Source organism: Taudactylus pleione, unplaced genomic scaffold, assembly GCF_031769625.1.
Source record: "Taudactylus pleione unplaced genomic scaffold, aTauple2 ptg000214l, whole genome shotgun sequence".
In the NCBI taxonomy this organism is placed as follows: domain Eukaryota; kingdom Metazoa; phylum Chordata; class Amphibia; order Anura; family Myobatrachidae; genus Taudactylus; species Taudactylus pleione.
In genome coordinates, this window is record NW_028284616.1 from 9,017,639 (window position 1) to 9,089,727 (window position 72,089).

The following is a 72,089-nucleotide window of genomic DNA, read 5'->3' on the forward strand; positions in this document are numbered from 1 at the left end:
TTTTCTAATAAACTGTTCTAGGATTATGTCTTTACCCCAAATTCTGTGTAAAACTCATTATGTTGTGCCTCTATTAATGGCTTTATAGACCTCTAATATATATATAGATTGTTTCTTCTTCAGGCTCACAAACTAAAGATCCCTATGAATTGACTTGGAAATGTGGTATGGGCAGACCCTGAAGCCAATCTAATATAGCCTCTTGCTCCACGTGTGTTTATAATAGATAAATGCTGCTAAAATAAATTTAATTTAGTATCTTGTACATTGGAGAATTGAGTGATATTTTGTTTATCTAATCAACTGTGGTAGTTCAGTGGTGAAGAAGGCTACCTGCATCACATTTGGTAAAGTGCCCAAAGCTTTCTACACTATGGAGCAAGGTTCATCCTTCCTATTTTTACTCCATACTGTTATATACCATAGCTAATACTATAGGCACTCCGAAACTCATATGCCATATGCTTAATGCTGTTAAATCATATACTTCCCTCTACAGAAAGAACCTGACCATTCCTCTTTCTTTTCAGTAGTAGAGAATAGACGGGGGTGTCCAGAATGGAGCAGATTTCCATTTTAATTTCTGATTGTTTGATTAAATATTTGACCATTTGGCCTTTGTGGCTTGACCATCTTGGAGCACTGCTACATTTGGAGCTATATCCACCACTAATCTAGGTTCTTATTTTTATATATATATATATATATATATATATATATATATATACACTATGTAGACAAATGTAATTGGACACCTCCGCGCAAGTGATATGCATACCATGCACACTATTGCACACAAGTTCCAAATGACCACTAATGTGGCGGTTTTGACAAGAACACTTTGTAGGGAGGCCATGCACTTGCAGTTCTAGGGAAACAACAAACGTTTTTATTAGGATGACAATGCCACCTGTCATGTTTCCAGGGCGACACTGGACTAGTATACAGAAAATTCGGTAACCCGGATGAACCGGCCAGTTCAGAGTCCATGTCTTAACCCCATTGGGAACAGCTGGGACGAATAGGAGCGACTGGTGCATTGTAGGTCGACTCAAATTTCTTCAGTGTTGGGCACTGTACTTAAGGCAGAATGGCAAAACATACCACATGCTGTTGTCCAGGAACTTGTGGACAGTTTGCCAAAAAGGGTATCTGCAGTAATCACTGCACGTGGTGGACCTACAAAGTACTGACGTCAATAAAATATCATTGATCAATTTGCTGTCAGTGTCCAATCACTTTTGGCTACATAGTGTATGTCACGGCTTGGAGCGAACCTGGATGCGGAGTGGAGTTGGAAGGGGTTTGAAGGGTTGCTTTTTGGTACTGGAAGGCAGCTGGTCTTTTCGGGGTGTAACTCATGAATGGCGAACCGGGGTCAGCCGGGCGTACAGTAGATGGTGAGTGCCGGGAGCAGCTGGCGACCAGGAGCTAGACTGGAAGTAGGCTACGAGACAGAGGTGCTGGGAAGCATTGGCACTGGAACACACTTGTACTGGAACACACTGGTACTGGAACACACTGGTACTGTGGAATACAGAGCCAAGGGAGCGCAGAGAACTAGCTCACAGCATAAGCTGTGATAGATGTTGCACTGGCAACTAAAGAGCCTCTTGACAGCCCTTTAGTACCCTCAGGTAGTGCAGGATTGGTTGTCAGCACTCCAGCCCAAGCTGCAAGCTGATTGGCCCAAAATGGACATGTGACCCGGATCCAAGATGGCTGCGCCTAGTGGTCACAGTTCGGAAGCGCTGCCAGTCACATCCCCTCTCACCTGTCTCCAAATGGAAGCTTCAGTCTGTAAAGACTCCCTGTACCCAGCGCCGTTCTCCAGGACCCTGCACCCCCGCTGGATGCCCCGCGCCAGAGCGCCTGGAGCGGTAAGGACCGCGATCTCGGCAGCCCCTCAGCCTTGATCGTGACAGTACCCCCTCCTTTAGGAGTGGCTCCTGGACACCTATTGGGTATTTCAGGATTTTCTGAATGGAATTTGAGCACCAATCGGGGAGAATGGACATCCCCTGCTTTTACCCAACAACGTTCTTCGGGCCCATAACCCTTCCAATCCAGCAAATATTGGAGATGACCAAAGTGAAAATGAGAGTCCAGGATTTGTTTGACTTTGAACTCCACACCCCTCTCAGTACGGACTTTGGGAGGACGAGGCAGAACCTTGCACAAACAATTCAGGATGAGAGGTTTCAACAGAGAGATGTGAAAAGAGTTATGTATCTTGAGATAGGCTTGAAGTTTCAATCTGTATGCTACTGGTTTAATCACTTGAATGATGGGAAATGGACCAATAAAGCAAGGAGCAACTTCATAGATGGAACCTTGAGACGAAGATTACGAGTAGACAGCCATACAAGATCGCCCTTCATGTTGGGCACTGCTCTTCTTTTCTTGTCCGCCCCAACTTTGTATCGATCCAAGGCTTTCCGTAATGCAACATGAACTTGAGTCCTGATTTGAGAAAGTTTCTGTAGTGTAGAGGCTACTGCTGGTACATCGACAACTGGTAAATTTTGTAATTCTGGTACCCTGGGATGGAGACCGAAGACTATAAAAAATGGGGTTTGACCTGTAGAAGAATGATATGAATTGTTATGAGCAAACTCTGCCCGGGGTAATGTATCTGCCCAATTGTCCTGGGAAGAAGACATATGGATTCGTAAAAAGGTCTCCAGGTCTTGATTGACTCTTTCAGTAGAACCGTTGGATTGAGGGTGGTAGGCCTTGGAGAAATTTAATTTGACTTTGAGAACAGAATAAAGAGCCCTCCAGAATTTCAACAGAAATTGCATCCCCCGGTCGGAGATAATCTCGGACGGAAGTCTGTGAAGGCAAAAAATATTGAGGATATATAATTGAGCCAGCTCAGGAGCAGATGGTAATTTCTTGAGAGGAACATAGTGTACCAACTTCGAGAACCAATCCACCACTACCCAGATATTGGTAAACCCGTTGGAGGTGGGTAAATCTGTTATGAAGTCCATGGATGCATGCGTCCAGCGGCAGGTGGGAATAGACAAGGGAAGTAAAGTACCAGCTGGAGCTTGTCTGGAAGATTTATGTTGTGCACACTGTGGTCAGGAAGAAACAAATTCTGTGCTTTCAGTTCTCATGGCGGGCCACCAATACGAGCGTTGTAAGAATTCCAGGGTCTTACGGATGCCTGTGTGACTGGAAAAATGAGAGGAGTGAGCCCAATTTAATAGTTGTTTGCATAGAGACGAAGCCACAATGGTTTTCCCAGGAGGAAGTTGAATACGGGTAGAAGCAAAGACTTTAGATTCCAGGACTGGAGTTTCTTTATGTTCCTCAGAGGAAGCTTCAGAGAAGAAGGAAAGAGAAAGAGTGTCTGCTTTTTGGTTTAGTGAACCAGGATGATAGGTCAGGACAAAGTTAAAACGAGAGAAAAATATTGCCCACCGGGCCAGGCGTGAAGTGAGACACTGGATATTTTTTAAATATAGAAGATTCCGATGACCTGTATATATGGTGATGAGGAACATAGCACCTTCGAGAAGGTAACGCCATTCTTCAAAGTCTAACATCACTGCCAAAAGCTCCTGTTCTCCAATGGGGTAATTCTTTTCAGCCAGAGAAATTTTTTTAGAGAAGAACCCACAGGGATGGAACTTATTATCCTCAAACTTCTGTGAGAGCACTGCGCCCACAGCTTCGGAAGATGCATCCACCTCTAGAAAGAATGGATTATTGACGTTAGGTTGTTTTAGTACTGGAGCAGAAATGAAGGCTTGTTTCAGAATTTGAAAGGCGGTTTCCGCCTCAGGAGGCCATAGAGATGGATTTGCCCCTTTGCAAGTCAATGCTGAAATCGGTGCCATGAGAGTAGAGAATCCCTTGATGAATCTTTGATAATAATTAGCAGAGCATGAGAACCTCTGTGCCGCTTTCAGGGAGTTAGGACGAGACCAGTCCAGGATAGCTTTTACTTTTTTGGGGTCCATTTCAAGGCCGGAGCCAGAGATGATATAACCTAGAATTGGAACGGATGGTATCTCAAACACACATTTCTAAGCCTTGCAATATAGATAATTTTTGCGTAGACGAGCCAGGACTCCTTTGACTTGAAAACGATGTTTGTCAATACTGGAGGAGAAAATCAAGATGTTGTCCAGGGAGACCACTACAGAAACATACAATAAGTCCCAGAAGATTTTATTCACAAAATTTTGAAACACAGCAGGAGCGTTACAGAGGCCAAAGGGCATGACCAGATATTCAAAATGACCGTCCCGCGTGTTGAAGGCGTTCTTCCACTCATCACCGGCCCATATCCTAATGAGATTTTAAGCCCCTCTTAAATCCAATTTGGTAAATATCATGGCACCCTTCACTCGGTTAAAAAGTTCAGTAATAAGGGGTATCGGATAACGGTTCTTGATTGTTATATCATTTAAACCCCTGTAATCGATACAGGGATGCAGGCTACGAAAAAGAAACCTGTCCCTGCCGGTGACGTGACTAAGAAGGTCGAATGAACCCCTTCTGAAGGTTTTCCTGGATGTACGCCGACATGGCCTTAGTGGAGCGGTTTTCCTGGGAGTCAAGTCGATAGAACAGTCCCACTCCTGGTGTGGAGGCAGGATATCTGCTCAAGCTTTGCAAAACATATCACTAAAAGACTGATAGTGGATGGATATTAGCACGGTAGCTTCAGTATGGACTCCTTTAAGAGGCATAATCTGAGGCAGACAGGACTCATGACAGGCTTCTACCCAGGATAATATCTGCATGGTACTCCAGTCAATTGTAGGTGTATGCTTGCATAACCAGGGGTACGCGAGAATGATTCCATGGGAGGCTTTGGAAATGACTAGGAATTGGATGGCTTCTGTGTGAAGAGCCCCCACACAACCCTGTACGGGTCGAGTAGGGTGAAATACAGTTCCATGAGTAATTAGAGTGCCATCCACGGCTGATAGGGAGATAGTATGATTGAGGATGGTCACGGGAATCTGGAACTTCCGGATGAACTCAGCAGAGATGAAGTTCTTGGCCGCCCCTTAATCGAGGAGAGAGAAAACAGTTTTAGGACCGTGTTTTAATTCCAGAGTAATGGTCAAGGCAGATTCAACTTTTGATGGAGACAAAGACATAACTCCCAACCTGGTGTCTCCGGTACTGGTTAGGAGTGGGAGTTTCCCGGACGATGGGGACAGGCAGCGACCAGATGACCAGTCTCTCTGCAGTACATACAAAGATTCCCCCACCGGCGTCTTTGACATTCCTCAATGGTAAGACGAGCCCGGTTGATTTGCATGGGTTCATTGCACATTGGTTCGGGCGGAAGGGTAGGTGGTGTAGAGGCAGGCCAGATGGTCACCTCTAGTTTTCTCACTTAGTCGCTCTCGAAATCGTAGATCCACTTTGTTACAGAGGGAGGAAAGATCATTAAGGGTAGTGGGGAGGTCTCGAGTAGCGTGTCGTCTTTGATTTGGTCAGACAGGCCACTCCAAAAGGCCGAAATAAGGGGTTACTCACTCCATTTTAGCTCTGATGCCAGGGTTTGGAACTGAATAATATACTGACTGACCGGACAATTCCCTTGACGTAGACGTAGACTCTCGGCTGCTGCTGACGTAGTTCTTCCTGGTTCATCAAAAATCCTTCGGAAGGCCGTAAGAAATTCAGAGTAACTGTCCAATAACGGATCAGACCTCTCCCAGAGTGGTGAAACCCATTCAAGGGCCGTGCTGGACAATAGTGAGACAATATAGGCCACTTTGGAGTTAGGGGAAGGAAAGTTCATTGGCTGCAACGTGATGTGACCATCACATTGATTAAGGAACCCCCGGCATAATTTAGGGCTCTCGTCAAACTTGTTGGGCATCGGAAGATGCAGATGGGGTGGTGCAGCTGGAGCGAGGACAGCTGGAGCCGGCGACTGGTTCGTAGCGGCAGGCATATTTACTGTGACCAGGGAACTGTGACTCCTGCCGAGCGAACATTTCCTGTAGGAACTGAGCCATTTGCCATTGTGTAGCCTCTAGTCCCTCTAACTGGTTGGCGATAAATTGGAGCAGGTCGGCCCTCAAATCCTGTCCACTAGCCGAATCTATATGGCCAGTGCAAACTGTCACGGCTTGGAGCGAACCTGGATCCGGAGTGGAGTCGTAAGGGGTTTGAAGGGTTGCTTTTTGGTACTGGAAGGCAGCTGGTCTTATCGGGGTGTAACTCATGAATGGGGAAGTGGTATCTGGAGATGTATGTTGGGCGAGGTCGGCTGTAGAGTTACCGGCAGACCTAGCGAACCGGGGTCAGCCGGCTGTACAGTAGATGGTGAGTGCCGGGAGCAGCTGGTGACCGGGAGCTAGACTGGAAGTAGGCTATGAGACAGAGGTGCTGGGAAGCACTGGTACTGGACCCACACTGGTACTGGAACACACTGGTACTGTGGAATACAGAGGCAAGGGAGTGCAGAGAACTAGCTCACAGCATAAGCTGTGATAGACGTTGCACTGGCAACTAAAGAGCCTCTTGACAGCCCTTTAATACCCTCAGGTAGTGCAGGATTGGTTGCTAGCATCCAGCCCAAGCTGCAAGCTGATTGGCAGCGCCCAGTGGTCACAGCGCGGATGCGCTGCCAGTCACATCCTCTCTCACCTGTCTCCAAATGGAAGCCTTCAGTCTGTAAAGACTCCCTGTGCCCAGCGCCGCTCTCCAGGACCCTGCACTCCCGTCGGACGCCCCGCGCCAGAGCACCCAGAGCGGTAAGGACCACGATCTCGGCAGCCACTCAGCCCTGATCGTGACAGTGTACTTGCAGTATCTTCCTGGAGTACAGATGCGTCATAATTAATTATTCAACATTCAAATTGTAGTGTCCCCTTTTTCCTTCTTCACTGGTTATGGCATTAATCCTGTTACATTACACTCTTTTCATTTCAATTAAATTTTTTTTGTAGATTGTGTTTCTTAATAATACTGATTTGATATACTTGTATGCCTCTAACATATATTTAACAGAGAATGTAAATTGTTCACAAATGATGAAAGTAATTATACTGTTATCTCCCCCTTCCTTTCTGCACCCTCCAGTACCCCTGAGCATACAGTCAGGTACATAAATATTTTACCTGCTTAAGTGATAATGAAATAACGAGGGAATAGCCCACACCTGTCCATGAAATAGCTTTTGAGTTGATAGTCCCATTACTTTTAGCCCCTTAAAAAGTGGGAGGCACATATAGAAAACGTTGTAATTTCTACACCGCTCACCTGATTTGGATGTAATTACCCTCAAATTAAATCTGAAAGTCTGCAGTTAAAGCACATCTTGTTTGTTTCATTTCAAAGCCATTGTGGTGGTGAATAGAGGCCAAAATATGAAAATTCTGTCAATGTCCCAATATTTATGCACCTGACTGTATGTTTAACATTTAATGCTATTTCTTCAAAAAAAAAGAACAACAATACAGATATACAGATAAAAAAATGATCTGGCTATTGTCTGCTTTTCATCTAAAAATAATAGAAACATTAGTATAGATAATTCCACCTGATCTTTACTATATTATACTACAATGAGTTTCTTTATTCATGTTTCACTATTCACTTTTTCCTTCTACATAACCATGGCTGCCTAATTATTAGTATAAGGATGAGTTTGCTGATTTTATTACATTTCATATGTACTGTAAGCAACACTTTAAGAAAGCAATAGGCAAGTATAACCTTACAACATAACATGCAAAAACCATGATACCCTATAATATTGGAGAACCTAATGTTCCAAGCCATGCAATTAGACTCCATCATTTCAAATGCATTTCTGATGTGTTCTGTTCCGCATGATCAAAAATCTCTTTAGAATTATTACTGATGAAAGTAAAACATTTGTTAGTTATAACTGCTCCAATCCTTCCTCTGCTAGACAGTAGGAAATCTAATGCCATTCAATTATGCAAAAAGCAGTCATAATTTCTTAAAGCTCAAGACTGATAATGGAATGAGAATATGCAGTTTCTTTACAGACCATTTCTAATATCACTTTAAACATGTTTAACTTTGCAGTAGTGTGGTATTGACCATGAACTAGAGTTAGCCAAAAAGACAATCCTTGTTCCCAGTGAATGATATATGTTTATAATTTCTGATCCTCCCAGAGGGCAAAGCGTGAGTGTGTCTGATGGTAATAATGGTGTATCCCAAGTAACAACTTTCTGATGGATATTTGGGTAGCCACCGATATGTACTGACTCCACAAAAGGTAAAAAAACCTATTTACCATGTGTATCAAATTACAAATTATAATAATTTCTATTTTTTGTTTTAGTGTAGCAGTTAGATGGGTTATGTATTGTACTTATTGACACAGTGGTTATAAATAGAGATGAGCAGTTCGGTTATGCTGAAAAGTGAACACACCCGAACTTTGGGGTTTCGAGTCGAAATGAGTCCCGGCTCGGATCAGTTTTGGGGTACTGAGTAGAAGCGAGTCCCGGCTCGGGTCTCCCCGTAAGTTCGCAACTTGGATATAAAACCTGCATCTTGGGTTTTGGATTGAATGTAAACAGGTTCAAAATCAAATTACATGATATTAGCTGGTTTCATTAATTTTATAATAATTCAAAACCAAAACCAAACCAAAACACTCGGGGGTGGTTTGCAAAAAACAAAACATGGGGGTCTACGCACATCTCTTGTTATAAGCTATTGAGAGCATAATCATACATGGAGAAATCATAGAAAGCACCAAAGATGTATGGTATTTGTCTTCTTGTTTCTAGGATCACAATGGCTTAGGTAGGTAGATGTGGGCTTTATATGTCTTACCACCTGCAGCGTGTGTCCTTCTGCACAAAACACACAGGGTCTCATTCAGACCTACTCGCGAGCGCAGGACGCTCGCAAGTGGGTCGATGGTACACAAATGCGCATGTGCACGGCGAAGGCTGCTCCGTTGTGCGCATGCGTGAGACCCGGCGAGCGATGGGGAAGCCGTCGCTCGGGGTCTCGCACCAAAGGGGGCGTGTTGTCGATGGTGAGTGACAGCACGCCCCCTTTGGTGGGCGTGCCGGGGCGTGGCTGCCCAGACGGAGGCATTCCCATGGGAACGCCTACCGTCTGGGTCCGATAGATGATAGAGCCAAAATCACTCCAGGGCTTGCGGCAGCGAGACCCTACCGCAGGGTCTCGTCGCAAGCCCGATGGTCGCGATGGTCTTGACCATCATCATGGACGCTCGCATAAGCTGTGGGTGGGACGCACCAAAAAAAAAAAAAAACCGCCCTGATTTAGAGCGGGCGCTCGTCGCAAGCCCGATGGTCTTGACCCATCAGCGGGTCGATGGTGGCCCAGTGCGCATGCGCACGACGGAGCTGGCTCCGTCGTGCGCATGCGCGAGACCCGGATAGCGATGGGCAAGCCGTCGCTCTGGGTCTCATACCAAAGGGGGCATGCTGTCGATGTTGAGTGACAGCATGCCCCCTTTGGTGGGCGGGCCGGGGGCGTGGCTGCTCAGACGGAGGCGTTCCCATGGGAACGCCTACCGTCTGGGTCCGGCCCCACTGACATCACTAGTGATGTCAGTGGGAGTGATTTTGGCTCTGATAGAGCCAAAATCACTCCAGGGCTTGCGGCAGCGAGACCCTACCGCAGGGTCTCGTCGCAAGCCCGATGGTCACGATGGTCTTGACCATCATCATGGACGCTCGCATAAGCTGTGGGTGGTAACCCACAGCTATGCGAACGTCCAGGAGAACGCACCAAAAAAAAAAAAAAAACGCCCTGATTCAGAGCGGGCGCTCGTTCAGAGCGTCCGGCTCTGGCTCAGGCCCACAATCCTTTCCAGTTTACCAGTTTAACCACTGAGAAGAAGTCACACCCTCAGTGCTCAAACAGGCATTTGGGATGACAATATTTCACATTCCTGGTACAGGAGCCTTGTCTGTGTGAAGAGCTGAGATATGCATGGGTCCAAGTAATACTTGACATTTGACTGCCTTGTTTGGAGCATTCTTATGGTAAAATCTACTCTGGCTTCAGTTGACCTTGATGTACAGGCAGTCTCAAGGCTTTATGGGACCACATAGCTGATTAAGTTAATTTTCATTAATTAGTCTCACAGACATGGAAAGATGTGACACATTAGTGCCTCACAGTAGTCTAGAATAAGATAAATAGTCTATTGCAGATTAAGATCAGAGAAATGAACTGATCAAGATGATAGTAAATGATAGTGGGCCTGATTCAGACTTGGGAATAGAGTAAAGGCCCCCATACATCAGCAATTGATTGCAGCCATTGTGCAATTTGCAATCGATTGTGTATAAAAATCTTTCCCTTTTTCAATCGATTGTAGAATTGCCACAATCGATTGAAAAAGGGAAAGATTTTTATACACAATCGATTGCAAATTGCACGATTGCTGCAATCAATCTCTGATGTATGGGGGCCTTTAGATATAGCAAGTAACTGTATCTTGGTAAAACCATGCTGCACTGCAGGCGGGGCAAATTTAAAATGTTCGGAGAGAGTTAGATTTGGGAGGGGGTGTCCAAACTGACATCTAAATAGCAGTATAAAAATAAAGCTGTGCAGTATTTGTGGGCTACATGCTTAAGCAGCCAATATTTACCCCACATGCAAAAAAAAGTGTATGTATTTGCAGCATGGTTTGTCCAGATGCAAAGTTACTTGCTACGGTATTTCTTACTCTATTCCCAAATAAATCTGAATCAGACCCAGTATTACATAGGTCTCCCAATCACTATTTCCATGAGATCTATCCAATATCCCTGTTAGTGGACAATCGTATGGACATTAAAGGTATAGACAATTCATCTGGCCATTTTTTTCACTTCTAGTGGCAATTTTATAATTTAAGACACCAATTGTTACTTTCACCTAAACTTGCTGTTGATACAGAAAGTGACTTTTCTGTCTGACTTCTAGAACTTTACATATTTCCTGAGTTACCTATTCTGTGAAATGCCTACCTTTATCTGAATTTATCCTGGTAAGTATCCAAAATCTAGATATAAACTCTGAGTAATTATAGCTTACTGTTGTATTGTGAGCTTTTCCAGCCAGCTAGACTTCAACTTATCCAGAGTACATTAAATTAATTACCACATTTAACAATACATAATTTCTGGATAAAACAAATTAGAGCATATATAAATGAGCCCAGGGTGGGACTTTGAAGTGTGTTCTGAGTCAATATTCTAGGGCTGGCATAAATAATTCTGACAATACTGTTATGAAGTATATGTGAAACCCAGAGCAAACTAATTCTGGTTTACAGCAGTTATCATACCTATTTTGCTCATGTATGCTTTCATACTGACCAATCCTAATTTGTTCCCTCCTCATTTCTCCTCCTGCTACACTCGCATGTTTCCCCTTTGCTTGCTCGGCTCTGTTTGTTCCTCGTCCCCCTTGAATATTGGTGTGTCCTGTCTCGTGTCCTCCCCTCCTTAATCAGGTCTATATATTAGTTCATGTTGTACTTTACAGCATGTTTTTTTTTTCTAATATTGTTATAGCGGAATCGGTATAAAATACAGATGGACGGGATGCCGGCTGTCAGTACACTGACAGCGGCATCCCGATGGTTCAAATACTGACAGGGGAAAGGTAAGTAATGTTCCTCTGTCCTATTTACCCCCTAACCCTAAGCCTCCTTTTCTGCACCCTTATACTAACCCTCCCTAGTCCGCACCTTAGCCCTCCCGGTTAATGCCTAAACCTCCCCCTCCCCCCTTAGTGCCTATCCCTCCCCCCTTAGTACCTAACCCTAACGGCCCCCCACCGCTGGTGCCTGAACCTAACCCAACCTTCCCGCAGCCTAACCCTAAGTCCCCCTGGGCCGTCTAAACCTAACACTTCCCTGAAATCTGAAAATGTTGTATTTTCTGGAAATTCGGAGGATAGATTGAATTTTGTCTTAGGAAAGATGGTTCTATAAAAATGTTGTTTCATAACCATTGGCGGCTCCAGCGGTGGGGCTGCTTCGCAGGCCAAAATTCAAATAGGGGAACCACACCAACTGCCAGTGAGTCCTGGCTGGCGATGTTTGGCAGCGTTTGGGGTGTAGTTAACAAGAGATTATTACGCTCCTTATTACCAGGGGTTACACCCAGAAATCTGGCATTGACTATGGAGAAATCTTCTTGCCTGTTGCAAAGTACAGTACATTACGTATGGTCATTGTTATATCTGCTATACATGATTTACTATTGTACCAACTAGACTTTGAGGTCTATTTACTAAGCTGTGTTAGGAAATAAAAGTGAATGGAGGTAAGGTACCAGCCAATCAGCTCCTAACTGTCATCTCACAGTCTGTGTTTGAAAAATGACAGTTACGAGCTGATTGGCTGGCACCTTATCTCCGTTCACTTAATCTCCTAACACAGCTTAGTAAATAGACCCCTTAGTGTGTTATTGTGCATACACACGGGACGATCATCAACGATAACGATATCGTTGAACGATCTCCCGGGTGCGCTGGATGATCGATATCAATCATCCAGCACACCACGAACCCACCAACGATGGCCAACAACTCGTGATCAATGATTGCATGTCCCTATAGTAACCTGGTTGATATCGACCAGGTTGGCCTGCATGCACGGTTGATGGGCTATATCGTTATCGTCCATACGTGCCTGCGCATCGCTGGTCGTTGGTGGGTTGGAGGCACCGAAAAATGCACGATATGAATGATAACTGTATGATCGCTATCGTTGTCGTTCATATCGTGCATTTTAATCATACTGTGTGTACGCACCATTAGTTTATTTTAGTCAAAAAGACGCTGCCAGCATTACATGTGACAATAAAGGTGCAATTGACTTGTCTTCCAGCACCAAACTTCATGGTCAATCTAAGCGCTCCTCTCTTGAAACGCCCCTGCCGAAGCTGGAACACTCACCTTCTGTAGATGGCAAATGCTCTTGCACTCAAGCTCAGAAAATATTGATGAATTCTGTCCCCATACTAGTGTATAGGGACAGTGGGCCATTCCACGAGAGGAAGCTATGCAGTGTATATCTGTGATATTTCCTGCTTTACCTCCTTGACGAATGGCCCGAATACTTAATTTCTACAATTGCAGGTGAAAATGTTAATTTGTTTTTGTAGAAATTAAGTGATGATGAATAGGCCCCTAGATGCTGGTATGCCAGAGAAACAGATTTAATTATTTTTTATAGTTCAAACTAGGGGTGAGCGGGTTCGGATTTCTGAAATCCGAACCCCCCCGAGCCCCCCCGATCCGAGTCCGATCCGAGTCAGGCTCGACTTTTCCCGCCTGACTCGGATCTGAAATCGAGGCAAAACGTCATCATCCCGCCTTCCGAGTCTCGCGGGTTTTGGATCCTATATAAGGTACCCGCGTCGGCGCCATTTTCTCACTCGGCTGTGGACAGTGAAGAGGGAGGGTGGGAGTTAGTGCTGTGTAGTGTAGTGTAGTGTAGTGCTGCTGTTGTCCACTACTTCAAAGTCCATAGGGGCTGGCTGTGTTGTGCTGTGCTGCTGTTGTTAATAGGGGCTGTGTCCACTACTTCAAAGTCCATAGGGGCTGGCTGGACTGTGTTGTGCAGTCAGTTCTCCATAGGGGCTGTGTCCACTCCAAAGTCCTGTGCAGTGTCCCAGTCCTAAAGGGGTGCTGTAGTGTTGTCCAGGGGGTGCTCTGTCCATCAGGGGTGCTCCCCCCAAGTGCTAAAAAAATAATATATTTTCTGTGTTTGTGAATTGTGTGCGCAGTAGCCGCACGTGCATCAACAAAGTAGTGCCAAGCGTGCGCCTGTGTCATAAGTAAAGGGCCGGCTGGCTTGACCGTTAAAGGGTGCTGTAACCCCCGAAAGTACACTCCAGTCCAAACCAAAAAAAAATTATTTTCTGTGTTTGTGAATTGTGTGCGCAGTAGCCGCACGTGCATCAACAAAGTAGTGCCAAGCGTGCGCCTGTGTCATAAGTAAAGGGCCGGCTGGCTTGACCGTTAAGGGTGCTGTAACCCCCGAAAGTACACTCCAGTCCAAACCAAAAAAAAAATTATTTTCTGTGTTTGTGAATTGTGTGCGCAGTAGCCGCACGTGCATCAACAAAGTAGTGCCAAGCGTGCGCCTGTGTCATAAGTAAAGGGCCGGCTGGCTTGACCGTTAAGGGTGCTGTAACCCCCGAAAGTACACTCCAGTCCAAACCAAAAAAAAAATTATTTTCTGTGTTTGTGAATTGTGTGCGCAGTAGCCGCACGTGCATCAACAAAGTAGTGCCAAGCGTGCGCCTGTGTCATAAGTAAAGGGCCGGCTGGCTTGACCGTTAAGGGTGCTGTAACCCCCGAAAGTACACTCCAGTCCAAACCAAAAAAAAAATTATTTTCTGTGTTTGTGAATTGTGTGCGCAGTAGCCGCACGTGCATCAACAAAGTAGTGCCAAACGTGCGCCTGTGTCATAAGTAAAGGGCCGGCTGGCTTGACCGTTAAGGGTGCTGTAACCCCCGAAAGTACACTCCAGTCCAAACCAAAAAAAAAATTATTTTCTGTGTTTGTGAATTGTGTGCGCAGTAGCCGCACGTGCATCAACAAAGTAGTGCCAAACGTGCGCCTGTGTCATAAGTAAAGGGCCGGCTGGCTTGACCGTTAAGGGTGCTGTAACCCCCGAAAGTATACTCCAGTCCAAACCAAAAAAAAAATTATTTTCTGTGTTTGTGAATTGTGTGCGCAGTAGCCGCACGTGCATCAACAAAGTAGTGCCAAGCGTGCGCCTGTGTCATAAGTAAAGGGCCGGCTGGCTTGACCGTTAAGGGTGCTGTAACCCCCGAAAGTGCACTCCAGTCCAAACCAAAAAAAAAATTATTTTCTGTGTTTGTGAATTGTGTGCGCAGTAGCCGCACGTGCATCAACAAAGTAGTGCCAAGCGTGCGCCTGTGTCATAAGTAAAGGGCCGGCTGGCTTGACCGTTAAAGGGTGCTGTAACCTCCGAAAGTACACTCCAGTCCAAACCAAAAAAAAATTATTTTCTGTGTTTGTGAATTGTGTGCGCAGTAGCCGCACGTGCATCAACAAAGTAGTGCCAAGCGTGCGCCTGTGTCATAAGTAAAGGGCCGGCTGGCTTGACCGTTAAGGGTGCTGTAACCCCCGAAAGTACACTCCAGTCCAAACCTAAAAAAAAATTATTTTCTGTGTTTGTGAATTGTGTGCGCAGTAGCCGCACGTGCATCAACAAAGTAGTGACAAGCGTGCGCCTGTGTCATAAGTAAAGGGCCGGCTGGCTTGACCGTTAAAGGGTGCTGTAACCCCCGAAAGTACACTCCAGTCCAAACCAAAAAAAAATTATTTTCTGTGTTTGTGAATTGTGTGCGCAGTAGCTGCACGTGCATCAACAAAGTAGTGCCAAGCGTGCGCCTGTGTCATAAGTAAAGGGCCGGCTGGCTTGACCGTTAAAGGGTGCTGTAACCCCCGAAAGTACACTCCAGTCCAAACCAAAAAAAAATTATTTTCTGTGTTTGTGAATTGTGTGCGCAGTAGCCGCACGTGCATCAACAAAGTAGTGCCAAGCGTGCGCCTGTGTCATAAGTAAAGGGCCGGCTGGCTTGACCGTTAAAGGGTGCTGTAACCCCCGAAAGTACACTCCAGTCCAAACCAAAAAAAAATTATTTTCTGTGTTTGTGAATTGTGTGCGCAGTAGCCGCACGTGCATCAACAAAGTAGTGCCAAGCGTGCGCCTGTGTCATAAGTAAAGGGCCGGCTGGCTTGACCGTTAAAGGGTGCTGTAACCCCCGAAAGTACACTCCAGTCCAAACCAAAAAAAAATTATTTTCTGTGTTTGTGAATTGTGTGCGCAGTAGCCGCACGTGCATCAACAAAGTAGTGCCAAGCGTGCGCCTGTGTCATAAGTAAAGGGCCGGCTGGCTTGACCGTTAAGGGTGCTGTAACCCCCGAAAGTACACTCCAGTCCAAACCAAAAAAAAAATTATTTTCTGTGTTTGTGAATTGTGTGCGCAGTAGCCGCACGTGCATCAACAAAGTAGTGCCAAGCGTGCGCCTGTGTCATAAGTAAAGGGCCGGCTGGCTTGACCGTTAAGGGTGCTGTAACCCCCGAAAGTACACTCCAGTCCAAACCAAAAAATAAATTATTTTCTGTGTTTGTGAATTGTGTGCGCAGTAGCCGCACGTGCATCAACAAAGTAGTGCCAAGCGTGCGCCTGTGTCATAAGTAAAGGGCCGGCTGGCTTGACCGTTAAAGGGTGCTGTAACCCCCGAAAGTACACTCCAGTCCAAACCAAAAAAAAATTATTTTCTGTGTTTGTGAATTGTGTGCGCAGTAGCCGCACGTGCATCAACAAAGTAGTGCCAAGCGTGCGCCTGTGTCATAAGTAAAGGGCCGGCTGGCTTGACCGTTAAGGGTGCTGTAACCCCCGAAAGTACACTCCAGTCCAAACCAAAAAAAAAATTATTTTCTGTGTTTGTGAATTGTGTGCGCAGTAGCCGCACGTGCATCAACAAAGTAGTGCCAAGCGTGCGCCTGTGTCATAAGTAAAGGGCCGGCTGGCTTGACCGTTAAGGGTGCTGTAACCCCCGAAAGTACACTCCAGTCCAAACCAAAAAATAAATTATTTTCTGTGTTTGTGAATTGTGTGCGCAGTAGCCGCACGTGCATCAACAAAGTAGTGCCAAGCGTGCGCCTGTGTCATAAGTAAAGGGCCGGCTGGCTTGACCGTTAAGGGTGCTGTAACCCCCGAAAGTACACTCCAGTCCAAACCAAAAAAAAAATTATTTTCTGTGTTTGTGAATTGTGTGCGCAGTAGCTGCACGTGCATCAACAAAGTAGTGCCAAGAGTGCGCCTGTGTCATAAGTAAAGGGCCGGCTGGCTTGACCGTTAAAGGGTGCTGTAACCCCCAAAGTACACTCCAGTCCAAACCAAAAAAAAAATTATTTTCTGGGTTTAGCCGCACGTATATATCAAATCGATATAACATAAATGGAGGACCAAACTTTCTCCGATAAAAATAAAATAGAGAAAGATCAAGAACCACTTCCTCCTAGTGCTGAAGCTGCTGCCACTAGTCATGACATAGACGATAACATGCCATCAACGTCGTCTGCCAAGGCCGATGCCCAATGTCATAGTAGAGGGCACATACAATCCCAAATGGCAAAGTTCAGGAAAATGACCTTGAAAAAGACATTTAAATCAGCTGAAGAGAAACGTAAACTTGCCAATATGCCATTTACGACACGGAGTGGCAAGGAACGGCTAAGGTCGATCCCTAGTATGTTCATGACTAGTGGTTCAGCTTCACATGACGATGGAAGCCCTCCTCCCACTAAAAAAATCAAAAGAGTTAAGCTGGCAAAAGCACAGCGAAGAACTGTGCTTTCTAAGAAGATATCACAAATCCCCAAGGAGAGTCCAAGTGTGGTGGTGGTTGCGATGCCTGACCTTCCCAGCACTGGACGGGAAGAGGTGGCTCTTTCCACCATTTGCACGCCCCCTGCAAGTGCTGAAAGGAGCACCCACAGTCCACTTGCTGATATGCAAATTGAAGATGTCACTGTTGAAGTACAACAGGATGAGGATACTGGTGTAGCTGGCGCTGAGGAGGAAGTTGGCGAGGAGGATTCTGATGGTGATGTGGTTTGTTTAAATCAGGCTCCGGGGGAGACAGTTGTTGTCCGTGGGATGAAAAAGCCCATCACGGTCATGCCTGGGCAGAAGACCAAACATTCCACCTCTTTGGTCTGGCAATATTTCTATCCAAATCCGGACAACAACTGTCTTGCCATATGTACCATATGTAAAGGTGAAATAAGTAGGGGTAGGGACGTCAACCACCTAGGAACATCCTCCCTTATACGGCACCTGCAGCGCGTTCATAAAAAGTTACTGTCAAGTTCAGAAACTTTGGCTAAGACCGTAAGCAGTCCAGGGACACCTAAATCCCGTTGTCCTGTTGTATCCAAGCGCCTGCAAACCACACCGTCAACTCCCTCCTCGTCAATTTCCTCCTTAGTCAGGATCGGAAGTAGTCCTGCAGGCCATGTCACTGGCATGACTGACTCTCCTATCCGGGATTCCTCTGGAGGATCCTGCATTGCTACGCCTACTGCTGCCGCTGCTGCTGTTGCTGCTGCTGGGAGTCGTTCATCATCCCAGAGAGGAAGTAGGAACACCACTACTTTTACTAAACAATTGACCCTCCAACAGTCCTTAGCGAGGAGGATGAAGTACGACAGCAGTCATCCTGAAGCAAAACGTATAACTGAGGCCTTGACTGCTATGTTGGTGTTAGACGTGCGTCCGGTATCCGCCATTAGTGCAGTGGGATTTAGACAATTGATGGAGGTAGTGTGTCCCCGGTTCCAAATCCCGTCTAGATTCCACTTCACTAGGCAGGCGATACCGAGACTGTACAGAAACGTCAGAAAAAGTGTCCTCAGTGTCCTGAAAAATGCCGTTGTACACAATGTCCACTTAACCACGGACATGTGGACAAGTGGAACAGGGCAGACTAAGGACTATATGACTGTGACAGCCCACTGGGTAGATGTATCACCTTACGCAGCAACAGCAGCAGCGTCACCAGTAGCAGCATCTCAGAAACGCCAGCTCGTTACAAGGCAGGCTACGCTGTGTATCACCGGTTTCAGTAAGAGGCACACCGCCGACAACCTCTTAGAGAAACTGAGGGAAATCATCGCCCAGTGGCTTACCCCACTTAGACTCTCCTGGGGATTTGTGATATCTGACAACGCCACCAATATTGTGCGGGCATTACATCTGGGCAAATTCCAGCACGTCCCATGTTTTGCTCACACAATAAACTTGGTGGTGCAGAATTTTCTGAAAAGCGACAGGGGCGTGCAGGAGACGCTTTGGGTGGCCCGAAAAATTTCTGGCCACTTTCGCCATTCAGCGACTGCGTGCCGAAGACTGGAGCGCCAGCAAACACTCTTGAACCTGCCCCGCCATCACCTGAAGCAAGAGGTTGTGACGCGGTGGAACTCAACCCTCTATATGCTTCAGAGGATGGAGGAGCAGCAAAAGGCCATACAAGCCTATACATCCACCTATGACATAGGCAAAGGAGGGGGTATGCACCTGACTCAAGCGCAGTGGAGAATGATTTCCGTGTTGTGCAAGGTTCTTCAGCCCTTCGAACTTGCCACACGTGAAGTCAGTTCAGACACTGCCAGCTTGAGTCAGGTCATTCCCCTCATCAGGCTTTTGCAGAAGCAGCTGGAGAAAGTGAAGGAGGAGCTAAGACGGAGCGATTCCGCTCGGCATGTGGGACTTGTGGATGAAGCCCTTCATTCGCTTTGCCAGGATTCCAGGGTGGTCAATCTGTTGAAATCAGACCACTACATTTTGGCCACCGTGCTCGATCCTAGGTTTAAAGCCTATGTGGTGTCTCTCTTTCCGGCCGACACAAGCCTGCAGAGGTGCAAAGACCTGCTGGTGAACACACTGTCAGCTGAAGCGGAACGTGACACGTCAACGGCTCCTTCTTCATTTTCTCCCGCAACTGGGGCTGCCAGGAAAAAACTTAGGTATCCTAAGCAACCCGCTGGCGGTGATGCAGGGCAGGCAGGACCAAGTTTGGACATCTGGTCCGGACTGAAGGACCTGGCAACAATTTCTGACATGTCTACTGTCACTGCATATGATACTGTCACCATTGACAGAATGGTGGAGGATTACATCGGTGACAGCATCCAAGTAGGCATGTCAGACAGTCCATACCTGTACTGGCAGGAAAAAGAGGCAATTTGGAGGCCCCTGTACAAACTGGCTCTATTTTACCTGAGTTGCCCCCCCTCCAGTGTGTACTCCGAAAGAGTGTTTAGTGCAGCCGGGAACCTTGTCAGCGAAAGGCGTAGGAGGTTGCTTCCACAGAATGTGGAGAAGATGATGTTCATCAAAATGAATTATCAGCTCTTCCAGGGAGACCAGCCTCCAGAACGTACAGAGGGACCTGTGGTGGTGGATTCAAGTGGGGACGAGTTAATACTTTGTGAGGATGAGGATGTACACACTGAAGAGGGTGAGGAATCGGTGGATGAGGAGGATGAGGATGACATCTTGCCTCCGTAGAGCCAGTTTGTGCAGGGACACATTAATTGCCAGCTTGTTTTGTGGGGGCCCAAACGAACCAATCATTTCAGCCACAGTTGTGTGGCAGACCCTGGCGCTGAAATGATTGATTTGTTAAAGTGTGCATGTCCTGTTTATACAACATAAGGGTGGGTGGGAGGGCCCAAGGACAATTCCATCTTGCACCTCTTTTTTTCTTTGCATTATGTACAGTTTGGGGCCTAGTTTTTCTAACTGCCATCCTGTCTGCCACTGCAGTGTCACTCCTAGATGGGTCACGTGTTTGTGCCGCCCACTCGTGTCGCTTAGCATAGTCATCCAGCTACCTCGGTGCAACCTTTTGGACATAAAAACACTATTGTGAGGTGTGAGGTGTTCAGAATAGACTGGAAATGAGTGGAAATTAAGGTTATTGAGGTTAATAATAGCATAGGAGCAGAAAAACCTACAAATTCTGTGATTTTAGCTGTTTTTATGCTTTTTTTCAAAAAAATACAGATCCAAAACACAAAACCCAGAACCCAAAACACGGAAGGGTGGTTTTGGCAAAACCAATCCAGATCCAAAACACGAAGAAAGATCCAGATCCAAAACCAAAACACAAAACACGAAAAGTGGCCGGTGCACACCCCTAGTTCAAACTCTTTAATGCTATAATATGATTATTTCGCCATGGGCAGCAGCTTTTCCCAGAGCCTTGTCAACCTCTACATGCAAATGTTTAAAGAGCATCATGCCTGCAGTTGTGGGTTTGGGACAAATTTGTTGTCTTATACAGGGCCATAACTAGTGGCACAGGGCACCGGAGGGGGCGCTGTTTGGGCCTGTCAGTATTCCTGTTTATTACCATTCTCACTTGTAGCTTCCTCTTCTTTTATCCACAGCATCTCCTGGCTTCTCCTATCTCTTCCCTGGCCCTTCCCCATGAGGCCATGGCCCTTTTTCAGGTGCAGTATCTTATGTCCCTATTCAAAAAATGGGGAGGGGGGGGGCAATGCTCTCTCTGGCACAGGGCACCAAAAAGTCTTGTTACAGCTCTGGTCTTAAATACAGTACATAATCTATGCTTGATTTGGATAGGGGTTATACACTTAATCATTAGTTTTGTCACTCACCTTGAAGATAATTTTTATAATTAGATTTTTACAAGAACATATCACCAAACCTACATTTCCTTGGACGTAGATATTATAACTATGTATCCACCTAAGAGCAAAGGGCCTAGGTGAATAACATCTCCAGAGGCCAATTACAAAGACTTTAAACAGGAATATATTTATGCAACAATCTACAGTCTTATTAGAGGCATTCAAAACTATATTGCATATTTCCTACAGACAATTAATTTGGACATGAAAGTGTGACTATATATAGCCTCACATTCATGTCACATTGATTGCCTGTAGGATGTATATAATGGTGTGTAGCTTATTTGTCTTACACAGTGTAACAATGATGGCTCAGTAGCTTTCCTCTTCCATTCCATTATCTCTGCAAACTCCAAGTGCTCTGATGTACTACTGCCTGCATCTTTGTCATTTCCCACTTTTAAATAAAAAAGTGCAAGTCAGGAGTGGGTGAGGTCCTTCATCTTCAATAGTCCAAAAGAGTCTGATCTATTAAACAAACACAGCTTCTGAGCCATATCAATCTCTGTGCCCACTATTGCAAGCGCCTCCTTTGAAATTTACACTGATGATAATTGCCCGCAAATGCTTTGAGAGCAAGCAACCTAATGATCTACTAATGGGTGGTCTTAAGAGCCTGCGCACAGTTGATCTAATATAGAAGCTGCTGGTATTCAGGGGTCTATCCCAATTCCCCTATTGTGCAACATGAATATAGTAATTAACGAATACCTGCGCTTGGTGATGTCAGTTTAGGAAACTTGCTCATGGGGATGGCCCGGGTGCGTGCCTAGTTACGCCCTCTGTGTGGCCTATGTGACATATGTCCCTGAAGAAGGCAACATTAGTCCCTACGTGTTGGACGCAATCAACTACATTTCCCAGCATACCCCTCAATTCTGCTTCTGGTCTCCCGCATGAGGCACAAGTCATCCAGTCTGCAGTGATCATCCACATGGAGGGAATAACTAGGCACGCACCCCAGACCATCCCCATACGGACCAGTCTCCTCCCAGGAGAGAAGAGCCACCTGATAGTGACGGTGGACGGCGGAGGACCACGTGACCTTACGGGGGCATGGGACTCAAGCTGCCCCACCGCTGATGGTGTATCCGGCAAGAAATAGAGAGCAATCCAATCATCCATCCATCAGAAGCCACGCAGCGGAGAAGGAAGCAAACTTCAGAAGGAAAGGGTAAGTTGTCAGACCGGAGGGCACGGGACGCCGCCCTTCCAGAGCGCAACACCCAAGAACTAAATACAGTATCTTACACTTATTCATTGAATGACTGAACGTTTTTTACATAACAAACGAGCATTGGTCTAATACCCAACCCTTGGATAATTACAACCTTCCGGTTAGGAAGGTGAACTCTGACTGTAATCCACTAAAGATGCTGAATTAAAACCTCTATATGCTCCTGCCTATACCTTCTAAAAAGCTGCCTATACCTTCTAAAATTGACACTATTTGCGTACGCAGTCATACAGTAAAATAAAGACTTCAGACCTTGAACATGTGTTTCCAAAGCACAAAGTATTATTCAAGCAAAGTACAGGTAGTTGCACGCTGTGATCTAAGTACAATTTAGCGCAAACAAATTATACAGACCCAAGATACAGTTATACATATGCACGCGCTCTGGGACCAGATTCCGGCATCAACAAGAAACCTCCATCAACAGCATCAGCATGAAGACTGAAGACTGAGGTCAGAACACACATATTTATACCCTTACAGAAATAGACTATACAAGAAGACTCCAGACTGGGGTCAGAACACACATATTTATACTCTTACAGAAATAGACTATACAAATAGACTCCAGACTGGGGTCAGAACACACATATTCATACTCTTACAGAAATAGACTATACAGGAAGACTGAAGACTGGGGTCAGAACACACATATTTATACTCTTACAGAAATAGACTATACAAGAAGACTCCAGACTGGGATCAGAACACACATATTTATACTCTTACAGAAATAGACTATACAAGAAGACTGAATACTGGGGTCAGAACACACATATTTATACTCTTACAGTAACAGACTATACAATAGAGAGGTTAGTTGCGATCCCATTAGTTCCCCATCACGGTGCTTCTGTTACAGGACATTTAACAGGTTGATTCAAATGGCCACAGACCAGCCTCCGACAGCTGGTTATCTCCGTTTTCCCGCCTCATGCAAATCTAGGCTGTTGGTTTTACAAAGTACATTTTGGTGCTTTAACTTTCTACGGTCCATAAGTTGAGAATGCATGTTGCGATCTTCACACCGATGATACCGGGAAGCTGTTGAGAAAGTGCAGATCAGTATAACACCAAACACAGCTTACTTATCATGTATTAAACCTAAGATACCAAATAACCTTTATTTCACAGCGTTAATACTAAATGAATAAAACTTGAATCTTTTACCTTTAAACTATGGAACCTTTTACATGAATGTGCAGTGTGTAAGTGTTAGGGGATTGGGAAAAGACGCAGATGCATACGCACGAAGCAAATAAGCAGCGTTCGCATGCAGGGTATTATGCATTCGCTAATGTGCGACATGTTAACAGCGCAACTGTGTGTATTACTGTGTGTATGGGGTATGGTAAAATATGCGATTGCCTGATGCTAATAATAGCATCGCCGTATGTACTTAAGTGTGAGTTTAGCTAAAATGGCGCTGGGCGGCCATTCGTAAAATGGCGCCTTGCAGATCTCATTCGCAAGATGGTGTCGTTTTGATCTAATTTTAAGATGATCTTGTCTCAGCAAATTATCCAGCTTCGACACCACATATCCTCATATCTTTCCCCCCGCCCCTTCCATTTGCAAGTTTCACATACTGCAGATACAGTAGGGATAAGGTAGCATTGTGACTTTCCTGAGAACCTAGATTTTATCTGCTATTTATTTATACACCTGTTTGTATTCTTAATAAATACCTTTCACACAATATTCGGGTCAATAGTGTACATGTTCCCATGAGCAAGTTTCCTAAACTGACATCACCAAGCGCAGGTATTCGTTAATTACTATAATGATCTACTATGCCTAAACCAGGTTTTCCTAAATGTCACTCTCCGATTACTCCTAATTCCCCACCCCACTAAAGGAATGAGCTATCCCACAAACATTTTTCAGGTTATTGCTTAAACCAGACATTCACAAAGTCTGCCATTACAGTCCAGGTTTTAAGGATATCTATGCTTGAGTCCAGATAGTTAATCAAATTAACTAAGGTACTAATGAAGTCACCTGTGCTCAAACATGAATATCTTTAAAACATGGACTGTAATGGCGGAGTTGGGAACCTCTGGCTTAACCTAGAAAGCCCCCAATTAATAAGTAATACCTTTCAACCATGCCCTCAGCACATTTGCGTTACACCTATCATACACACTAAATGGTATAATGTGTTATTTAAATTTGCCACTAGATACGTATTCGAATGTTGAATGATTAAAGGTTTCTTTAATAATAGCAAAGGAAAGATAAATTATTATTCAGAGATCAGTTAACATGAAGTCTCTAGGCTGTTGATCCCAAGTCTACAGTGCAGAGAAAAATACCTTCGCAAAGATATATTGACAAGTACAGGACATGAGAAACTTAACTTGCACAGCAAACAAAGAAGAATTGTCAGTAAACAAACATAACAAAACATACGGTAGATCCCCAGATAACAGCATACTCATTAAAAATATGGTACTGTATTTCTTTAATCCCATATTCTCTCATTCCTACCTGGAATAATCCTGCCTTTGGAGACTTTCTTCTTTTCACATTGGATTAGGGAAGGGATTTGTCCCTCGCTGACATTACTCCTCTCCTGAGTTCCCCTTCTTTGCAGAAGTCCAATTTCACATCCAGGTACAGAATTAATACAATATTTTAACTGCACCCTTTATCTAATAAACTGTTCTAGGATCATGCCTTTACCCCAAATTCTGTGTAAGACTCATTATGATGTGCTTCTATTAATGGCTTAAAGACCTCTAATATATACATATATATATATATATATATATATATATATATATATATATATATATATTTTGTTTCTTTCATCAGGCTCACAAACTAAAGATCCCTATGAATTGACTTGGAAATGTGATATGGGCAGACCCTGATGCCAATCTAATATAGCCTCTTGCTCCGTGTGTGTTTAAAATAGATAAATGCTGCTAAAATAAATGTAATTTAGTATCTTGTACATTTGAGAATTCATTGAGTGATATTTTGTTTATCTAATCAACTGTGGTAGTTCAGTGGTGAAGAAGGTTACCTGCATCACATTTGGTAAAGTGCCCGATGCTTTCTACAGTATGGAACAAGGTTCATCCTTCCTAATATTACTCCATACTGTTACATGCCATAGCTAATACTCTAGGCACTCCGAAACTCATTTGCCATATGCTTAATGCTGTTAAATCATATACTTCCCTCTACAGAAAGAACCTGACCATTCCTCTTTCTTTTCAGCAGTAGAGAATAGACGGGGGGTGTCCAGAATGGAGCAGATTTCCATTTTAATTTCTGATTGTTTGATTAAATGTTCGACCATTTGGCTTTTGTGGCTTGACCATCTAGGAGCACTGTTACATTTGGAGCTACATCCACCACTAATCTAGGTTTATATATATATATATATATATATATATAGAGAGAGCACAGAATCTGCGGCACTCAATCGGGTTTCACAACGGTAATAACGATGAGACCATATTAATCTTGAAGATTAATATGGTCTCATCGTTATTACCGTTGTGAAACCCGATTGAGTGCCGCAGATTCTGTGCTCTACATACTTTTTTATTGCTGTGCATCACGGTATTTGCTTTTGATTAGGAGTGCCATTCTGTTGGACTATATATATTGTCGAAACTGGATTATTGGCTGAGACAAGATCAGTTTAAAATTGAATCGAAGCAACACCATCTTGCGACTGGCCGCAAGACGCCATTTTGCAAAATGGCCACCTAAGCGGTATTTTAGATAAACTCACACTTTAGTACATGTGGCGATAATACTATTAGCATCATGCGAATGCATCTGTGACCATCGCCATAAGTTACGGCGATTCACCAAAAACCCATTTCATGACTTTACGTATTATAAAGGATATATTTCAGAAATGGCTTTACAGTATGTCAAAATTGGATTGCATTAGCTGAACAGAGCAAATGGCCACGTGACAACTAGCTTGTGTAGATAAGCTTCCTGGATAACGTCTGCTCTCACTCCAGGTGGCCCTGCTAGAATATACACCTTACATTAGCAGGCTTCCTGCAATGAAATAACTTCAAAGCCAAGAGTGTTATCTTAGGTTTGGGTCTTGTAGCTGGGCTAATTTGCATCCACACAAGAGTCTGGGAGAATAAAAGGGCTTTTCTTTTGAGCCTGGGAAAGGTGGGGGCTGCTGAGAGAAGGGGCATGTGGAACTATAAGGCTCAGCATTCAACACTGCTAGGTGTTCACTTAGTAAGTGAGATTTAAGTGCATCATTCCTTATACACACATTAATACGCACAATTGCGCTGTTAACTAGTCGCATATTAGCGAATGCATAAGACCTTGTATGAAAACACTGTTTTATTAGCTTCATGCGCACGCATCTGCCCCAAGTTAACTAGCGTCTTTATATCAAACCCCGCATACTCACACATTACATATCCACATAAAAGGTTTAATAAGCTTTAAGGTATAAGATTTAAGTTGGTTCAGTTAGTATAAATGCTGTGAAATAAAGATATTTGATAACTAAGGTTTTATACATGCTAAGAAAGCCGTGTTTGGTTTCGTATTGATACGTACTCTTTCAACAGAATTCTGGTATTATCGGTGTGGAGATCGCATCATGCATTCTCAACTTATGGACCGCAGAGACTTCAAGCAACAAAATGTATATTATGAACAACTGTTAGGATGTTGCATGGGGGCAGGAGGGCAGAGACCCCCAGTTGTTAGAGGCTGGGATGAGTCTATTTGAACCAGCCTGTTAAACGCTCTGTAACAGATGCTTCCCCCATGGGAACTAATGGCATAAGCAACAAACTTCTCTATTGTCCTGTCTATTCTGGGGGGTATAAATATGTGTGCTCCAGCACTGGATTTTTAGTCTTCTTGCTGAACGCTGAGGGACGAGGGGTTTCTTGCTGATGCCTAACATCTGGACCAGAAAGCGCTGCATATGTATACTGTACTTGGGTCTGTATAATTCCTTTGCGCCGAATTGTGTCTGGATCAATAGCGTGTAATACTTGTGCTTTGGAACAACAGATTCCAGGTCTTAAGTCTTTATTTACTGTATGACTGCATACGCAAATTAGAGTCATCCTTAGAGGTTTATAGGTAGGATATTAAAAGGTATAGGCAGGGGTATATAGAGGTTCTGATCCAGTATCATATATATATATATATATATATACACTATGTAGACAAAAGTAATTAGACACCCCCGCGCAAGTGAAATGCATACCATGCACACCATTGCACACAAGTTCCAAGTGGCCACTAATGTGGCAGTTACACAAGAACACTTTGTAGGGAGGCCCATGCACCTGCAGTTCTATGGAAACAACAAACGTTTCTATCAGGACGACAATGCCACCTGTCATGTTTCCAGGGCGACACTGGACTAGTATACAGAAAATTCAGTAACCCGTATGAACTGGCCAGCTCAGAGTCCAGATCTTAACCCCATTGGGAACAGCTGGGACAAATAGGAGTGACTGGTGCGTTCTAGGCCGACTCAAATTTCTTCAGTGTTGGTCACTGTACTTAAGGCAGAATGGCAAAACATACCACATGCTGTTGTCCAGGAACTTGTGGACAGTTTGCCAAAAAGGGTGTCTGCAGTAATCACTGCACGTGGTGGACCTACAAAGTACTGACGTCAATAAAATATCGTTGATCTATTTGCTGTCAGTGTCCAATCACTTTTGTCTACGTAGTGTACTTGCAGTATCTTCCTGGAGTACAGATGCGTCATAATTAATTATTCAACATTCAAATTGTATTGTCCCCTTTTTCCTTCTTCACTGGTTATAGCATTAACCCTGTTACATTACACTTTTCATGTCAATGTAATTTTTTTATAGATTGTGTTTCTTCATAATACTGATTTGATATACTTGTATGCCTCTAACATATATTTAACTGATAATGTAAATTGTTCACAAATGATGAAATATTTTGTCAGCCAGTATACTGTTATCTCCCCCGTCCTTTCTGCGCCCTCCAGTACCCTTGAGCATATGTTTAACATTTCAATAAAATGCTCTTTCTTAAAAAAAAGAACAACAATACAGATATGCACATAAAAAAAATGATCTGGCTATTGTCTGCTATTCACCTACAAATAATAGAAACATTAGTATAGACAAGCCACCTGATGTTTACTATATTACACTACAATGTGTTCCTTTATTGGTGTTTCACTCTTCACTTTTTCCTTCTACATAACCATGGCTGCCTAATTATTAGTATAAGGATGAGTTTGCTGATTTTATTACATTTCATATGTACTGTAAACAACACTTTAAGAAAGCAATAGGCAAGTATAACCTTACAACATCACATGCAAAAACCATGATACCCTATAATATTGGAGAACCTAATGTTCCAATCCATGCAATTAGACTCCATCATTTCAAATGCATTTCTGATGTGTTCTGTTCCGCATGATCAAAAATCTCTTTAGAATTATTACTGATGAAAGTAAAACATTCGTTAGTTATAACTGCTCCAATCCTTCCTCTGCTAGACAGTAGGAAATCTAATGCCATTCAATTATGCAAAAAGCAGTCATAATTTCTTAAAGCTCAAGACTGATAATGGAATGAGAATATGCAGTTTCTTTACCGACCATTTCTAATATCACTTTAAACATGTATAACTTTGCAGTAGTGTGGTATTGACCATGAACTAGAGGTAGCCAAAAAGACAATCCTTGTTCCCAGTGAATGATATATGTTTATAATCTCTGATCCTCTCAGAGGGCAAAGCGTGAGTGTGTCTGATGGTAATAATGGTGTATCCCAAGTAACAACTTTCTGATGGATATTTGGGTAGCCACCGATATGTACTGACTCCACAAAAAGTAAAAAAACCTATTTACCATGTGTATCAAATTACAAATTATAATAATTTCTATTTTTTGTTTTAGTATAGCAGTTAGATGGGTTATGTATTGTACTTATTGACACAGTGGTTATAAATAGAGATAAGCAGTTCGGTTATGCTGAAAAGTAAACACACTCGAACTTTGGGGTTCCGAGTCGAAATGAGTCCCGGCTCGGATCACTTTTGGGGTACTGAGTAGAAGCGAGTCCCGGCTCGGGTCTCCCCATAAGTTCGCAACTTGGATATAAAACCTGCATCTTGGGCTTTGGATTGAATGTAAACAGGTTCAAAATCAAATTACATGATTTTATCTGTTTTTATTAATTTTATAGTAATTCAAACCCAAACCAAAACACTTGGGGGTGGTTTGCATAAAACAAAACATGGGGGTCCACGCACATCTCTCGTTATAAGCTATTGAGAGCATAATCATACATGGAGAAATCATAGAAAGCACTAAAGATGTATGGTATTTCTCTTCATTCTTCTAGGATCACAATGGCTTAGGTAGGTAGATGTGGGCTTTAAATGTCTTACCACCTGCAGTGTGTGTCCTTCTGCACAAAACACACAATCCTTTCCGGTTTACCAGTTTAACCACTGAGAAGAAGTCAAACCCTCAGTGCTCAAACAGGCATTTGGGATGACAATATTTCACATTCCTGGTACAGGAGCCTTGTCTGTGTGAAGAGCTGAGATATGCATGGGTCCAAGTAATACTTGACACTTGACTGCCTTGTTTGGAGCATTCTTATGGTCAAATCTACTCTGGCTTCAGTTGACTTTGATGTACAGGCAGTCTCAAGGCTTTATGGGACCACACAGCTGATAAGGTTCCTTTTCATTAATCAGTCTCACAGACGTGGAAAGATGTGACACATTAGTGCCTCACAGTAGTCTAGAATAAAATAAATAGTCTATTGCAGATTAAGATCAGAGAAATGAACTGATCAAGTTGATAGTAAATGATAGTGGGCCTGATTCAGACTTGGAAATAGAATAAGATATAGCAACTAACTTTGCACCTTGGTAAAACCATGCTGCACTGCAGGCGGGGCAAATTTAAAATGTTCAGAGAGAGTTAGATTTGGGAGGGGGGTGTCCAAACTGACAATTAAATAGCAGTATAAAAATAAAGCTGTCCAGTATTTGTGGGCTACATGCAAAAGCAGCCAATATTTACCCCACATGCAAAAAAAAGTGTACGTATTTGCAGCATGGTTTGTCCAGATGCAAAGTTATGTCGAAGGTGGATTAGTGGCTGAGACGGAATCAGCATAAAAATTAGCATGGAGGACACCATCTTGCGAATGGCAGCTAGACTCCATTTTAGAAACAAGAATCTGCAAGATGCCATTTTGCGACCATCGCCATTTTAAGTTACAACTCACGAGCTAAGTACAGATGGCAATGTTTTTGATAATCTTTTTAGAAGCCATGACAGGCCCATTCTGGGGACAACCTTGCATAGAGAAATACCAAAACAACTAGAAAAACAGCCTCCTGAGAAAAGTTAATAGAATAGACAATACACAAGAATACTGTGAGTGTTTTACATACAAATTGGGAATCCCTGTATATAGACAAGTATAGTTGTGGCAATTGTAATATAACCCAGACATTGATCTACACAATTGAATTTGTCTGAATCCTAAACAGGCTTTAGTCTCACTCCCAGACAGAATGGCCCCACATTCACAGCTTCACAGCTGGGGGTCTCCACCTTGTTTGAGAAGTGAAACTCACTGCCCATAACACATTTGCATTGCAATTTGAAACTGTTAGTAAGGAATGAGATATGTGTGTGTTTGTATATATATATATATATATGTTAACTCCATCATAAATAGAATCTCATGCATAAACACCGCACATTACGCACAGTAGCGAATGCACAATATCCTGCATGCGAACGCTGTTTATTAGCTGCATGCTTGCACATCTGCCCCAAATCAGATAAACCTAACTAGCGTCTTTTCCCATATCCCTAATACTTACATAATGCACACTAACGATATTGGAGCAGAACCTCTATACATACCTTCCTATACCTTCTAATATCCTGCCTATACCTTCTAAGGATGACACTAATTTGCGTACGCAGTCATACAGTAAATAAAGACTTAGACCTGGAATCTGTGGTTCCAAAGCACAAGTATTATTCAAGTAAAAGTACAGTCAGTTACACGCAATTGATCCAGACACAATTTAGATGCAAAGGAATTATACAGACCCAAGTACAGTATACATACGCAGCGCTTCCAGTACCAGATGTTAGGCATCAGCAAGAAACCCCTCAGTCAGCATTCAGCAAGAAGACTAAAGACCCAGTCTTGGAGCACACATATTTATACTCCCCCAGGAATAGGCAAAACAATAGAGACGTTTGTTGCTGATGCTATTGGTTCCCAAGGAGAATCCATCTGTTACAGAGCATTTAACAGGCTGGTTCAAATAGACTCACCCAGCCTGTAACAACTGGGGGTCTCTCCCTTCCCGCCCCCTGTAACATCCTAACAGTTAATACATTTTGTTGCTTGAAGTCTCTGCGGTCCATAACTCGAGAATGCATGATGCGATCTCCCCACCGATTACACCGGAATACTGTGGAAAGAGTACGCATCAGTCCAAAACCAAACACGGCTTGTTTAGCATGTATAATACCTTAGTTACAAAATATCTTTATTTCACAGCGTTTATATTAACTGAACAAAATTAAATCTTATACCTTAACGCTAATGGAACCTTGTAAGTGAATATGTAATGTGTGAGAGTACGGGGTTTGATATGAAGACGCTACTTAACTGGAGACAGATGCGTGTGCATTTAGCTACTAAATGGTGTTTTCATTCGGGGACTTAAGCATAATGTGTGTATGTGAAATGGTGAAAGATGCAATCGCATGATGCTAATAATTGTGCATTCGCTACTGGGCGTCATGTTAGCAGCTCAATTGTGCGTAATGTGCGGTGTTTATGCATAAGATTCCATCCATGATGGACTTAACACATATATATATATATATACATATATATATATACATACATACACACACACATATCATTCCTCACTCACAGTTTCAAACTGCAATGCAAATGTGTTACTTCCAGCTGTGAAGCTAGGGCCATTCTGTCTGGGTGTGAAACTAAAACCTGTTTAGGATTCAGACAAATCCAATTGTGTAGATCAATTGCCTGGATTATATTACAATTGCCACAACTATACTTGTCTGCATACAGGGATTCCCAATTTGTATGTAAAACACTCACAGTTTCTGATGCATTGTCTATTCTATTTACTTTTTTCGCATGAGGCTGTTCTTCTAGTTGCCCTTGGTAGATTAACAAAAATATTACCATCTGTTCTTAGCTCGTGAGTTGTAACTTAAAGTGACGCTGGTCGCAAAATGGCGTCTTGCAGATTCTTGTTTCTAAAATGGAGTCTAGCTGCCATTCGCGAGATGGCGTCACGCACGCTTCAATTTTAAACTGATCTTGTCTCAGCCAATTATTCAGCTTTGACAGCCCACCCTTTGATAGCGAACAACATGCTATCACAATCTGCTATTGGAATTTAATTTAGGCTTATATTTACATATTATTTAGTGTTATTGTGGGGTGGCACAAGGTGGTTCTTAATCCATCAATAATGTGTCTCTGGATGGGGACATTAAACTACTATTATATGCACACCGCGGATCTTGGAAGATCATGTGAAAGTTGTGGGAATGCACCAGTCTTATAAAAGCAGTCTTGAAGGGGAATTTAGACTTTACATTATCTGAGGTGTTTTAAAAATAAAATTTCAATAATACATTCTATGCATGGCTAAATATAATACGTTAAATGATGGTGTTTCCTAGCTCAGGGTTGTAATGCAGTTCTGTATTTACCTCGGTATTCATACTGGCCACCATCATAATTTCATTCTTTCGTTTTACTCTATTTTTACATTTTCCACACTTCAACACAATAGGAACACACCGGACACATATGCCAATTACTATGATGACAATTAGTATAAGGATCAATAATTTGCCTATGCTGGCGATCACTTCCTGGACCCCTTCACCTAGACCTGAGAACCATTTCACTGGGTTCAGCCATGAAACCCATCCTTCTATCTTTTCTCCTACTTCAGCCACTGAAGCGTTATGGTTCTTACGAAACTCCCATTTTAGCTGCAGAATTTCATCCATCTTCCGGTCTATCACCTCCTTGGGGTCGCTTGTATCATTGGTGACATAGGTGCAACATTTTACTCCGAACTGGGTGGCCAATGTTACGCAATACCCTCCAGTAACAGCAGTTAAATAATTCAGCACTAGTCTGTGTAGCACCAGTTCTTTCTTGTACGCTTGCAATTCTCTCCCTGTATACCTGAATGTGTCATCGTACATCTCGGTGATATCATCTATCAATTTAGCAAGTTCCTGGATATATCTAAAATTTAATGTACCCCGAGCAATCCTGGTGGGATCCAATGCGACTAAAACTTGAAAGCCAGTTGTCTCACTGATTAACTGAGTGGCTTTATGTATGTCACCAGGTATCATATTTCTTTTGCCTCTGTGTTCATATTGTGTGTGAAGATAGGGTGATGGTGTGTTTTTATATATACCCAGCATTTCAACATGTGTGAGGGTCATAACTTCTGGGATTACTCTTCCCAGGTAACACAACCCTTCGGAACTCGGGGAGAGCCATTTATATGCTTTTCTTCCACAGATGAAATATACATTATCAGGAGAACATAAGGAATGGTATGCATCATTATCATTAAGCACATTTCCCTTGCAAACAATCCTATTTCTGGGTCTTCCATCTGATACATGCAAGTTTCTGGCTGTATTATTTTAGCACAATAACCATTTGGCACCTTACCAATAATTTTTTTGGTGGAACTCAATGTATACCGATACCTAAAATGTTTCCCACCAGACTTAATGGAGCGCAGCAGATCATGGTTTAGGGACTCATTATCAGCTCTTTGTGAGAAGGTCATCGTCTGATTATTCCCCGTCACTACCCAACTCCCGGGTTTATTGGGGTTGGTTATGTTTAAACACAAAAGTAATCTATCTACTTGGAATTGATAGAGTTTGAAATGAGGTGGTTTGGATGAGAGGAATTTTCCATCCAATGTTTTCCCTTTTTGTAAATCTAAAATTTCCGTGATATTCAGTGGAAATGGCACCAACCCTACATTATGCTGTCCCTGTGGCACATGTGAACACACCCAGCAATCAGTTTGATTTAACACTTTGCCTACCATACTATGATAATCCTCTAAAGGATACCCACCCCTGTACGGGCTATATTTAGGTTGGCACCGTTGGATACAGTTCTCATCAACTAGGGACCCACAAAGCTCACAAATACAGGAATCTTCAGACGATAAACCTCCACACCTTCCCCGAGTATCCGGAATGATAGCTCTCTTAACAATAACAGTACTAAGGTTGGTCAGACACTCCCCTAATTGGCATTGAACTCCTCCTGACTCCACTCCATCAGCACTGCCATCAGCTCCCATTTCCTCGATCGGTCTCCCATCACAGAAACTGGATACTCCCGAACCGACCAAGATGGTGAACACTCTAAAAGAGAATATGAAAATGAACACAGCAGGCCCGTTCATTGTCATAACAAGACCTGCAGATTTCTTTCTGTTCAGGTATCTCACTACAACCTGTTCAAGCCTCCCGGAACAAGCTCATGAGCGACAGGTCCACTCTATCAGCCTTGTCTCCGACTTGTTTCTCCACTGGTTGATTGACCTTTTTGCAGTGAGTGGAATGGACCCAGGTATCTCTCTCGGCCACCTTCAAAGATGTAGTACTCGTCAGCAGCACCTGATACGGACCTTCCCACCTATCAGTCAAACAACCTGAACGCAAGAAATTTCTGATCATTACATATTCTCCTTGTTCAACATCATGACAGTTAGTTTCAGGCATATCATTAGACAACAATTTCAGTTTCTGCTGCTTTTGCTTTAACTGCTTACTCATTGATATAAGATACTTTACAGTTACCTCGTTGTTACCCTTCAGGTCTTCCTGTGGACTTATAATCAAATGAGGTTGTCTACCGAACAATATTTCAAATGGGGACAGATTCAGAGGAGGTCTAGGAATGGTCCTTATGCTATGAAGGACCAAAGGTAACGCTTCTGGTCATCCTAGTCCAGTCTCTGCCATGATTTTACTTAGCTTATTTTTAATAGTCCCGTTCATCCTCTCTACCTTGGCACTGGCTTGCGGTCGTTAGGGGGTATGAAGTTGGCTATTAATACCCATCAGCTTACACATATTTTGAAAAACATCACCTGTGAAATGAGTACCCCTATCACTCTCGATGATTTTAGGGATACCGTACCTGCATACAAATTCCTGAACTATTTTCTTGGCAGTAAATGCAGCAGTATTAGTGGCTGCTGGGTAGGCCTCAACCCAGTTAGAAAATACGTCTGTGCACACTAATACATACTTAAGGTTCCTGCAGGGTGGTAATTGGATTAAATCAATTTGTATCACCTGGACAGGTCCATCAGTCGTTGGAATGTGGGACGGTTCGGTAGGGATCGCTTTCCCTATGTTCTTTCTCAAGCAGGTCAGACAGGACATTGCTATCTTTTCTGCTTGTGAAGAAAAACCTGGTGCGCACCAGTATGCCCTCACCTACTTGCACATACCCTGTTTACCCAGATGAGTCAGGCCATGTGCTGCCTCAGCCAGGCTGGGGTAATATGCCTTGGGGGCTACTGGCTTACCATGTCCATTCCTCCAGAGCACAGAGGACTCTTGCCCACATCCCTTGGACTTCCAAATGGATTTTTCCTGAATTGAACACAAATTTTGCATCTCAATTAATTTCAGCATATCAATTGTTTGGAATGACATAATTGTTTCAGTTGGAGAAAACATTTTTAACCCTGCTGCCCATTTTGCAGCTTCATCAGCTCTGTTGTTGCCCAGTGTCACCGGCTCATCCTCACATGTGTGGGCTTGCATTTAATTACTGCCACAGCTTTGGGCAGTTGGATTGCTTCTAAAAGATGTTTTATGTGTCGGGAATGTGCAACTGGTGTGCCTGCTGTTGTCATAAAATTTCTCAGACGCCATAGAGCCCCGAAATCGTGCACCACCCCGAACGCATACCTCGAGTCAGTGTAAATGTTAGCAGATTTGCCTGCTGCTAATTCACACGCTCTAGTTAGTGCTACTAACTCTGCCACCTGGGCTGAGTGAGGAGGACCAAGAGGTTTAGCTTCTATGATGTCTGTGTCATTTACAACAGCATAACCTGTACATAATTCACCTGTGTCTGTTTGTCTATGACAACTCCCATCCATATAAAAGGTCACATCCACATTCTCTAAAGGTGTGTCATGTATGTCAGGTCTAGCAGTAAAGGTCTGATTCACATATGTCATACAATCATGCGTATCATTATGTCTGCTGAACTCACCTCCCGCCAGCAACTCCTCTCCTTCCACCCTTTGTACATCATGTTGTACATATGGTAGGTATGTTGCTGGATTCAGCGTACTGCAACGTTTAACAGTAATATTTGCAGGAGCGATTAGAGCTAGTTCCCATTTGGTGAACCTAGCCGAGGAGACGTGTCTGGTTTGAGCTGAGTTCAACAGAGCAGATACAGCATGGGGAGTGTAGACAACGATATCATGGCCCAATACTACGTCCTCAATTTTACTCACCAATAGAGTGGTAGCTGCTACACTTCTCAAACAGGTGGGGAGTGATCTTGCCACAGTGTCCAATTGGGCACTGTAGTATACTACGGGCCTACTGGCATCACCATGTTTTTGTTTAAGGACACCTGCAGCACAACCATCGGCTTCCGTACAATACAAATCAAAAGGTTTTTCATAATCGGGTATTCCCAATGCAGGAGCTCTTGTCAGACTATCCTTAAGATTAAGGAAAGCCTGTTCTGATTCCTCTGTGTGTATGACATGATCGGGCTTTGAGGAAGAGACTAATTCCTGTAAAGGTAAGGCCAAAATAGAAAAACCTGGTATCCACATTCTACAGTACCACACATTCCCAAGATGGCACGAATTTGCTGTTGATTCTGCGGCAGTGTCATGTTTTGTATGGCCTGGATTCTTTCTGTTGTAAGATGTCGTAACCCCTGGGTTAGGCAGTGTCCCAAATATTTGACTCTGGATTGGCACGGCTGTAGTTTGTCCTTAGCTACCTTGTGTCCTGTATGCGAGAGATGAAGTAACAAAAGTTTAGTATCATTCAAACATGACATAAACGAGTCAGATCATAGCAATAAATCATCCACATATTGAATTAGAACAGATCCATTGGCAGGTTGAAAAGATTGTAAACAGTCGTGCAATGCCTGGGAGAAGATACTGGGGCTGTCTATAAAACCTTGGGGTAACCGTGTCCATGTGTATTGTAAACCTCTGTATGTAAATGCGAATAGATACTGACAGTCAGAATGGAGAGGCACAGAGAAGAAAGCAAAACAGAGGTCAATTACAGTGAAATGGGTTGCATTTGGTGGGATCTGCATCAAAATGACAGCTGGATTTGGCACTATAGGGAATTGGCTCTCTACTACCTTATTAACATCTCTAAGGTCTTGTACCAGCCTACAACCCCTCCCACCACTCTTCTTCACCGGGAAGATGGGACTGTTGGCTACACTAACGGTACGAACTAAAATTCCCTGTTGCAATAATCGCTCAATTATTGGAAAAACCCCTAATTCTACCTCCTGTTTTAGTGGGTACTTGGGAATTTTTGGAGCTTGCCTACCGCTTTTTAAATTTACCATTACAGGGCTTACGTTTGCCATTAATCCAGTGTCCTTTCCATCTTTAGTAAAAAGGGAGTCTGGAATTAGGGACAACATTTCATTTATCTGAGATGGATTTTCATTTAAACTTGTAGAGTGATACATTATCCTTTGGGGAGTGTCCAACATATCCCGCACTTCCTGTGCCACTCTCTCTGGGATGTCTAAATATACACCATCAGGGGTGCAATATATGACACATCCCATCTTACATAACAAGTCTCTACCCAGAAGGTTAGTAGGAGCCGCAGCAGCCAGGAGAAAAGAATGCCTGGTATGCAACGGCCCAATAGTAACCTCTGTGGACTTTGTTAAAGGATAATGTTCCACTTTACCTGTTACACCCTTGGTTGGTACTGTCTCGTTGGTCACCTGTAAATTAACGGGAGATTTTATCACTGACCTGGTCGCCCCTGTGTCTACAAGAAAAGGATATTCAGTACCAGCTACATTAACCATCATAACCGGTTCTTCCCTAGTACTTCCCGTTAACCTGACCATCTGTAGACTACAGGTATGACCTGACCCCTAGCGTTGGCTACCATTCTCCAATAAAGCATTTACGGCTACAATTGGAGCTGGTGCCTGCTGAACATTTGCTGGCCTCTGTGCATATCCCATATCCAGGTCTTCCCTGATGTGGGGTTCCTACTCTTTTTACTGTACAGTTTCTACTTAAGTGTCCTGGTGGTTTACAGTTAAAACATGTTCATGTATCAGGTGAAGACATGTGTTGTTGTGAAGTTTGAGCAGGGGGTAAAGGTGGTGGATATGGGAGGGTAAGGGTATTGTAGGGGATAAGAAGTTTGTGAGTAGTATGGGACCTGTGGTTGAGTCGGGTTAGTGGGATAGAGTTGTGCTTGTTGATGTGTGGGGTTAGTGAGGGCACATATTTGTTCAGGTGTGAGTGTGTGTGCAAGTGCAAGTGTGTCTGTTGGCTGTGATGTTACCGTCATTCCCTCCAGAGCTTGGATATTGACAGCCATTAGTTTTTCGCTCTGGGCTTCTCTCTTCTTGGAGATGTTTTTATTATGTTCGATGGCGGTTTCTATGAGGGTATCTATTGTGAGTCCCCACCAGCCAGGCTGTGAGGTCTGAACCCGGGTTTTTAAACTCTCCTTCAGACCGTCCACGAGTATCGTGACTATCATTCCCCTGTGGTGAGTGCTATCTTTAATATCCTCTATCCCAGTGTACTGGGTGATAGCCTGCAGAGCCCGATCGCAATAATCTTCTGCAGATTCACTCTCCTTCTGCTTAATGGTGAAAATTTTGTTCCAGTTAACTACTACTGGAAAATATATACCCAATTGAGTTACAATGCGGGAAATGTTACCTTGGTTTTCTTGGTCTGTTAAGGGAACGTCACCATCCAATACACAATCCGTGATAAATTTTGTCACGTCGGTATTGCGTGGTAGACAGGCCCTTAACACCACATGCCAATCTTTATTAGTGGGTTCATGTGAACTACCCAAATTTCTCAAGAATCTTTGACATTTGACTAATTCCTTTTTGGGTTCGGGGAAATCATTTATGATGGAATTTAGTTCTGCTCTTGTCCAAGGACAATGCATTACTACTTCCCTCGTGGGCACTATACCATTCGCATCTGCATTTCCATTTGGAACAGTTATTGTCCGAATGGGATGCAGACCGGTAGCGCTGCTACCTTTGACCTGGTTACCTGGCTGGGGGTTTAGTCTGCTGCTGCTGCGTATGGTATGAACAACTTCCTCTACGGGTGCAAAGGGCATTAACACTTCCCTTGCTGTTACCGATGGAGATGGCGGCACCACTCGTGATTGTGGTGATGCAGCATCTATCATTTGTACAGCATGGGAAATGGCAGACATTACAATAGGCTCATCATCCACATCATGAACATGCTCTTTATAGTTGCTTAAGAGAGGGTACAAGTTGCTTGTTAAATTTTTATGGGTATTTTTGGTAACTGTACTTGCACCTCCATCCACATAAGGTGGGGGAGGTGAGCGTGAACTGCTGGCAATACTCTCCACGACGCTACCTTGCCGCACGGGCGTGCCATTTTGCGGCTCGCCCGTATTGCAATTCAGCGTCGCAGACGTATGTTCTGGCGATGTGCTCACGACGCTAGTTTGCATCGTTTGCACATTCTTAAGCCACACATCCCCTTCATGCTGCCACAGTTTTAAACATTCAAAATATTTAACCTTTTTCTCTCGGGAGCGCATCAGACCGATGTGATCCTGGACATTATCTAACACATTTTTATCAAAAGTACCAATTCTGGGAAACAGTCTAACACTCTTCATCGTTATTTTAAACCATACATCACAATACCTTATTGCATAAGTACCGTACTTAGTATGCATAATACGACGAGCCGATCCGATCGGCGCCTCCATTAGCAGCACATCATTGTCTAACATCTCTACTGTTTGCGCGGCTCCCATTCTGAGACAAAATCCTACGCTTTCAATAAAGATTTAAACTGGTGAAAGACAATCAAGAAACTTTCACTTACCTGTGGATGGCGCCCACACACCTGGATAAGATTTGAAAAAGGCAACTTCCACACCTGGATAAGATTTAGTAAGGCAACTTCCACACGTATGGAAGTTTATATGTCGGCCACTTCCACGCACCTCTCTACAACAAAGACAACATGTACACCTGCTACTGTGTATAGAACAGTAAAGCTGCTTACCGAGTGACTAGCACTTAGCCCTTAAAGGTCATACGGTACCTTTAACTGTAGGGAACAAGTTACCCCTACCAACAAAACACTCACTGTTACACACTTTTTCCTGCGCAGATAAATACACGTTAACCCAGATATTGGTAATAATTAAAAAAAATGTAAACCTCAACGGCTTTGTTCAAACACATGGCAGCACAACCGGAAGTACGTATACGCTATTGTGCGACCAGTCACATACACAATAATGCGACTACCACACAACCATATGACAACCTTTAGCTGCGTACACAAAAGTGCGTCTTTGCTATGCGCAAACCTGCGACTTAGCCGCGTACTCAGTACTGTGGCACCCCTTTAAATGTAAGGTTCTATCAACAGAGTAAAACAAACTTTTTCCTCTCTTGTCCCTGGATTCTAGTCAGCTTCCTTGATTCACACGGAGATGGATAGCGATCTTCCAGCACAAAGCGGTTGCAGGCAAACCCTGCATGTGGCCACTCCACCCTTTGCTGAAATATCGATAGCCGTATGTACCGTGTGAGCAGGTAAGTGACTTCACTATGAGCCCCCAACTAACGATATTGGATCAGAACCTCTATACACACCTTCCTATACCTTCTAATATCCTGCCTATACCTTCTAAGGATGACGCTAATTTGCGTACTCAGTCATACAGTAAATAAAGACTTAGACCTGGAATCTGTGGTTCCAAAGCACAAGTATTATTCAAGTAAAAGTACAGTCAGTTACAAGCAATTGACCCAGACACAATTCAGGAGCAAAGGAATTATACAGACCCAAGTACAGTATACATATGCAGCGCTTCCGGGTACCAGATGTTAGGCATCAGCAAGAAACCCCTCAGTCAGCATTCAGCAAGAAGACTAAAGACCCAGTGTTGAAGCACACATATTTATAACCCCCAGGAATAGGCAAAACAATAGAGATGTTTGTTGCTGATGCTATTGGTTCCCAAGGGGAATCCATCTGTTATGGAGCATTTAACAGGCTGGTTCAAATAGACTCACCCAGCCTCTAACAACTGGGGGTCTCTCCCTTCCCATCCCCTGTAACATCCTAACAGTTAATACATTTTGTTGCTTGAAGTCTCTGTGGTCCATAACTCGAGAATGCATGATGCGATCTCCCCACCGATTACACCGGAATACTGTGGAAAGAGTACGCATCAGTCCAAAACCAAACACGGCTTGTTTAGCATGTATAATACCTTAGTTACCAAATATCTTTATTTCACAGCATTTATATTAACTGAACAAACTTAAATCTTATACCTTAACGCTAATGGAACCTTGTAAGTGAATATGTAATGTGTGAGAGTACGGGGTTTGATATGAAGACGCTGGTTAACTGGGGACAGATGCGTGCGCATTTAGCTACTAAACTGTGTTTTCATTCGGGGTCTTAAGCATAATGTGTGTATGTGAAATGGTGAAAGATGCAATCGCATGATGCTAATAATTGTGCATTCGCTACTGGGCGTCATGTTAGCAGCTCAATTGTGCGTAATGTGCGGTGTTTATGCATGAGACTCCATCCATGATGGACTTAACATATTTATATATATATAAATATATATATATATATATATATATATATACATATACATACATACACACACACACACATATCATTCCTCACTCACAGTTTCAGACTACCATGCAAATGTGTTACCTCCAGCTGTGAAGCTAGGGCCATTCTGTCTGGGTGTGAAACTAAAACCTGGACAAATCCAATTGTGTAGATCAATTGCCTGGATTATATTACAATTGCCACAACCATACTTGTCTGCATACAGGGATTCCCAATTTGTATGTAAAACACTCACAGTTTCTGGTGCATTGTCTATTCTATTTACTTTTTTCGCATGAGGCTGTTCTTCTAGTTGCCCTTGGTAGATTATCAAAAACATTACCATCTGTTCTTAGCTCGTGAGTTGTAACTTAAAGTAACGCTGGTCGCAAAATGGCGTCTTGCAGATTCTTGTTTCTAAAATGGAGTCTAGCTGCCATTCGCAAGATGGCGTCGCGCATGCTTCAATTTTAAACTGATCTTGTCTCAGCCAATTATCCAGCTTTGACAACACTTACACAAAAGGTTCCATAGCTATAAAGTAAAAGATCCAAGTTTTATTCATTTATTACAAATGCTGTGAAATAAAGACTATTTTGGTATCTAAGGTTTAATACATGATAAATAAGCCGTGTTTGATATTATACTGATCCGCACTTTATCCACAGGTTTCCAGTATCATTGGTGTGAATATCGGAACATGCGTTCGTAACTTATGGACCGTAAAAACATAAAGAACCAAAATGTATTTTGTAAAACTAACAGTCTAGATTTGCATGAGGTGGGAAAATGAAGGCAACCAGCTGTTGGAGGCTGGACTGTGGCCATTTGAATCAACCTGTTAAATGCCCTGTAACAAATGCACCCACACTGGGAACCAATGGGATCAGCAACAAACTCCTCTATTGTGTTGTCTATTTCTGGGGGGGTAATAATATGTGTGCTCTGACCCTGGGTTTCTAGTCTATTCTGCTGATTGCTGATTTACAGAGGTCTCTTGCTGATGCCGGAATCTGGTCCCAGAGCGCTTGCGTATGTATGACTGTATTTTGGGTCTGTATAAATCTTTGCTCTAAATTGTACTTAGATCACAGCATGTAACTGACTGTACTTTACTTGAATAATACTTTGTGCTTTGGAACACATGTTCAAGGTCTAAAGTCTTTATTTTACTGTATGACTGCATACGCAAATAGCATCAATTTTAGAGGTTTATAGGCAGGGTTTAGAAGGTATAGGTAGGAAGGTATATAGCCAGTATCCTTAGTTACTTGCTATTTCTTACTCTATTCCCAAATAAATCTGAATCAGACCCAGTATTACATAGGTCTCCCAATCACTATTTCCATGAGAACTATCCAATATCCCTGTTAGTGGACAATCATATGGACATTAAAAGTATAGACAATTCATCTGGCCATTTTTTTCACTTCTAGTGGCAATTTTATAATTTAAGACACCAATTGCTACTTTGACCTAAACTTGCTGTTGATACAGAAAGTTACTTTTCTGTCTGATTTCTAGAACTTTACATATTTCCTGAGTTACCTATTCTGTGAAATGCCTACCTTTATCTGAATTTATCCTGGTAAGTATCCAAAATCTAGATATAAACTCTGAGTAATTATAGCTTACTGTTGTATTGTGAGCTTTTCCAGCCAGCTAGACTTCAACTTATCCATAGTATATCAAAGTAGTTACCACATTTAACAATACATAATTTCTAGATAAACAGATTAGAAGATTTATAAATGAGCCCCAGGGGTAAATTTACTAAAATGGGAGTTCTATTAAGAAGCGATGTTGCCCATAGCAACCAATCAGATTCCAGGTAATATCTTCTAGAAGGTACTAGATAAATGAGAAGTAGAATCTGATTGGTTGCTATGGGAAACATAACTTCTTAATAGAACACCCATTGGAAGTAAATTTACCCCCCAGGGTGGGACTTTGAAGTGTGTTCTGAGTCAATTTTCTATTCTAGGGCTGGCATAAATAATTCTGACAATACTGTTATGAAGTATATGTGAATCCTAGAGCAAACTAATCCTGGTTTACAGCAGTTATCATACCTATTTTGCTCATGTATACTTTCATACTGGCCAATCCTAATTTATTTCCTCCTCATTTCTCCTCCCGCTACACTCGCATGTTTCCCCATTGCTTGCTCGGCTCTGTTTGTTCCTTGCCCCCCTTGAATATTGGTGTGTCCTGTCTCGTGTCCTCCCCTCCTTAATCAGGTCTATATATTACTTCATGTTGTACTTTACAGCATGTTTTTTTTTCTAATATTGTTATAGCGCAATCAGACAGTGGCATCCCGATGGTTCAAATACTGACAGGGGAATGGTAAGTAATGTTCCCCTATCCTATTTACCCCCTAACCCTAAGCCTCCTTTCCTGCACCCTTATACTAACCCTCCCTAGCCCGCCCCCTAACCCTCCCGGTAAATGCCTAAACCTAACCCTCCCCCCTTAGTGCTTAACCCTACCCCCTTAGTACCTAATCCTCCCCCCTTAGTGCCTAACCCTATCCTCCCCCGCTCCCAGTGGTGCCTGAACCTAACCCCCCTGCCCGGAACCTAACCATAACCTCCCCCTTCCCGCAGCCTAACCGTAAGTCCCCCTGGGCTGCCTACACCTAACATTTCCCTCCCCGCGGTTGATACTTACCTCTCCCTGGTGTCCTTACGAACGGAAGGGCCGGATTAATAATGGGGCTGACGGAGCTTCAGCTCCAGGCCCACCATTAGAATAGGCCCACAGACATCTGAAGTGTGTGCTGCTGTGTTGAGAGGATTTTTTCCCTTCTACAGCAGCCTGCCAGTGGCCATCCCATCCAGTCCGAGGGCCTGCCCCCTTCCCCGTCCCCTGCCCGGCTGCGGTGCCGGTGGATGTTCAAGAGCTGCCAGCAGCATAAACTACATCAACATGATGGCGGCGCAATGGAGGGCTGGGCTTCACTAGCCCTCCAAGAGCCGCTAACACACAGTGATTCGGCAGCAGCGCCACCTCCGCGTCACGGCGTGTGACGTCACAAGCGCCGCTCACCGCCATTACCGCGTAGCAGCACCCTCAAGCAGCCCAGCGACTATGTCCACCAGCACTGCAGCATAGGCTCAGACACATCAGCTCCGTGAAGGTGGCCTGTAGCAGAATGGTGTCTGATGAGTCCCCCAAGGTGAGGAGGTGCTTGTCAGTCCAGCTGGCCAGGCTTCTGCTGTATAGTAGTATACTGCAGCCTGAGTGGGGGGAGAGGGAGAGAATATATATTACAGGAATAATATATATTATACTATATATATATATATATATATATATACACACACACTTTGTGTATATTTATATATATACTGTGACTCTATGTGTATACAGTCAGGTCCATAAATATTGGGACATTGACAGAATTTTCAGATTTTGGCCTCAATTCACCACCACAATGGTTTTGATATGAAATAAACAAGATGTGCTTTAACTGCAGACTTTCAGATTTAATTTGAGGGTAATTACATCCAAATCGGGTGAACGGTGTAGGAATTACAACGGTTTCAATATGTGCCTCCCACTTTTTAAGGGGCCAAAAGTAATGGGACTATCAACTCAAAAGCTATTTCATGGACAGGTGTGGGCAATTCCCTCGTTATTTCATTATCAATTAAGCAGGTAAAAGGTCTGGAGTTGATTCTAGGTGTGACATTTTCATTTGGAATCAGTTGATGTCGACTCTCAATATGAGATCCAAAGAGCTGTCACTATCAGTGAAGCAAGCCATCATTAGGCTGAAAAGTCAAAACAAACCCATCAGAGAGATAGCAAAAACATTAGGTGTGGCCAAATCAACTGTTTGGAACATTCTTAAAAAGAAAGAACGCACCGGAGAGCTCAGCAACACCAAAAGACCCAGAAGACCACAGAAAACAACTGTGGTGGATGACAGAATTATTTCCCTGGTGAAGAAAAACCCCTTCACAACAGTTGGCCTAATCAAGAACACTCTCCAGGAGGTAGATGTATATGTGTCAAAGTCTACAATCAAGAGAAGACTTCACAAGAGTGAATATAGAGTGTTCACCACAAGATGCAAACCATTGGTGAGCCACAAAAACAGGAAGACCAGATTAGAGTTTGCCAAACAAAATCTAAAAAAGCCATTACAGTTCTGGAACAACATCCTATGGACAGATGAGACAAAGATCAACTTGTACCAGAGTGATGGGAAGAGAAGAGAAGGAAAGGAACTGCTCATGATCCCAAACATACCACCTAATCAGTGAAGCATGGTGGTGGTAGTGTCATGGCGTGGGCATGTATGGCTGCCAATGGAACTGGTTCCCTTGTATTTATTGATGATGTGACTGCTGACAAAAGCAGCAGAATGAATTCTGAAGTGTGTCGGGCAATATTATATGCTCATATTCAGTCAAATGCTTCAGAACTCATTGGACGGCGCTTCACAGTGCAGATGGACAATGACCTGAAGCATACTGCAAAAGCAACCAAAGAGTTTTTTAAGGCTAAAAAGTGGAATGTTATGCAATGGCCAAGTCAATCCCCTGACCTGAATCCGATTGAGCATGCATTTCACTTGATGAAAACAAAACTGAAGGGAAAATGCCCCAAGAACAAGCAGGAACTGAAGACATTTGCAGTAGAGGCCTGGCAGAGCATCACCAGGGATGAAACCCAGCATCTGCTGATGTCTATGCGTTCCAGACTTCAGGCTGTAATTGCCTGCAAAGGATTTGCAACAAAGTATTAAAAAGTGAAAGTTAGATTTAGGATTGTTTAGTTTGTCCCATTACTTTTGGCTCCTTAAAAAGTGGGAGGCACATACAGAAACCGTTGTAATTCCTACACCGTTCACCTGATTTGGATGTAATTACCCTCAAATTAAATCTGAAAGTCTGCAGTTAAATCACATCTTGTTTGTTTCATTTCAAAGCCATTGTGGTGGTGAATAGAGGCCAAAATATGAAAATTCTGTCAATGTCCCAATATTTATGGACCTGACTGTATATAGCTACATATATATGTAGTATATATATATATATATATATATATATATATATATATATATATAGTTGTGTGTATATTTATTTGTATGCATATCTGTAAATATTAAATTTTCTCAAAAATATGTTTATACATCAATATATATAATGTATATATATATTCGAAATATCTAAATATAAAGAGCATGTACACAAACTATGGGCCTTATGCAGCAGTGCACGCTAGTGCACTGCTGAAAGCAGATTCCCGATGTGTGCGAATCTGTGCAGGCACAGGACCCATTCTGAAAGTGTGCAGAATGGGTCCTGCTAACTCACTTGCACAATGGCAGCTGACTGTCAGTGATTGACAGTCTGCCACCGTTCGGTCATGTCGCCGCCGTTGCTGGGGAGGGAAGAAGCCAGGATCTCCGTCGGGTGATATTTCCTGCCCTTTTTCTCTAAACTGCGACGGTCGGCTGCGGGACCCCATGGGTCACTGCGGCCGGCCGATGGTACGCAGATTAAACAATATATATATATATATAATATATATATACATACAGACACAATATACTGTTTATAGAGAGAGAGAGAGTGAGGGTGAGAGAAATTGATTCACTTGGACCGGCACTCTATCACCAATGAATCAACTGCCTGGCTGCCATCCTCTGTAATTGTAATATAAATAATGATAGTCGGCACTCAGATTTAGCAAATAGATAAAGCTGTATTAAGGCATGTCATAGCGTCCTTATTAAGGCATGTCACAACGTCCAACGTTTCAAAGCACTACTGTGCTCTTTTTTGTTTTTCATGAACATGTTACCTTGAAAAAAGAGCACAGTGGTTCTCTGAAACGTTGGACGCTGTGACATGCCTTAATCCAGCTTTATCTATTTGCTAAGTCTCGGAGTGCCGCCTATCATTATATGGATATATATATATATATATAATATACAGTATATATATATATACACACACACCACAGTCCAAGGTGTGGCACTTTCCTTAATAAATACAATGACAACTGGTGCGTTATATCAACGTTTCAGTATATTTCGTACTAACGCACCAGTTGTCATTGTATTTATTAAAGAGAGTGTCGCACCTTGGACCAGGTATGCTTTTACTATGTGAGGGCACCTCCATAAGTTACTTGAAATTGTGTGTGAGTGCCGGACTATTTTATATATATATGTATGTATGTATGTATGTCTATCTGTGTATGAGTCTATGATTTTATCCTAAGGAAAGAACCTTCATTAGAGTTCTGAAACGTTGATTTAGTACTACGAGTGTTTGTGTCTTTCGTGAGGTCGCTAGGAGTGCCGCCCATTGCTGCATAGTGCATACATTTTTTTCCTTCCCATCACAGGGACAGGTATTTAAGGAAGGCACCAGACGCACATTACACAATCTTAGCCCTTTGGAGTGCCGTCCGTAATTGCTGTGTATATATATATATATATATATATATATATAAAATTTAGTGGAAAAGGAATCTTACGGTCCCTCTCCTGCATCATCCGTCCATCACTGATAATTGGCAATGTGCACATGAGCAGTGTCACAGTCTTAGGATGAGTCTTTCGAGGATGGTTGAATGCATGTGGGTAGCTATGCTCCATGATGCTAGCCACACATCACGGCACAGAACACACCCCCATATCAGTAGTCACACCCCCTGCAACAGCACACAATAGGCCCTTCATAAATTTCAGCTCCAGGCCCATGAGGATCTTAATCTGGCACTGATGAACGGCATGCCGTCTGCCGGGATTCTGGTGTTGGAATCCCGAGTCATGTTGGGATTTCAGCGCTGTTGTTGTCTCGGTGATCGGGATTCTGATGCCAGGGTCCGGCAGATGGCATCCCGGTTGTCGGAGTCTTAACCGCATCCCGTTATAGCTTATGCTGATACTGTTCTTTTGTTTTTTCTGATACTTTTAATGTTTGTATGTTATTGCTGTTATCGCTTCTGACTCCTATTATGATGATGATAGTTGTCAACTTTACAAGGTTTGACTAAAGAGGCATAGGTTAGTACTCTTAGGTGACAAAAGGTTGTCTTGCCCAGAAAAGAATGCATCTGAAATGTTGTATTTTCTGGAAATTCTTAGGATAGATTGAATTTTGTCTTAGGAAAGATGGTTCTACTAAAATGTTATTTCATAACCATTGGCGGCTCCAGCGGTGGAGCTGCATCGCAGTCCAAAATTCAAATAGGGGAACCACACCAACTGCCAGTGAGTCCTGGCCGGCAATGTTTGGCAGCGTTTGGGGTGTAGTTAACAAGAGATTATTACGCTCCTTGTTACCAGGGGTTACACCCAGAAATCTGGCATTGACTATGGAGAGATCTTCCTGCCTGTTGCAAAGTACAGTATATTACGTATGGTCATTGTTATATCTGCTATACATGATTTACTATTGTACCAACTAGACTTTGGGGTCTATTTACTAAGCTGTGTTAGGAGATAAAGTGAACGGAGGTAAGGTACCAGCCAATCAGCTCCTAACTGCCATCTCACAGGCTGTGTTTGAAAAATGACAGTTATTAGCTGATTGGCTGGCACCTTATCTCCGTTCACTTTAACTCCTAACACAGCTTAGCTTATCTACTAACACAGCTTAGTAGACCCCTTAGTGTGTTATGGTGCGTACACACGGGACGATCGTCAACGATAACGATATCGTTGAACGATCTCCCGCATGTGCTGGATGATTGATATTGATCGTCCAGCACACCACGAACCCACCAACAATGGCCACGTGGTCCCTATACTAACCTGGTCGATATCGACCAGGTTGGCCTGCATGCACGGTTGATGGACGATATCGTTATCGTCCATACGTGCCCGCGCATCGCAGGTCGTTGGAGGGTTGGAGGCCCCGAAAAATGCACGATATGAATGATAACGATATGGTCGATATCGTTATCGTTCATATCGTGCATTTTAATCGTACCGTGTGTACGCACCATTAGTTTCTTTTAGTCAAAAAGCCGTTGTCAGCATTACATGTGACAATAAAGGTGCAATTGACTTGTCTTTCAGCACCAAACTTCATGGTCAATCTAAGCATATAGAGCTGGTAGATAGCACTTAAGTCAGCGTGAAATAGGTAACTAGTAAGAGAAATCTCACTGATATGTTGACTAAAAGTCTGACATCAAATGATCTAATAAATGACTTTCTACAAAAATGTGGAGTGGAATGCATTTGGTGTATTATGTTATGTTTTCATTTGTATATCATTCTGTGTTTTTGGTTACAGGTGAAACATCCAAAATGTGGAATGTTTTGCATTACTATGTAACCAAAGAGTCTTGATCAAAGGAGGGGATGTTGGAGGAAGTGCTCTGACCTGTCTCTGATCTGCCAGGACCCCGTATTGTTGAACGCGCACCACAGCGCGACCTCCGACCCAGCAAACTGACATGTGCTACTGCGCATGCGCAGCTTGTCCACCTGGCTTCCAGCCCTGTCCTCCATTGTGGAAAGCAGTTCCCCTGTGTGCAACGCTAGAGACCCTGCAAGTGCCACTGTGTCACCACCGCTAGTTGCACTAAGTACTTTACTGCCACCACTGTGTATTAACACATGTGTGTGCCTCACTATACAGCACACCACCTGTATTAACCCCCACATGTTCCTTCCTTGATCTGTTGAACCTGCTACACACATTTTATGCCTGCTGCATTAACCCTGTATTATTCTGCACCCATTCTGCCTGGTTAATAAACCAATCCCTGGTTAAGTTATTCATTGTTTGGACTGACCTCCATCACACAATGCTGCCACCTACATCAGTACCTATAAGTTCTACCAATTGATAAATGTAGAAAGTATAAAACGTCCCTATTAATCTCTATAGATGTCAAAATTACGAGCTAAAACTAGCAATGCGTCTCTATGGCAACAAAGGCAGGACTCATCACTTCCGGCATCAAAGAGGAAGATTTCCGTCACTATGGAAACAAGGGACTACTTTGTCACTTCCAGTATATGGATTTATGAACCACCATCGCCAAGGAAACACCTTCACTTCACTTCCGGTTTCTTAAAAAATAAGAGGAATTATTTACAAATTTTTTTTGGATATGTTATGTATAGAAGTGATGACTGTAGCTCTTTAGATTTATTTCAGACCCTTTAAGCATCGGGATATGAGGAGGGTTCCCTTTGAAACCGCAATTTACAACAAACCCGTCACTTCCACTTTCTTGTTAAAACGAAAAACAATAATTTAAACAACTTGTTTATTATACAACATATAAAATATTTGTAAGAAATCGGTATATGACATTATCATGTTAATGGTGAGGATATTTTAGGTATTTTATGGTTTTTTTTCTCTGAAATGTGAATATTTGGTTTTGAATGCCCAAGTGTGGTATAAACAAGGGAGGATAGGCAATCTTTTATCCGCCTTGCGAAAGACCTAACCAGTCAAAATGAATCTGTGAACATGTGCCTATCTTTTTTTTGTCCAGCCAGAAGAATCAGCTCCAGCCAATGTGATCCATTTGACAGGGCATATCCATTATTTATCGGGGTACTTAATGTTTCTGAAAGCGAGTTTACTACCTCCTTCTGGCATGAGTCCAATAAAGGATAACAAATAATCTTAATGGAATATTTTATATGTTGTATGTGAAATTTGTTCATTAAAAAAAGAGGATAATCTGCACTATGCAGCACTTTCCCTTTGTTTTTCAGTATAACCGAATATCCAGAGGTACTGTGAGAATTTTTCTCACAGTTTTCTTATCTAAAGAAATTGTGAACATTGGAAACAGGAAAAGACTCATCTGATAAGTTAATTGAGATCTTATATCTCGTGAGTGCATAATTTGAAGGGGAGTGGTATAAGGGGAAATTGCCCCATCTATCCGTTTTTCCCCTAGGTCCACATTTACTCTTTTTCAAGCTCTTTTGGCCAGGCTGTGTAAGCTGAGGCCAGGAACTCTACATCCACTGACACAGACCCTGGCATCGTCCCTCCCGGAAAATGGGGGCAACACGCTCCCGTTGCTGGGAACGCTGGCCAGGAACGCAGTGATGTGCAGTGAGGTCAATGGCTGGGGAGGCACTGGCTAGTATCAGAGCCAGATTTACACATACATATATGTACCCAGGGGTTCATGTGGGCATTATACAAAGGTGCAGCAATATATAGTGCTGGAAATTTGGTATGTTTTAATCAGGGATGTGCGGAAAAGGTAGACAGGGGAGGCAGTGCCTCACCATACACTTTTTATTCCAGAGTTTTGAATATAAGAATTATTATAATAATACAAAGAAGATATTAATAATATTTTCTTTCAATTTGTCTTATAATTTTTATAGTCAAACTCTGGAGTATTTATATACTTTTGTGAAAAGTAAGTTTGAGGGCCATTCATCAAGTTCTGAAAAAGCATTTTTTTCAGAACTTGATGGTGTTACTGAACTCCACTCTGAGATGGCGTTCACCCCCCAATAATCTTCACAGACTGCTGTTTACACTGCAGCCTGTGAAGAAATAAACTACCAGCCACAACAGAGGGATCTATTCACATCCCTCTTTGCTGTGTCTGCACAGCCGAGCCCCAGAGCTGAGCGCTCCGGGCACTGCAGATATGTGTCCACACTCACTGGCCGAAGACACAGATGGAAAAGGTGAGAGGGGTGTGCCCGCAGGGGGGGGGGGAGGCACTGGACCGCTAGACCACGTTTTACCGCATTGCTTCGCAAGGCAGGTAAGGGTACATGAATTGCTAAGCTATAGATCACATCGAACTGTTGCGATCTATAGTGAAAAGTATCAATTCTGTACCGCACATCTTCATGATTAGACCCCTATATATGAAGCAGTGATAACCTCTTTCTCTGGCTTTTGTGCTGGAGAAAATGTTCAGCACTGTTTTGTCCTATTTAGCAACAGGGATCAATGAATCTTGCAGTCCATGTATTTTTGCAATTTACTGCATCCCCACAGCCTTTTATAGGGACTTTGGTGTCTGTGCAACAAATGGGGGAAAGCTATGGCATTGATTATACCCAGCGAAGGGGGACCTGTGAAGCCAGAAGAAGCACGGAGGTCACATAATTAACAGGAGGGACATTAAACCTCCAGGCCTGTACGTCCACACTCCATACGGACACATAAGGGTTAAGCTTTTTAGAAGGGTTTTTGACTTTAGTGGGTTGATTTGGTGATTGGTTGGAATAGCAGTGGGGGAGGGGTTTCTCAGTTTTTATGGGTAGTATCTATGGTTTTAATCCTCTTTGATTCCAGCGATTTGGACAGAGAAGTAATACAGTTTATTGTCTCATTTCATTGCTGTTCTGTGTATTTCTGCTATCTCTATCTTATCTAGTTTTTTCGTTTCTCTTACCTTCTATCTGTCTCTCATCTCTCCTTTTTCTCTAAACTTTCCTCTTCGCACTGACTTTTCTTCGAGTATGGATAGGCCCCACAGAGTTATCACGCTGCCTGCACGTTACCTCGCGGGCAGTGTGTCCGATGGGGTGGCTGCATCCACGGCGGCAGGCGCAGCTAGGGCTTCATAGGGTCGGAGACGCTCTCGGTGACGAGCAGGCCTTGGTGATGAGGCTGCCGGTGGGGTAATGACACAGGGACGGGGAGGTCATTTTGGGGCCTCTCTGGCTTCCCGGTCGCGCGTCCTCCATCGGAGGAGAGGGCACAGGTGTGGAGGATCATGGGGACGTCTGCCAGGACGGCTGCAGTGACCCTTGGGCTGCGGCTTGGCGGGCGCAGGCAATGAGAGATCTCTTTGCCTGAGGGAGCGTCCACTGGCAGGGCCATAACTAGGATAGTGCGACCAGTGCCATGGTACAGGGCACCGCAGGGCAGGGGGCGCTGTTTGGGCCTGTCAATTTTCCTTTTTATTATCATTCTCATTTGTAGCTTCCTCTTCTTTTATCCCCAGCATCTCCTGGCCGCCCCTATCTCTTTATCTGTTCCCTGGCCCTTCCCCATGAGGCCATAGCCCTTTTTCTTATGTCCCTAATTAAAAATTGATGGGGGGGGGCACCAATGTTCTCTCTGGCACAGGGCACAAAAAAGTCTAGTTACGGCTCTGGCCACTGGGGCAGTGGTGAGTTCAGCTACCCTTGGGGGGCCTGTCACAGGGGGGAATGCTAGGCACCATTTTGTTGAATCCGATAGTGAGGAACTAGGTCAGGCTATGTTTAGTGACAGCGAGAACAGCCTCAGGGACTCTGGGTTTCTAGTTAATAGTAGAGGAGAAGCATTGGGATTGGTCCCTGGGAGGACTTATGCGGACGCGGTGCAGCAGGCTCCTGCTCAACGCAGAGGGCACCCTGCAGCATTGCAGTCCACAACTGCGGGTCCGCAAGCCGCTGGAATGTTAAATGTGGAGGTTGTATCAGCACAGTGCGCATCCATTGTGTCGGCCCTGGTCCCCATTCTCACCACCGGTCCCGGTGGCGGGGCCATGGCCGGTCCTTCGGCTTGGTTGTTGGAGATAGCGCAGGCGTTTCTGCGGTCACGTCGGCAGTGGCTGGTTTGCTGGGCATAGGTAACAGTCATAGTGCAACAATGGATGGCAATGTTTCTATGCCAGAGGTTTTGTCTCATTCTCTCTACCCAGTTGCAATCGGGTGGTAGCTGAGGCTCCAGGGATATCTGGTGCAGTGGTTGTTGCTAACATTTCTGGTGAGTCCTCATTGGATAGTAATTGGGAGCGGGGATCGTCCTTAGTTTCAGCCTCTCCCTCCTCTGTGTCAGATGCCAGTGGGAGCAATAGCAGCACTAGGCTTATTAGATCTCGTGGTGGTAAGAGGCGCAGCAGCAGGAGGGATGTGGGTGTGGTCCTGTCATCTACCTCATCATACTCTTCATCTACCTCGGATGATGGTGGTAAAAAGCGTAGGAGGCGGAGGTCTAAGAAGAGACGTAGGTCGAATAGTAGTAGTTTGTCTGTTGATTATGTGCAGTCGGATGGCATACATTGTGCGAACACAGCCGTGCTGAGGGGTGTCCACCCTAGGGCGAAGGAAAGGATTCGGAAAGGGCATTATGTAAATGTCTTTGCTCTCACGAGTAAGGCAAAGAAGGCTCTGGGGGCAGCGAAAAAGAAAGGTGACGTGACTTTGGAGTCATACAGGTCGTACCGCAACTGGTTATGCGGCATATACGTCTTTGCTGCGTGTTACCTTGTGACACGTCCTGACGATTACATGAACATGGTGCATTATAAGTACCTTGTCCATGAGCTTTTTACTTCTTCACGTGAGTCCGCTTGGAGAAACTATGATGAGAAATTTAGAAGGAAGCAGCATGGGCGGGCAGTCATAGACTTTGGGATAAAGAATGTTGAGATCTTTGTCGATGTGACTCAACCCAACAGGGCGTCTTCCGATGTTTCGGGTTGTCACAGTTTCCCTCAGGTCGGCACTGGCGCATTGTCCGTTAGTAACACTTTTCGATCAAGTGGTCTCAGAGCTGGTCATGGAAAATGTTTTGCCTACAATAACGGGCAATGCAGTCTGGGGTCCCGTTGCAGGTTTCGGTATCTTTGTATCAGGTGTGGGGGTTCACACCCAGTCAGGGATTGTAGTAGACCGAGAGTGGTGGGGGCAGGTCCGGGGCTGCTGCCACCACTTCGGGTCGTGACTCTGGACCTTCCTCAGCTAAGTAGGGCTCCCTCCCCAGTGGAGGTGATGTTTGAATGGCTGGGCGTTTATCCCGCTCGTGACAAGGTTTTTCTATGTTCAGGTTTTACAGTCGGTTTCCCACTTCCCATTAGCAGCAGGTGGTCACGGGTGTAGTTAGGAATCTGTGCTCAGCTAGGGAATTGCCAATGGTTATGCACGAAAAGGTTATGCTTGAAGTCACTCTGGGAAGGATGGCTGGTCCGTTCGTTCAACCCCCATTCCGGATTTGTTTCTTTCACCAGTGGGAGTAGTACATAAAAAAAATCAGGCTGATTCAGCATCTGTCTTGCCCGTCAGGGTCATCGGTTAATGCTTCTATCTATCTAAGTTCACTGTCGCGTTGTTTACCAATCCTTCGACTTGGCCCTAGATATGGTGCGGGCTTTCGGTGCCGGTGCCTTCATGGGGAAACTGGATGTGGAATCAGCCTTTTGGTTACTTCCGCTTCATACGTCGGTTTTCAAATACATGGGCTTTCAGCTGGATGATGGCTTTTACATTGACAAGTGCTTGCCATGGGGTGCTCGGTCTCCTGTGCGTATTTTGAATGCTTTAGCACTTTTCTGCATTGGTGCTTGGTCAGGGCAACAGGGGCAGTAGGCATCGCCCATTACTTGAACGATTTTCTCTTGGTCAGTCCGACGGGCTCTTCGCTTTGCGCTAAGCTGTTGGACGATGCCATAGTGTTGTTTGACAGCTTTGGGGTACCGATTGCTCATGATAAGACCGAGGGCCCTGTGGAAGTCATTGTGTATTTAGGTACTGAAATAGAAACTAGGGTGGGTTTGTGCCGGCTCCCTATGGATAAAGTGGCTCGCTTGCGCGATAGTATCCTGCTGGCTTTGGCGACAGGCAAAGTTACACTCAAGCAGGCTCAGTCATTGTTGGGCCTGTTTCACTTTGCGTGTCGGGGTATGCCCGTCGGCCGAGTTTTCTGTAGAAAGTTGGAGAGGGCTACCTCCGGGGTCAAGCGTGGGGACCTTTTCAGTAGGTTATCGCAGGAGATGCACAGGGATCTGTTGATATGCAAAGCCTTTTTGCAAGATCTTAACGAGGAGAGGCTCTGGATGGCTCCGTCGGTCTGCAGCCCGGTCCTTCAACTTTTCACGGATGCCACGGGCTCCTCGGGCATTGCCTGCAGCAATTAGGGCTCAGCATGTACCTGGGGCCGATAATGGGATTGCAGATGCGCTATCTTGTTGCGAATGGGGTAGGTTTCGTTGGTTGGCTCCAGACGCAGCAACCATTGGTGAACCTTGTACTGCCCCGCACCAAGTGTCTGACAAATTTGGAACAGCCAGCATAACCAATACTCTATCTTCCAATAATCCAGTCAGATGTGATCTGAAGAACTGAGTTTATTATTCGATAGAGGAACTTGCGTGGAAATGATAAGTAATGATATGACAAGTGATGTGATGAGTGATGACAAGTGATGTGTTAAAACTGTAAACAAACAATAAAAAGCGATCACTATATGTACAAGGGAATGCAAGGCAAACATATACATAACATGGGATATGCAAACAACATGAAACATACAGTATGCAAAGTACAGGCTGCAATGTCACATAGTACAGCTAACATGCATAACATAATTGGCTAAGCAGATCTATAGCACAGTTGAAGCTTAGAACTAACCATCGGATGCTGTACCAGGTTGAGCATATGTAATGATGACTGTCTGGGACCAAGTGAAAAGGAAAATGGCTGCTTACAGCTCCTTTAGCCCAGAATGCATTGCTAGACTGCTATGGAATGCTAAGAAGGTAAAAATGGATCAGATTTAAACTGCTGCTGTCCTGACCACTAGGTGGGGCTGCTAATGTGAATTAGTGCAACATAACAAACCCTATGCTGAAGGCATGACACTCCCCGTCTGGTATCGCTGATACCACAAATTTAAACTCTAAGTAGGTAACAATAAGAACAGTTCAGACACTGGTCTGAGAAACAACTTAGTCTCTCCTTGCTTACAGATCTTGACCTTACAAACTTTTCCGTCCTTGCTCGGGAATGTCTTGGTGACAATACTCAAAGGTCACTCGTTACGTTGTGACTGACAATCTCTGACAAGCACAATGTCACCAGGTTTTAGGTTGGGTTTGGCAACTTGCCACTTGGTCCTTGGCTGCAGGGTAGAGATGTATTGTCTTTTCCACCTGTCCCAAAAGGTGTTTGCTAGGCTTTGAACTTGCCTTCATTGTCATTTGAATAAGTCTTTGTTGGTGAACTCTCCAGAAGGAGCATAGATAGTCCCGGTCTTCTGAGTTAGAAGAGTAGCAGGAGTAAGTAGAAGTGAACCTTCTGGGTCATTAGAAACTGAAGTCAAAGGTCTGGCATTGATGATAGCTGAGACTTCAGCCATGAAAGTTGTTAAACTCTAGTGAGTAAGTCTTGCACTACCTACTTGTAGGAATATGGAATCAAGGATTCTGCTTATGATGCCAATCATCCTTTCCCATGTACCTCCCATATGAGAAGAATGAGGCGGGTTGAAAGTTCATGTACAACTTTGCTCACTGAGGTATCTCTCTACACCTTTAGTGTCGATGTTTGAGCGAATTTGTAGTTCTTTGCTTGCGTAAATATTTTGACAGTGATGCCAACCTATACATTCAGTCACTCTTAGAAATGTGGCACGTTTCAATGAACGGGCTGTATGAGTTAGGCAGGTAATTGCTCTAAGCAGTGATTTCCAAGTTGAGAATCTTTGGAATATGTGTGGCTCAAGTTGACAATTTGAGATCATGGTATGGATCGTTGTCACAGCTAGCACTGCAACACAAAGTTCTAGCCTGGGTATGGTATGCTCTGGAAGTGGTGCTAATTTTGCTTTGCCCATGACAAACCCAATACGACACTGATACCTCTAATATCCACAGTTTTAAGATATGCAACAGCGGCAATTGCTTGGATTGAAGCAACAGAAAATACACATAGTCTCTGGTTTTGTACTTCTGTAGAAGGCACAGGAGCATATGAACGTGTAATATAAAGGTTGGTTAAGGTGGACAGAGAACTTTTCCACTCCTCCCAGAAATCTCTTTTCTGAGGAGACAGTGGCGCTTCCCAGTCAGATGACTCGCAGGTTAGGTCTCTGAGCAAGGCTTTACCTTGGATAGTGACAGGAGCAGCAAATCCTAAGGGGTCGTACAAGCTGTTTATAACAGACAAGACACCTCTGCGGGTGTAGGGTCTTTCCTCACTGTTTACTTGGAAGGTAAAGGAGTCAGATTTTAAGTCCCGTAAGAGTCCAAGGCTACGTTGAGCTGGTGGAGAATCTGGGCCTGATTCAGAGCCGGATGCTATTTGCGCTCGCTTGGTCAGAAAAAGGGGCCGGCTATTTAAATTGAGCGCTCGCTCTTTGCGGTCTGTTGACGCCTCTATGTCTGAGCGAGCGAACGAAACATGCGCTCACTATTTTGTAAAGACGCCCCCTGGCCGCTCGCATCCTACGTCATCTCCGCTATTTATTAGATTAATCGAGTACATCGAAAGGCATCTGAACTGCTCGCAGTGCTTGTGGTAGGTTTATCCTACCACAATCATGCGAACAGTTCAGGCTAAGAAACAACCAAGTGAAGTGGTCGATGACGCTGCTTTGTTAATTATGCAACCCTTAAAACGCCCGTTTTGACCATTTGGCACGCCTGCGTTCGGATCACCAGTCCCCGTTTTCAAGCACCTTCCCCTGTTACCACCCACAAACGCCTCATCCTGTCACTCAAATTAGCAGGCACTCGCTATTTTGCGAGCGCTCGATTTCCTACCGCAACGACTGGTTGGCGCATGCACATTACGACCCATACACATGCGCAGATGTGCGAACATCGCTCAGAGCAAACGAGCGGCCGCTTACGAGCGGCTCTGAATCAGGCCCTCAGTTCCTAAATCTAAATCCCTTAAGTCACTGGTATGATCTTGAGAAGTGAAGGCTTCCATCACTCTTTTGCTGTTGGAAGCTATTTTGTGAATCCTGAGATTAGAGCAGGCAAGCATTTCCTGAGCTCTCTTGAGGAGGCTGATTGCTGTCTCATCCATTGGCATAGATTTTAAATAGTCATCTACATAGAAATCTTTTCCCACAAGTTGCCTAACAACAGAACCATACTTTAGCTCACCCTCTTGATCTGAACATCTGAGTCCGTAGATGGCAACTGCAGATATGTACTGTCATGCGATACTCTGCAATATCTTTAGAGGGGTCGTGTTCTCTGAACCAAAGGAATCTTAGGAAATTCCTGTCACTTTCCCTCACGTGGAAACAATGAAACATTTGTTGAATGTCAGCTGTGAAGGCAATAGAGTCCTTGCAGAAACGTATGAGTACTCCAAGGAGTTTGTTGTTAAGGTCTGGTCCTGTCAGGAGAACATCCTTTAAGGAGATGCCTTCGAACTTGGCACTGGAATCAAACATGATTCTGATCTGACCTGGTTTTTTTGGGTGGTATACTCCAAACATTGGTAAGTACCAGCATTCATCTGTGTCTTTAAGAATGAGAGCTATCTCAGCATGACTGTTCTCAAATATTTTGTCCATGAAAATAGAAGTGATCTTTCATTTCTGGCTTCCTGTGGAAGTTACGTTTTAGTGAAGAGAGGCTTTAAATACTTGTTCTCTGTTGTTAGGTAGGTGCCGTCTGTGTGTTTTAAATAGAGGTGCAACCCAACTGTTGGCATCATCTTTGACTAGTCCCTTTTTCATTATTTCCAGGAATAGATTGTCCTCTATGGACATTGCGACTTGGTCATCCCTTTTTGTTCTTTGGAAGACTGTGCACTCCAAATGTTCTTGGTAGCTGGTTGTTACTAGGAGAGTCTATGACAGTGTAGTGTGGTAGTTCCTTTATGAGGAAGTGATTGTGACATTGTTGAAATAGAGAAGGGAATTAGTTTTCTAAAGTACAGGTAAGCATGCTGTTGACGGTAGCTGGTTTATGCACATTTCCAAGACATACTTCTCCTATTATGACCCATCCTAGGTCTAATCTTTGAGCATAAGGAGCATTGTGTGGACTGTTAATCTGACTTCTGACTTTGTGGACTCGTAAGATATCTCTCCCAATGAGTAGAATTATCTGGGCTAGTGGGTACAGTTCTGGTATCAGATGTGCTATACGTTTCAAATGTGCATGATGGATAGCTGCGTCTTGTGTAGGGATTTCAGACCTATTATCAAGGATCTCATTGCATTCAGTGATAGTGGGTAAGGGAAGGCATGTCTTTATGTCTATGGACTCGACTTGATAGCCGATTGCTCTTCTCCCCATTGTCTCGAAACTCCCTGCACAAGTCCTTAAGGAGTATGGAGTGCTAGGTCCTTTGATATTAAAGGTCTCAAAGAAGGTTGATCTGGCTAGAGACTTATTACTTTGATCATCTAGGATTGCATAAAGTTTGACGGCTTTCTCTGGTTGGCCATTAGGATAGACTCTGACTAAACAGATTTTGGAGCAAGATTTGCCACTAATAGTGTCTTTGCAGACTTCTGTACATTGTGAAGTTATCTCTGGTATGACTGCAGTAGTGTCTCCTTGCTCCACACTGAGCTCCCCGCTATGCTCTGTGTCACCGTAACTGTGTTGTAAAGTCAATGGGAAAGGTCCAGGGTGTAGAGCTGTAGTGTGCTCTGTGTTGTGACATTCTATGCAGTTAACACTAACCTTACAATCCTTGGCAAGGTGGGTCGTAGAAGAGCAGCACTTGTAGCAGATGCCGTTTTCTATTAGGAATGCTTTGCGGTTCTCCAGGGACTTTTCTCTGAAGGCTCTGCATTTCAGGAGAGGATGCGGTTTTTTATGCAGGGACACTACTTGGCAGGATCTTTAAATTTGTTCTCTTGACGAGTAGAATAGGTAGACCTGTGGGAAGAATCTGTATAATGCACATTAGTCTTGTGAACTGCGACTGAAATTTTGCGGGGGTTAGGTAGAATAGGGGTTGAGCTAGTGTAAAGGCAAAACTAGGATCATTCCTGGTCTTAGCTTGTTGGTGCACAAAGTCTACAAAAACATAGAATGGTGGAAATGGCATGTTGTACCGCTGCTTATATTTGGAACCATGGATGAGTTATTGGTCCTGCAGATTGTAAGGTAGCTTTTGCACTATAGGGTTAATGCCTCTGGCTGTGTTGAGGAAGGCAAGTCCTGATAAGTCTCCCTCACACTTGGCTCCATTAGTAAGTCACTTAATTCTCTCAGTCTCTGATAGCTTTTGTTAGGTAACCTAGGGAAATCATCAATTCTTTTGAATAGTGCACTTTATATTAACTCTGGTGAGCCGTAGCACTCATTTAATCTATCCCAGATCTTGTTAAGGCCATTCTCAGGGTGGTTAATATTGATCACTCTTATCCTTCTAGCATATTCAGCGGATTCATTCCCAAGCCTTTTAATTAAAAGGTCTATCTCTTCGGTATGTGAAAGGCCTAACCCTCTAATTACATTTTGGAAAGAGGATTGCCAGGCTCTGAAGCTCTCAGGGTGATCATTGAACTTTGAGAGTCTGTTTGTGACCAGCTCATGGTGAGCAAGAAACTTGGCAAAGTCTAATGTGTCTTGATTGGCTCTAGGAGATGCTGTTTGTGCATTAACATGGTGAGTAAATGGTGCGTGGTCATACCTGTTAGGATTGTATGGTTCCTGTTGGCTTGTATCATACCACTTTTGTGTGCGGGTAGTTGTGCCTTTGTTGTAGTTTGCAGATTCAGTCACCTGGTGTGGGGGAAGGTTGTCCTTCATGGGTTCCCTGTGTCTAGAATTCTCTTGTTTGCAAGTTTGCAGTTCACTGTTGACTAGTGGGGACACTGCGTAGTGTATTTGGCTTGTTTCACTGACAAAGTCTGAATGCATGCTTTGTACTGATTGAGGTTTTCTGTCCATTTTGGATGCTTGATTTACATATTCTGATGTGTGTTGCAATGAATTCTGTGATCCAAGCTCTATGTCAAGCACATTGATCTTCCTTATATTAATAAGTTCTACAGACTCTAAGAATGCTGCTTCAGCGACAGCAGCTGCTGCCTCCTTCTCTGCAGTGAGCTTCTCTCTAATTTCTTCTAGGCGTTGTTTCTCCATAACTCTTTCTGCATCCAGACGTGACCTCTCCATATCTCTTTCTGCATTCAGACGTGACCTCTCCATATCTCTTTCTGCATCCAGACGTGACCTCTCCATATCTCTTTCTGCATCCAGACGTGTTCTTTCTGCATCCAGACGTGACCTCTCCATATCTCTTTATGCTTCCAGAAGTGATTTTTCTATTTTCAATTGCATCTCTTGTTCGGCAAAGGTGGCCCGCACTTTTGCAGCTTTCGCTTTTGAGCGTGCCATTATGGCTACATTGCTGATAGATAAAGATTTGGAGGAACTAGAGACTTGGGACATTGTTTTGTATGAAGATGTCGTTTTCTGTGACATGATGATGGAATGGAAATGTTTGACTGTGTAGAGGCTGCTGTATTGTAATGTGCAGATAACTGAGCTGATACTGTAGCAGGTCTCTGAGTAGTCAGGGTCTTGGGACTGTTGTTAGGCTGTTTGACTCTGCAGGGACTGTTGTCTTGCCATAGCATGTGGCTGTACTGACAGTATGAAATTCCTGTGTAGTCAATGGCCGTACTCCTATTGTTGAGCTGCCACGGTTAGACTGTATAGAAACTCTTGTACTGTCATATGCAGATAGCTCTGGCTGGCAGTGTAACAGATCTGTAAGTCGGTATGTGTCCCACTTGCTGACAGACAAAGTTGCTGACAAAGTCAGATATATGCATCACATGCTGGGAGCCCAATGTTTTACTGTACAGCCCCGCACTAATAGGGGTATGCAATATGAAAGGTTAACTTCCCTGGCGAAGTTAACGTTTCATATCGGAGTTTTTTTTCTGCGTAAAGGTATGGTGCGCGCTCCCGCTTATCCCTGTATTCAATATCAAATTAACGAAAACAGGAAACTCCGAAGTTGGATTTGCGTAAAGTTACGAATTTTTCCTTAAAATAATTGTAAGACCCCCCTAAAGTTGTAAAAACATGGGGGAACACTATGGGTACCCCCGTTTTAGCCTTTAATTGAAAGTCGGGGCTTTAAATAGCCGCAGCAGGTGTTTTTTTCCCGACATTGAAGAAGTGATGCAGAAGAGCACTTAGATTATTTTTTTCGTTTTTTTAAGTGGTCCCATCAAATTTGGGGTACATGAAATTGGGTACTAGCATATTTTGATGCCCCTAAAGTAAGTTTTTTAAAATTCTGCATTTGTGCACCTGCCACTATAATTCTATTCTAGAAAACACCTGCCGCATACATGCAGAATAGCCCTGAACCTATTTGCCTACTGTTTAACAAATTTTTCCCATTTTTTTTTTTTGCACCCCAATTTTTAAATTAATTTTTTGGGGGGTCCCTATTTTTTTTTAAAACTTTTTTTGACACAGTTCTTTTTTATATGTCAATCTCAGGGGTGCAGGCTATTGTTTTTAAGCCTGCACCCCTAAACCCCAATTCTTCACTTTTTTTCGACACCTATTCAATGGTGAAAAGTTATCACCGTTTTTTATCAAAGACTTTTCAAAACTGCGATAAGTCTTTGAAATTGAATACGGTGTAAAACTAAAACAAGTGATATTAACGCAAAAACGTTAAAAAGTGCGATATTAACGCAAAAAACTATGTTATCGCACCCATATTGAATACCCCTATAAGTGTCTGACAAATTTGGAGCAGCCAGCGTAAACCAAATACTCTATCTTCCAATAATCCAGTCAGATGTGATCTGAAGAACTGAGTTTATTATTCGATAGAGGAACTTGCGTGGAAATGATAAGTAATTATATGACAAGTGATGTGATGAGTGATGTGATGAGTGATGACAAGTGATGTGTTAAAACTGTAAACAAACAATAAAAAGCGATTACTATAGGTACATTGGAATGCAAGGCAAACATATACATAACATTGGATATGCAAACAACATGAAACATACAGTATGCAAAGTACAGGCTGCAATGTCACATAGTACAGCTAACATGCATAACATAACTGGCTAAGCAGATCTATAGCACAGTTGAAGCTTAGAACTAACCATCGGATGCTGTACCAGGTTGAGCATATGTAATGATGACTGTCTGGGACCATGTGAAAAGGAAAATGGCTGCTTACAGCTCCTTTAGCCCAGAATGCATTGCTAGACTGCTATGGAATGCTAAGAAGGTAAAAATGGATCAGATTTAAACTGCTGCTGTCCTGACCACTAGGTGTGGTTGCTAATGTGAATTAGTGCAACATAACAAACCCTATGCTGAAGGCATGACAAACGTTGTCCCTCTTATGTGTGGCAGGTGATCTGGCCGACATGGAGGGACTAGCACATAGATCGCTGTCTGCTGCAAATAATTAGGCTTACCTTTCCACGTGGGAACAGTGGAGGCAGTTCCTGCAGCATGGTGGCATCAGAGGTAAGAGTGTGGATTCTCTTATTCTTGCCTTTGTTGGGGAGTTCTACTCGGTTTGGAAGTCAAGGGCGTATGTGGGGAAGTTACTGGCTGGCATATCTTATTTCCTTCGATTGCACGGCGAAAGAGATGTTACCAAATCTTTCTTTCTGTCTCGGATTATGAAAGGTTGGCCGAGAGTTATACCCACTCGGCATGATTTGCGTCGTCCGATTGACGGTTTTCTGCTGCGTAAGATTTTGAAGGTTGCGAGGAATGTCTGTTCTTCAGATTATGAAGTGGGCCTTTTTCATCTCGCTTTCGCTATGGCGTACCATGGGGCATTCAGGGTCAGTGAACTGGTTGCTCCTTCCAGGGCGACTGTGTCGCTGATGCTTTTGTCTCATGTGTTGGTCCAGAAGATGGTATTTACTGTAAGGTACAGCATTCTAAAACCAACCAGGCAGGTAGGGGGCATTGGGTTTCGATGGGACGTTGCTCTGACCGCAGGATTTGTCCCGTGGTCTTGGCTTTGTCTTATTTGAGCTCACATCCTGTGTCTTCGGGAGCTTGGCTGATGCACATGGATGTGTCTCCAGTGTCTCGTTATCAATTCAGTTGGGTTTTGAGATGCCGTATCTTGGAATTGGGCCTATCTCCAGCAGACTATGGCACCCACTCGTTTTGTATAGGCGCCGCAACGGCTGCCTCTGCGGCAGGATGGTCCATGAATGAGATCCAGGCACTTGGCAGGTGGAGGTCTGGTGTATACAAGAAATATATCAGATTTTAGCTTGTCAATTGCACTCTAACTTGAGGATTAGCTACTCGCTGCCCTTTGGCCAGGGTCTTGAGGAATTTTTGTGTTATCACTGATTTTAACTACAGTTTCTGCTGGCCAGTGGAGGTTTTGAGTTTTTGCCTCAGGTCAGGTTAGGTTCTGGCCCTGCGCCCCCCACTCCCATGCACATTCATGTCCCTAGGTTTTGTTAAGCCCAATTATTATTTTTCTGCTGTTAGGTTGTTAGGATGTTTGGTTCACTGTTTTGGTTTTGCTGGCCGGTTTATTACGGTCATTTTTGGCAGGATTACGTTTGGATGATCAGTGAATTTGGATAGTGGGGCACTATTTTGTCTATTAGGCCTCGCGTTCGCCTTTAGCAGTGGATTGTCCGGTATTTCCAGAATGCAGTTTGGTGAGATGAATAGGCCTTAGGGGAATGAGGTGGGAGTCTTTCAGTCAGGTCATTGAGGAATCTGTGGCAGTTTTTGGCTATCCGGTCTTCTTGATCATACATCTTGGGTGTAATGATATTACAACCAGGTCGTCTCTGGATTTCCGCTGTCACATTCGACGTGAGTTGTTGGATTTGATGGGCCGCTGGCCTTTTTGTAGACTATTTTGGTCAGATATTATCCCGAGGAGAGTTTGGCGGGGTGTGGTGAGACCAGGGGCTGTTGATCATATTAGGTGTAGAGTGAATACAGTGGTTGGGAGAGCTGTGGTGGCGGTGTTGTCATCCGGCATCCTGCCATTTCATTTTGGGATGTTCTTAGGGGATGGGGTTCATCTCTCTCCGGTAGGCATGTCTATCTTTTTGGAGGATTTGTTTCAAGGTTTGAGGTCGGTTTAAAGGCTTTAAGGGTATGGTGCCGGCTGCGGTTCCTTGGTAACCTTGGTTTGGCCGGTGGTAGAATGGCTGTTATTTGTGTGGTTTATTGTTTGTTTTTTCCAGAGGCAGATCTGATTACGGCGGAGGTTAGGCGTGGATGTCAGTGTATGGTCAAGGGCTACCACTAGGCCTGGTGGGCCCTTTGCGTTCGCTGTGGTTGGTCTGGCTTTAAATCAGTGATGATGTGGGTAGATGGCCAAAAAACTATGCTGATATTGTCCCTGCAGGGGTTGGGCAGTTGGTCCTTCCCTTGCGAGTCGTTCAGGCACGGATGGAGGCAGAAGGTCGCATCCCTGCTTGAGTTGGCAGTTGGCCCTGTTTAAGTTTAAGAAATTAACGCTTATCTAACGCTTATAACGCTTAGTTTAAATAAATGAATAATGTAGGTCAAGATCCCTTTAAATAAAAAGCTGACCCATTTTCACCGCCAATTTCAGTTGTCCGTGTCTTTATTTAATTAGATAAGTGGTGTGAGTGAGTGTGGATGAATCAGCCTATAGAGAGTTTAATACTTGGCTTGGTCCCTGTTGAGTCAAACTACTCTGTATGTGTGCAGTCATTGGGTAAATTTCCCAGTGACCCTTCGCCGGAAGTGCTAAGCTGCCAAAGTAGAGAGACCCCTCACAGAGGAGCAAAGTTTTTGCCAGTGCCCTGAACGGAACCCCATATTGGTAAACAGACTTCCAGCTAGCACGGGTCTACATAACTACACCCTATAATCTCATGTCAGCCCAATACAAAGGTTTTACATTTAGACAAATGGTAAGAGAACATTCATAAAATCAGACTCTAAATCTATAGGTCTGCTTCTGGTTCTACTTTGTCTTGTTTAAAACTGCTTATTCTTGTTGGAAAACCAATATTTTTACTAGCAGACAAATTTGGTATAATGCTGAGTTGAATGTCAGAGGCGCACATGTGGAGGGGGTTCTGTGTACCTAGAGACCTTCCTTGATGGCCTGATTTTTATTCAGAGATGAAGACAGCTGTGTCTCCTCTGCACAAACCGCGACCGTGATTGAGGAGCTGCCGCTACAGAGAGCTCTGATTAACAGCTCTCTGCATACAGAATGTCCAGGAGGAGCTGCAGCAGCTCCCTCCATCTTCACACACAGTGGCCATCACTCTCCGCTCAGCCTAGGATAGGTGTATGCTGTATGTATGTTTATGTGTGTGCTATGTATATATATATATATATATATATATATATATATATATACTGTATATGGAACCCCCTCCCGGTAAATCCTACGTTTGCCCATGAATGTATGCATGTTTGCAGAGCACATCATGATGTGTGTTTTCTGACTGCGCCATTCAGTTGCATATAAATGCACGACTTTGAACCCTGCTTTGCATTCAGACTTATTAGTGTTGGATTTCGAGGAAGGAGCGATCACCAATCTGCAAGCATGGTGTTTCTGTAGTGACCCAGAATTAATATTTTGATCACTTTACATGTGTATGAGAGCTGGAACACCAGTGTGCTTCCTGATTTAAAATGTACTACTATTCATTTCAGCTGCAATTGGATTTGTGTCTAATTATAATTAGAGATTCATGCTGCATGCAATGTATGTTATAATTGACTTGCTAAATACAGTGGGTTGGCTCTTTACGCTACTGGAGTATCACATTCATTTATGAGCATATAATCATTGCTACAACAAACAAACAAACAAACAAACAAACAAGAGAGACCATTATTCCTTTTTTAATAAAGGTTTTTAGCATCTTGTTTGATAAAGGCATTTAATATACAAATAGATACCTTTAGGATTAACATTGTACTATTGTCTGTAGCCATATATTGCTAATTAATGCCAACTTCATCTATGTATGTATGGTTTATGTAGATAATTGTTACTAGACATGCTTTTAATAAATGTTTATTTTAACTTAAGTACATTCATTGTTTTTTTAAATAGTTTTTTGCAAATTGTTATTACAATGTCCTGTTTGCAGCAGTTTGCATTTAAATGTACCACTGAATAGTAACTGAGTTGAGATCGTGACTTTTCACATACTGTAGGCAAAGTTCAATGAGAAGGTGTAGATGCAACTGTACCCACATGTATGTATGTACAGTTGGATGTAAGTGTAATTATGCCTGTTTGGAGAGGTATATTTTGCACCCAGTATATGTTAGGTGCACTGATGATAATGACTAGTAGTAAAACCAAGCATACACATAGGGAGCTGGTGCATCACATGGTATGTACAACTCTGTATACGGGAGAGTGTACACATTTATTTTGTGCACGTAGTTTAGGAACAACATATGTCCAAATAGCTTCCAACTCTGAATTTATGTTCCTCATTCCATCATGAATCAATCTGCCCAGTTACTGAGGTGTTGACTAGCTGTAGTAGGGGTATGTGGTCAGGAAGCCGACCGCTGGCTTCCCGACTGTGAAATCCCGGCATGGGACTTATGATAGGCGTCGAAATCCCGGCGCCTATCATTATTTACATGCCCAAATCCCGACGCCCGGCTTCCTGAACGAAGGGAAGCTGGGCATCGGGAGCGGATAGCTGCAGGGAGGGGAGGGTTAGGTTTAGGGGATCCCGGGGGGACTTAGGGGTAGGCACCCCTCCAGGAGGGTTAGGCTAGGGTAAGGGCTGGTTAGGGATAGGCACACCCAAGGGGGAGGTTAGGGCTAGGCACACCCCCGGAAGGTTTAGGTTTAGGGTGCGGGGAGGGGGGGTTAGGTTTAGGCATCCCTCGGGGGAGATTAGGGTTAGGCACTAGGGGAGAGGTTAGGGTTAGGCATCCCTAAAGGAGGGTTAGGGTTAGGGGAGGGGGAGGGTTAGGAATAGCTTAAATACTTACCCTTTCGGGATCTTCATTCTTCTGCCTTCTGTTGTAGGTATTACATCCGCTGGGCTTTAGTCCGGCGGTATGTCATACCGATTCCGTAGTAGGGAGTGCTGTTCTTACAAAAGATAAATTAATGTTCCAAAATTCCATTTTCTCTACCCACGTTTCAGACTCTTCCCTGATATTAGACTTGACAGCTTGGGCATCAGAGCAGCTCAGCCCCTAGTGCTGAGTCAGACTGCTGACACTACTAACCTTTCTGGCTTCTCCCTCTGCTCCACGCTCAGCGCTGTGTTAAAGGTTTGCTTTGGGTTAGGTCTAGAATTGGGTGCTGCAAAGGACCTCTGACGTCACACCCACATGACCCGCGACCAAAGAGGGAGAGGCAAGGATCAGAACGGGGTTGCAAAAGTGGCCCCTACGTGGGATCGCTTTGCTCACCACACGGTGGCTCTCTATGCTCGCCAAAAAAATTTATTCCCCCTCTATGCCCACGTGGATGGTAACACTGGAGCGATTTGGCCCTTCTGCAGCGGTCATGTGGTTGCGACGTCAGGGAGGTCCCTTCTCCAACTAGGATCTAGCAGCAACCATTTGCTTCGATAAGGAACGGGGAATCAGTATGAAATACCGCCGTCCCTCTGGCCCGCAGTTCGAATCCTGTCCGCGGCAGGCTGACAGAAGCAGAGATCCCGGCAGCGGAAGCCTGACAGCGCTGGAAATCCCGATCGTCCGTAGGTAAGTAAAAACCAACCTAACCTAACCCCCTAACCCTAATCCTACTTAGGAGTGCCTAATCCTAACTTCCCCTCCAAGTGCCTAAACCTAATCCCCCCTGTAAGTGCCTAACCCTAACCCCACCTTCCCCGCTGCCTAAACCTAAGTCCCCCCGGGGGGTGCCTAACCCTAGGTCCTCCCCGTGGGTGCCTAACACTCCCTCCCTCTAGCCTAACCCTAACCATCTCAGGGGGGTGCCTAACCCTAGGTCCCCCCCGGGAGCCCTAAACCTAACCCTCCCCCCCAGCGGCTGTCCGCTCACGGTGCCCGGCATCTCTTCGATCGGGATGTCTCCCGGCGTCGGGAAAATAACAGAAGTCTAGATATAGACGCCTGTCATTTAACCCTCGCCGGGATAAAGCAGTCGGGAAGCCGGCTGTCGGGATTAAGACAGCTGGTTTTCTGATTGCATCCCAGGGACGGAAGGCAGGGATAATGAAGGTTAATGTTCTCTAGATGGGATTTGTCTACTGTATTCATTTTCAGCAAGATATATGAAACCACTGACATCCCCTGAGAGATATGTATCCGTACCCCTAATTCTATCCCTGAAGCATCATGTCATAGCTGCCCTAAAATCCAGTTTTATTTATGAAACTATAAGGCACAAAAAGTACAATATTATTGCTAGAAAGTTTTTTTTCTAACAGGAGCAAATGTGACTACTGTCAGATATATTTTGTACAGTATCTGATTTGTATATACAAGTGACAAATTTTAGAACAGCTGGTAATATCCTATCTCAGTGCCACCTGGCCTGTTAATATTACGTTGTCTCTATTATACCTCATGATATCTCTCCTTCTAGTTTATGACACATGATTCCTATTATTATTATTCTGCTTTTATTTGTTGTTCATGTTTTCACATTATTCAATTTTTGGTGTCCTGTGTACTCTCTACTTCTACTTTTGTTATCTGTTCAATAAAAAGTTAAAAACACTTTGAAAAAATAAAATACAAATGACCATGATTGAAATTCTTTAACAGTCAGAAAAGCAGGTGCTGTATAAGCTTTATTGTTACCTTGAGGTGCATTGTCATATACAGCACGGTATGTGGTCACTAGTTTATGTAATTCTTATGCTCTACATTATGTTGGTTAAATATTGGATCTGTATGAGTAACTGAATAGCACTAAACACATTTATTTATCATAATATTCTTGTTTTATCATGGTTATTAGTACAGCCCCTATTTTGCACAATAGTCTCTATAATGCACTCAATATTGTATATCTGTCTCTAGAGAATGTTCCATATTTT

The 72,089-nt window shown here is 43.7% G+C and overlaps 1 protein-coding gene and 1 pseudogene across 1 annotated transcript; both read left to right on the top strand.

Annotated features, from left to right (window-relative positions):
* Positions 1-5,085: 5,085 nt before the first annotated feature.
* Positions 5,086-56,239, top strand: LOC148517585 (uncharacterized). Its single transcript, XM_088478395.1, has 2 exons — positions 5,086-5,264; positions 55,060-56,239. The coding sequence occupies exons 1-2, from the start codon at positions 5,086-5,088 to the stop codon at positions 56,237-56,239; spliced, it is 1,359 nt and encodes a 452-aa protein (XP_088334521.1).
* Positions 56,240-65,474: 9,235 nt separating this feature from the next.
* Positions 65,475-66,346, top strand: LOC148517586 (uncharacterized; annotated as a pseudogene).
* Positions 66,347-72,089: the final 5,743 nt, after the last annotated feature.

Excerpts from the sequence above, each read along its gene's own strand:
- LOC148517585 (XM_088478395.1), top strand. The coding sequence starts at position 5,086 with ATGGTCAAGGCAGATTCAACTTTTGATGGAGACAAAGACATAACTCCC. Across the intron at positions 5,265-55,059 it reads GTCTTTGACATTCCTCAATG|TTGCAATCGGGTGGTAGCTG; the intron begins GTAAGACGAGCC and ends CTCTCTACCCAG.